Source organism: Panulirus ornatus, chromosome 71 (assembly GCF_036320965.1).
Source record: "Panulirus ornatus isolate Po-2019 chromosome 71, ASM3632096v1, whole genome shotgun sequence".
Classification (NCBI taxonomy): Eukaryota; Metazoa; Arthropoda; class Malacostraca; order Decapoda; family Palinuridae; genus Panulirus; species Panulirus ornatus.
The window spans coordinates 7,497,123-7,569,211 of NC_092294.1; the positions used below are offsets into that span (position 1 = coordinate 7,497,123).

General features: G+C 42.4%; 1 protein-coding gene across 2 annotated transcripts; it reads left to right on the top strand.

The window, feature by feature from the left end:
• Positions 1-1,551: 1,551 nt before the first annotated feature.
• On the top strand, positions 1,552-43,692 carry LOC139747911 (innexin inx2-like). Of its 2 annotated transcripts, none has more exons than XM_071660375.1 (5): positions 1,552-2,659; positions 17,804-18,045; positions 26,304-26,525; positions 35,047-35,234; positions 42,019-43,692. In XM_071660375.1, exons 1-5 carry the CDS (start codon positions 2,282-2,284, stop codon positions 42,099-42,101), a joined length of 1,113 nt encoding a protein of 370 aa, XP_071516476.1. In that variant the 5' UTR covers positions 1,552-2,281; the 3' UTR covers positions 42,102-43,692. The 2 variants fall into 2 exon arrangements, with proteins under 2 accessions (XP_071516476.1, XP_071516477.1); XM_071660376.1 differs by having other exon boundaries at positions 1,561-2,659; positions 35,059-35,234.
• The last annotated feature ends 28,397 nt before the right edge of the window (positions 43,693-72,089 follow it).

Below are 72,089 nucleotides of genomic sequence, written 5' to 3' on the forward strand. Positions count from 1 at the left end.
ATTTTGTGTGATCGGGGCCTGAACATGCAGGAGGGTGAAAGGAGGGCAAGAAATAGAGTGAATTGGAGTCATGTGGTATACAGGGGTTGACGTGCTGTCAGTGGATTGAAGCAAGGCATGTGAAGCGTCTGGGGTAAACCATGGAAAGCTGTGTAGGTATGTATATTTGCGTGTGTGGACGTGTGTATGTACATGTGTATGGGGGGGGGGGTTGGGCCATTTCTTTCGTCTGTTTCCTTGCGCTACCTCGCAAACGCGGGAGACAGCGACAAAGTATAAAAAAAAAAAAAAAAAAAAAAAATATATATATATATATCGGAAAGCAAAAATGGGTATGTTTGAAGGAATAGTGGTTCCAACAATGTTGTATGGTTGCGAGGCGTGGGCTATGGATAGAGTTGTGCGCAGGAGGATGGATGTGCTGGAAATGAGATGTCTGAGGACAATGTGTGGTGTGAGGTGGTTTGATCGAGTAAGTAACGTAAGGGTGAGAGAGATGTGTGGAAATAAAAAGAGCGTGGTTGAGAGAGCAGAAGAGGGTGCTTTGAAATGGTTTGGGCACATGGAGAGAATGAGTGAGGAAAGGTTGACCAAGAAGATATATGTGTCGGAGGTGGAGGGAACGAGGAGAAGAGGGAGACCAAATTGGAGGTGGAAAGATGGAGTGAAAAAGATTTTGTGTGATCGGGGCCTGAACTTGCAGGAGGGTGAAAGGAGGGCAAGGAATAGAGTGAATTGGAGCAATGTGGTATACCGGGGTTGACGTGCTGTCAGTGGATTGAATCAAGACATGTGAAGCGTCTGGGGTAAACCATGGAAAGCTGTGTAGGTATGTATATGTGCGTGTGTGGACGTATGTATATACATGTGTATGGTGGGGGGTTGGGCCATTTCTTTCGTCTGTTTCCTTGCGCTACCTCGCAAACGCGGGAGACAGCGACAAAGTATAAAAAAAAAAAAAAAAAAAAAAAAAAATATATATATATATATATATATATCAATCTGTTCATCCATCCCGTAGGGGTGGATGAACAGCTGGGTTGACTGTGGACCGACTGCCACAGCCGGAATTCGAACCTGTGTGCTTGGCCCTGGACGGCCCGTGAATGCGACACGGTCAGGTACGCTGACCGCTGCACCACGGAGGACCTTGTTAGAAATGACGTTAAGAAGTAATCTTACGGACGTGAGTTGGGTATGAATGGAGGAATTGTGAAGACAGACAGCATTCAGAGGTTGTTTGGTCGTAGAGGAAATCCGAAGATAGTTATTACGAAATAGGTAATAACACACACACACACACACACACACACACACACACACACACACACCCGATGCTCTGTGTTTGCGTTGCTAGTCCGGTGCTCAGTGCTGGGATTGCCACTCCCGGAGCCCCGTGCTTGAGTTCCCACTCTTAACAGCGAGAAAGGTCACGGGGTGAGGGAGGAGGAGAGCCCGCAGAAAGGTCACAGAGCCGCGAGACGGGAATGAGATCATAGCATGGATGTAGAGGGAAGGTCACATGGAAGGGAAGAGATGGGAAGGTCACGAGGGAGAAACATGTAGACCGTATGGGAGAGGGAAAGGGACAGGAGGGTTTTAAGGGAGTGGCTGGAAGGTGACAGGGGAGCAACATGGACATGGCTGGTGGAGGGCGAAGGTGGGAGATGAACTTGGTGTAGGAGGGGTAGGAAGGGCCGCGTAGGATGGCGACTGTGAATCAGAGTCGCAGAGATTGAGTGGGAAGGTGAGGGTGTTATCTACCAGGATGGGAGGAGGGAACCCACCCACACACCTACGCCCTCACACATCCGCTACGGCTCACACAAGCATTCCCACCTTGCGGGATCACATACTTCGCCGCTTACGCACTTCATCTTCCTCCTCCTCCCGCCCACAAAGGCAGCCTATCCTCGTCCTCTTCCCGCTCACGCACGCCGCCGCCCACGCTCGCAGCCAACACATCCTTGCTCGTCGCTGACTTCATCGCATCGGTGGCCATAGAATAAGATACCCATAGCCTTTTTCCCGTGGGCACTAGGTGTGGAGAGGCTTTTGATATCGTGTTACCAACTTTGTGAATGAGACAGAGCAAGGCAGGTGGTAGCTGGGCTGGAGGACCCGTTGCACAGCAGAACAGGCCCGGGTGCTGCTGGGTGAGTGTTGGAGGCGGCGGAGGTGAGGAGTGTGGCTGTGACTGTGCTGGGAAGCGGACTCACCGTGCGGGATCTCTCTCTCTTGCCTCTCCACACACGCCCAGGTGTTTGGTGTGGCCGGCGAAATGCTGGACGTCTTTTTCTCCGTCAAGCATCTGCTAAAGTTCGAGCAGATCCGGATAGACAATGTGATATTCGCTCTTCACTACCGGGTGACGAGGGTCGTCCTGGTGGCGCTCAGCCTGCTCGTAAGCTGCAAGCAGTACTTCGGTGACCCCATCGACTGCATCGTGGATCAGATCAACAGCCGTACGATCGACATGTTCTGCTGGATCCAGTCGACGTACACGGTGCCGGCGCTGGCTGGTGCACTGGTAGGGGAAGAGGTGGCCCACCCTGGCGTCGCGAATTATATCGCGCCGCTGGTGGACGACGAGAGCCACCAGTACGTCATCAGGCACCACAAGTACTACCAGTGGGTCGCCCTTGTGCTCTTCCTCCAGGTGAGTCCACATGGCCTCGTCCTCCAGGTGAGTCCACATGGCCTCGTCCTCCAGGTGAGTCCACAAGGCCTCGTCCTCCAGGTGAGTCCACATGGCCTCGTCCTCCAGGTGAGTCCACAAGGCCTCGTCCTCCAGGTGAGTCCACATGGCCTCGTCCTCCAGGTGAGTCTTGATGCCCAAGACATCCTCATCCTCCAGGTCAGTCTTGATATACAAACTTCTTCCTCATCCTCCAGGTCATTCTTGACGTCCAAGACATCCTCAGCCTCCAGTCAGATGTCCATGCCTCGTCCTTAACTTCCAGGTCCATTCTTAACACTAGGCTCATTTTCTCCTCTTTTGGGTCGCCATATTCTTCATATGTGGTTTTATTTCCTTGGGTCTCCCATTCTCTTCCTCCAGGTCACTCGGGTCTCCTATTCTCTTCCTCCAAGTCACTCGGGTCTCCCATTCGCTTCCTCCAGGTCACTCAGGTCTCCTGTTCTCTTCCTCCAGGTCAATCGGGTCTCCCATTCTCTTCCTCCAGGTCACTCGAGTCTCCTGTTCCCTTCCCCCAGGACATTTTTTGTGCACCATGTCATCCTGTTCTCTACCTCCAGGACAGCGGTCGCACTGAATCTCACTCTCTACCTCCAGGTCAGCCTCCACGATCCACCTTTCCCCTGTATATCATGCGCGCCAGAGACCCTCATATTCTACATCAGGCTGACGCTTCCAAGCTCACGACATTTATAATACCACCAGATGCATGACCTTATACGCCGTCCAGCCATTACAAATCTTGGCGTAAATCAGAGTCTGGTCTATTTGGCGTATCATGATATTCCTTTTAATGCTGAGCGTTGCCATATGGAGCAGCAAACCAGTTTCAAGTGCCACTGCTTCAGCACAAGCTAATGTGTGTGTATATATATATATATATATATATATATATATATATATATATATATATATATATATATATATATATATATATATATCCCTGGGGATAGGGGAGCAAGAATACTTCCCACGTATTCCCTGCCTGTCGTAGAAGGCGACTAAAAGGGGAGGGAGCGGGGGGCTGGAAATCCTCCCCTCTCGTTTTTTTTTTTTTCAATTTTCCAAAAGAAGGAACAGAGAATTGGGCCAGGTGAGGGTAGTCCCTCAAAGGCCCAGTCATCTGTTCTTAACGCTACCTCGCTAATGCGGGAAATGGCGAATAGTTTGAGAGAAAAAAGATATATATATATATATATATATATATATATATATATATATATATATTTTTTTTTTTTTTTTTTTTTTTTTTTCATACTATTCGCCATTTCCCGCGATAGCGAGGTAGCGTTAAGAACAGAGGACTGGGCCTTTGAGGGAATATCCTCACCTGGCCCCCTTCTCTGTTCCTTCTTTTGGAAAATTAAAAAAAAAACGAGAGGGGAGGATTTCCAGCCCCCCGCTCCCTTCCCTTTTAGTCGCCTTCTACGACACGCAGGGAATACGTGGAAAGTATTCTTTCTCCCCTATCCCCAGGGATAAATATATATATATATGAATATATATATATATCTCGGAAAGCAAAAATGGGTATGTTTGAAGGAATAGTGGTTCCAACAATGTTGTATGGTTGCGAGGCGTGGGCTATGGATAGAGTTGTGCGCAGGAGGATGGATGTGCTGGAAATGAGATGTTTGAGGACAATGTGTGGTGTGAGGTGGTTTGATCGAGTAAGTAACGTAAGGGTAAGAGAGATGTGTGGAAATAAAAAGAGCGTGGTTGAGAGAGCAGAAGAGGGTGTTTTGAAATGGTTTGGGCACATGGAGAGAATGAGTGAGGAAAGATTGACCAAGAGGATATATGTGTCGGAGGTGGAGGGAACGAGGAGAAGAGGGAGACCAAATTGGAGGTGGAAAGATGGAGTGAAAAAGATTTTGTGTGATCGGGGCCTGAACATGCAGGAGGGTGAAAGGAGGGCAAGGAATAGAGTGAATTGGAGCGATGTGGTATACAGGGGTTGACGTGCTGTCAGTGGATTGAATCAAGGCATGTGAAGCGTCTGGGGTAAACCATGGAAAGCTGTGTAGGTATGTATATTTGCGTGTGTGGACGTGTGTATGTACGTGTGTATGGGGGTTGGGCCATTTCTTTCGTCTGTTTCCTTGCGCTACCTCGCAAACGCGGGAGACAGCGACAAAGTATAAAAAAAAAAAAATATATATATATATATATATATATATATATATATATATATATATATATATTTATATATATATATATATATATATATATATATATATATATATATATATATATATATATATATATATATATATATATATATATATATATATATATATATCTTCCTTTTTTTTTTTCTTTCAAGCTATTCGCCATTTCCCGCGTCAGCGAGGTAGCGCCAAGAACAGAGGACTGGACCCCTGAGGGAACATCCCCACCCGGCCCCCTTCTCTGTTCCTTCTTTTGGAAAATTGAAAAAAAAAAAAAAAGAGAGGGGAGGATTTCCAGTCCCCCGCCCCCTTCCCTTTTAGTCGCCTTCTACGACACGCAGGGAATACGTGGGAAGTATTCTTTCTCCCCTATCCCCAGGGATAGGGGAGAAAGGACGAGCATACATTGGTAGGTTTTCTGTATATGCTAAACTTAAACTTGTTTCCTTGCCTATGGATCATGCAATCTAAAAATGGTAACATACCATTATTTTCATTTTCTACAGTAAATCTGATGGAAGGTACTAAATTGTTAAGTAAGGGGAGCAATATTAGTAAATTTTCATTTGTTGGTCATACACAAAGAACATCATCTACATACCTAAACCAAATTGCATTAGGAGGTGAGATATCCTTTAGTAATTTTGTTTCAAAAAATTCCATACAAAGATTACTTAGTACATGTGAAAGAGGGTTACCCATTACTATACCAGATTTTTGAGCATAATAATATCCATTGAATTGAAATAAACAGTCTTTTATAAACAATTTTATCAGTTCAATGAAACCAGACTTTGAAACAGGTCAATATTCTAAAAGGTCATCAACTGGAACTTTTGTGAAAAGTGAGGAAACATCAAAGCTACCTCGTCTGAAATCAAAATTAACATTGATATTGTTTAGCTTGTTGACTAAATCTACATTGTTCATGATATTAGAATTTGATACCTTACGCACTAAAGGGCTTAATAAAGAAACTAACCATTTTGACAATTTATATGTGATGGAGCCTACTGAACTCACTATAGGTCTTGCTGGAAGATTCTGTTTACGTGTTTTGATAAGTCCATATATGGCAATGACGGGGACAAAGATGACAAATTTTGGTAAGAGAACCAATACCTTTCAACAACAACTTCATTTCTTTATTGAAATGGGAATCAACTGCTTCTAATGGATATCTACTGAGTTTTGAATATGCTGTGTCATTTAAAAGATCATTCATTTTAGATAAATAGTTACTTTTGTCTAAAATCACAAGTGTTAACCTTATCTGCCATAGTAATATGTATATCCTTGTCTTTTTTTTAAGGTGTTAATAGCTCTTATAAATCTTTTTGGGCAATCAGGTTCCACTGGTTTTGACAAACTGGCATACACTAAACTCTTACAGATATTAATTTCATAATTAGTTAAATTACTGTATTTCTCTAAATTACAAAAAGACTTTGTGACATCAATACAGCTGGCTTCCCTGTTAGAGCACACAAAACTTAATCCATAGCCTAATGCACACAAGGAATTCTTATCTAGTTGTTTATTAGACAGGTTTACCACAAAAGATGGGTTTGTGTTCTTAGTCCAGTCGCTGTTTTTAATAAGATGTTCCAACTTACAATTTAGTGTCATTTGTAGCCTATTGCGTTCATTCCTTAATCTATCATAGCAATAGTCCAACATCCAGTTCTTCCAATATGTCGGTATTGCCATTTGAAAGGTACGTTTCTTCTCTCTTGTAATGCGAAAAGCCTCCTCTATTTCAAGTTTCTTTAATTCAACGTGTTTCTTTAAGATAATGTTTTGGAATTGGTCAAATGGTCGACCAGACAGCTGCAACAATCGTTGAGGTAGGACAGATCTTGGCATCACTTGTTCATCAAGGCATTTCCTAAGGAATCCAGATCGTAACTTCAGTTGGTGGGCCTTGATTAACGATTTGGAGAAAGCAGTAACGAAAGGAGAAAGTCCAGGACAGCTTGTAGGGAGGTAATAGAAGAGCCGTGTGGAATCCATGTTAGAAAGGATCACAATTTTGCGCGTGATCAGGATATTCCTATGAGTCCACGGGGAAAATGAAACACGATAAGTTCCCAAGTGCACTTTCGTGTAATAGTCACATCATCAGGGGAGACACAAGAAATATAGCAGTCAGTTGATATACATCGAAGAGACGAAGCTAGGACGCCATTTGGTAAACATGCGATTGTCCAAGACAGACAACGAGAGTTCATAAACTTATCATTTTACGAATTTTATCAACAATAAAGTTATCTAATTTGTATAGACCATCACTAATATTAAGATTATAATTCTTTGTGTATTTGATAACAGAAGATTCAGTTATATTTCTCGTGGTAATAGAGTTAGAGTTGATAACTGAGATGGCATTGCTCCATTCAATACAATGATCATAGTTTTTAACGTGATTAAACAAGTCATTTGATTCTTGTCCCGTTCTTATACTATGGACTTATGAAAACACATAAACAGAATTTTCCAGCAAGACCTACAGTGAGTTCAGTATGCTCCATCACATATAAATTGTCAAAATGGTTAGTTTCTTTATTAAGCCCTTTAGTGGGTAAAGTATCTAATTCTAATATCATGAACAAAGTAGATTTAGTCAACGAGCTAAACAATATCAATGTTGATTTTGATTTCTAACTAGTTAGCTTTGATGTTTCCTCACTTTTCGCAAAAGTTCCAGTTGATGACCTTTTAGAATCTGTTTTTAAAATCTGTTTTCATTAAACTGATAGAACTGTGTATAAAAGACTGTGTATTTCAATTCAATGGAGATTATTATGCTCAAAAATTTGGTATGGCAATGGGTAACTCTCTTTCACCTGTACTAAGTAATCTTTATATGGAATTATTTGGAGCAAAATTATTGAAGGATATCTTACCTTCTAATGCAATTTGGTTTCGGTATGTAGATGATGTTCTTTGTGTTTGGCCAACAAATGAAAATTTACTAATATTGCTCCCCTTACTTAACAATTTAGTACCTTGTATCAAATTTACTGTAGGAAATAGAAATAATTGTATGTTACCATTTTCAGATTGCATGATCCATAGGTAAGGAAACAAGTTTAAGTTTAGCATATACAGAAAACCTACTAATGTATGCACATATATCCATTATTACTCATGTCAGCATGACAGAGTTAAATTATCATTTCAATCTATGTTCCTTAGGGCATTACGTATTTGCAGTCCAGAGTTTATTGATGAGTTTGAGAAGATATATTCTATTGGATCTAAGCTAAAGTACCATAGATCTTTCATTGATAAATCCCCTAAGTTAGCAAAGAAATCATTTTATAGATTTGAGCCCAAACCTCCCGTTAGCACCAAGATTCTTTTAGTTCTCCCTTTGGATAATAATTTCACTTTACTTCCCATGTTGCTTAATTCCTTTAATGTAAATGTTGCCTTCAGCAACAGTAATACTATAAAGAATATTTAATCAGGAATTCACCAGAAAATTCTCTTGGATGAATCTATAAAGTGCCATGTGGGAATTGTGATGAATTTTATGTTGGGCAGACTGGTAAGGATCTTTCTGTTAGACTTAAGCAACATAGATATAGTATGAGAACGGGACAAGAATCAAATGCCTTGTTTAATCACTTTAAAAACTATGATCATTGTACTGAATGGGGTAATGCCATCTCAGTTATTAACTCTAACCACGAGAAATATCATTGAATCTTCTATTATCAAATACACAAAGAATTATAATCTTAATATTAGTGATGGTCAATACAAATTAGACAACTTTATTGTTGATAAAATTTGTAAACTGATAAGTTTATGAACGCTCGTTTTCTGTCTTGGACAATCGTATTTCATTCTCTCCGTGGACTCATAGCAATATATATATATATATATATATATATATATATATATATATATATATATATATATATATATATATATATATGTGTGTGTGTGTGTGTGTGTGTGTGTGTGTGTGTGTGTGTGTGTGTGTGTGTGTGTGTGTAGATTCGTCAAACAAAGTCCCGTTCGGTGTTTCTGTAGCAGAAGTATTGCAGTTGTTGCCTTCAAGCGGAGGTAGTAGTGAGGGGTTTCGTATTGACATAATGCCGTTGTTGACTGCTCCGTGTAGCGTGGGTTCCGTGTTCTGTTGTCCATTCGTATGCTGCCGGTACACTGTGGGGGACGTGCTAGGCAGCATGCCTCCTCCATAGATGTCGTAAATGTACGTGTCTCTTAAACAAATATGAATACACACACACACACACACACAATTATATATATATATATATATATATATATATATATATATATATATATATATATATATATATATATATATATATATATATTCCTATGAGTCCACGGGGAAAATGAAACACGAAAAGTTCCCAAGTGCACTTTTGTGTAATAATCACATCATCAGGGGAGACACAAGAGAGAAATATAACAGTCAGTTGATATACATCGAAGAGACGAAGATAGGACGCCATTTGGTAAACATGTCATTGGACAATCACTAATTTATCTATTTATCTATTTATCATTATTATACTTAGTCGCTGTCTCCCGCGTTAGCGAGGTGGCGCACGAAAACAGAGAAAAGAATGGCTTAACCCAACCACATACACATGTATATACATAAACGCCCACACACGCACATATATATACCTATACAATTCAACGTATACAAACATATGCATACACATACATATACATATACACACATGTACATATTCATACTTGCTGGCTTCATCCATCCCGTCGCCACCCCGCCACATATGAAATGTCACCCCCCCCCCCCTTCCCTTTCCCCTCAGGCACGCGCGAGGTAGCGCTAGGAAAAGAACACATTCGTTCACACTCAGTCTCTAGCTGTCAAGTGTAATGCACCGAAACCACAGCTCCTTTTCCACTTCCAGGCCCCACAAGACTTTCCATGGTTTATCGTAGACGCTTCAAATGCCCTATTTCAATTCATTGATAGCACGTCTACCCCGGTATACCACATCGTTCCAATTCACTCTACTCCTTGCACGCCTTTCACCCTCCTGTATGTTCAGGCCCCGATCGCTCAAAATCTTTCTCACTCCATCCTTCCACCTCCAATTTGGTCTTCCCCTTCTCCTATTTCCCTCCAGCTCTGACACATATATCCTGTTTGTCAATCTTTCCTCACCCATTCTTACCATGTGACCAAACCATTTCATTACATCCTCTTCTGTTCTCTAAACCACATTCTTTTTAATACCTGACATCTCTCTTAACCCTTTCAATACTTACTCGATCAAACCACCTCACACCATTTATTGTCCTCAAACATTTCCTTTCCAATACATCTACCCTCCTCTCAACCATATAACATTGTTGGAACCACTATTCCTTCAAACATACCCATTTTTGCTTTCCGAGATAATGTGTTCGCCTTCCACACATCCTTCAACGTTCCCAGAACCTTTGCCCCTTCCCCACCCTGTGACTCACTTCCGCTTTCATAGTTCAATCCTCTGCCAAATCCACTCCAAGATATCTAAAACACTTCACTTCCTCCTGTTTTTCTCCATTCAAACTTACCTCCCAATTCACTTGTCCCTCAACCCTGCTGAACCTAATATCCTTGCTCTTATTCACATTTACTCTCAGCTTTCTTCTTTCACACACTTTACCAAACTCAGGTCACCAACTTCTGCAGTTTCTCACTCGAATCAGCCACCAGCGTTCTATCATCAGCGAACAACAATTGACTCTCTTCCCAAACCCTGTCATCCAAAACAGACTGCATACTGGCCCCTCTCTCCAAAACTCTTGCATTCACCTCCCTAACAAACCCATCCATAAACAAATTAAACAACCGTGGAGACATTACGCACCCCTGCCGCAAACCGAATCACTAACCTCTCCTCCTACTCGTACACATGCCTTATGTCCTCGATGAAAACTTTGCACTGCTTCTAGCAACTTACTTCCCACACCATATAGTCTTAATACTTCCACAGAGCATCTCTGTCCACCCTACCATATGCCTTCTCCAGATCCATAAATGCTACATACAAATCCATTTGTTTTTTTAAGTATTTCTCACGTACATACTTGAAAGCAAACACCTGATCGATACATCCTCTCCCACTTCTGAAATCACACTACTCTTCCCCAATCTGATGCTCTGTATATGCCTTCACCCTCTCAATGAATACCCTCCCATATAATTTCCCAGGAATATTCAGCAACCTTATACATCTGAAATTTGAACACTCACCTTTATCCCCTTCGCCTTTGTACAATGGCATTATGCATGCATTCTGCCAATTCTCAGGCACTTTCACCATGAACCATACATACATTGAATATCCTCACCGAGCAATCAACAACACAGCCATCCCCTTTTTTTAATAAATTCCACTGCAGTACCATCCAAACCCGCCGCCTTGTCGACTTTCATCTTCCGCAAAGCTTTCACTACCTCTTCTCTATTTACCAAACCATTGTCCCTGACCCTCTCACTTTCCACACCACCTCAACCAAAACATCCTATATCTGCCACTCTATCATCAAACACATTCAATAAACCTTTAAAATACTCACTCCATCTAATTCTCATTTCGCCACTTCTTGTTATTACCTACCCATTAGCCTCTTTACCGATGTTCCCATTTGTTCTCTTGTCTTTCGCACTTTATGTACCTCCTGCCAAAGCATATATATATTCTCCCTAAAATCTAATGATACTCTCTCACCCCAACTCGCATTTGCCCTTTTTTTTCACCTCTTGCACCTTTCTCTTCACCTCCTGCCGCTTTCTCTTATGCATCTCCCAGTCATAAAGGATAAAGGTGAATGTCCAAATTACAGAGGTATACGTTTGTTGGGTGTTCCTGGGAAATTATATAGAAGGGTATTGCCTGAGAAGGTGAAGGCATGTACAGAGCATCAGATTGGGGAAGAGCAGTGTGGCTTCACAGGTGGTAAAGGATGTGTGGATCAGGTGTTTACTTTGAAGAATATATGTGAGAAATACTTAGAAAAACAGATGGATTTGTATGTAGCATTTAGGGATCTGGTGAAGGCATATGATAATTGATAGAGATGCTCTTTGGAAGGTGTTAAGACTATATGGTGTGGGGGCAAGTTGTTAGAAGCAGTGAAAAGTCTTTATCGAGGATATAAGGTATGTGTATCATCAGCGAACAGCAAGTGACTCTCTTCCCAAGCCCTCTCATGGACAACAGACTTCATACTTGCCCCTCTCTCCAAAACTCTTGCATTCACCTCCCTAACAACCTCATCCATAAACAAATTAAACAAACATGGAGACATCACATACCCCTGCTGCAAAACAACATTCACTGGGAACGAATCACTTTCCTCTCTTCCTACACGTACAAACGCCTTAACATCCTCGGTAAAAACTTTTCACTGCTTCTACCAACTTACCTCCCACACCATATAGTCTCCCAGTCATTTACACTATTTCCCTGCAAATATCGTCCAAATGCCTGTCTCTTCTATTTCACTAACAATCTTACTGCTTCATCCCACCACTCACTATCCACTTCCCATGCTTCTCATGCTCCAATCATCTTTTGCGCAAGCCATCACTGCTTCCCTAACACATCCCATTCCTCCCCCACTCCCCTTACGTCCTGTGTTCTCACATTTTTCCATTCTACACTTGTCCTTTTTCAGCACATAAATCTACAGGCTCTTCACCATTTCCATTTACAACACCGAACACCCCATGTACACGAATTATTCCCTCAACTGCCACATTACTCACCTTTTCATTCAAATTACCCATCACTATAACCCGGTCTCATGCATTAAAACTACTAACACACTCACTCAATTGCTCCCAAAACACTTGCCTCTCGTGGTCTTTTTTCTCATGCCCAGGTGCATATGCACCAATAATCATCCACCTCTCTCCATCTACTTTCAGTTTTACCCATATCAACCTAGAGTTTACTTTGTTACACTCTATCACATACCCCCACCACTCCTATTTCAAGAGTAGTGCTACTCCTTCCCTTGCTATTTTCCTCCCATTAACCCCTGACTTTACTCTCAAAACATTCCCGAAACCACAGCTCCCTTTCCACATCCAGGCCCCAAAAATATATTATTTATTTATCTATTTTGCTTTGTCGCTGTCTCCCGCGTTAGCGAGGTACCGCAAGGAAACAGACGAAAGAATGGCCCAACCCACCCACATACACATGTATATACATACACGTACACACACGCAAATATACATACCTATACATCTCAATGTACACATATATATACACACACAGACATATACATATATACACATGTATACAATTCATACTGTCTGCCTTTATTTATTCCCATCGCCACCCCGCCACATATGGAATAACATCCCCCTCCCCCATCAATAGTGCGAGGTAGCGCTAGGAAAAGACAACAAAGGCCACATTCGTTCACACTCAGTCACTTGCTGTCATGTAATAATGCACCGAAACCACACCTCCCTTTCCACATCCAGGCCCCACAGAACTTTCCATGGTTTATCCCAGATGCTTCACATGCCCTGGTTCAATCCATAGACAGCACGTCGACCCCGGTATACCACATCGTTCCAGTTCACTCTATTCCTTGCACACCTTTCACCCTCCTGCATGTTTAGGCCCCGACCACTCAAAATCTTTTTCACTCCATCTTTCCACCTCCAATTTGGTCTCCCACTTCTCCTCGTTCCCTCCACCTCTGACACATATATCCTCTTGGTCAATCTTTCCTCACTCATTTTCTCCATGTGACCAAACCATTTCAAAACACCCTCTTCTGCTCTCTCAACCACGCTCTTTTTATTTCCACACATCTCTCTTACCCTTACATTACTTACTCGATCAAACCACCTCACACCACATATTGTCCTCAAACATCTCATTTCCAGCACATCCACCCTACTGCGCACAACTTTATCCATAGCCCACGCCTCGCAACCATACATCATTGTTGGATGTTAATGTGCTGAGAGGTGCAACAGGAGGGATGTCTGATCATTATCTTGTGGAGGCGAAGGTGAAGATTTGTAGAGGATTTCAGAAAAGAAGAGAGAATGGTGGGGTGAAGAGAGTGGTGAGAGTAAGTGAGCTTGGGAAGGAGACTTGTGTGAGGAAGTACCAGAAGAGACTGAGTATAGAATGGAAAAAGGTGAGAACAAAGGAGGTAAGGGGAGTGGGGGAGGAATGGGATGTATTTAAGGAAGCAGTGATGGCTTGCTTGTGGCATGAGAAGCGTGGGAGGTGGGCAGATTAGAAAGGGTAGTGAGTGGTGGAATGAAGAAATAAGATTATTAGTGAAAGAGAACAGAGAGCCATTTGGACGATTTTTGCAGGGAAAAAAATGCAAATGAGTGGGAGATGTATAAAGGAAAGAGGCAGATCAAGAGAAAGGTGCAAGAGGTGAAAAAGAGGGCAAATGAGAGTTGGGGTGAGAGAGTATCATTAAATTTTAGGGAGAATAAAAAGATGTTCTGGAAGGAGGTAAACAAAGTGCGTAAGACAAGGGAGCAAATGGGAACTTCAGTGAAGGGGGCTAATGGAGAGGTGATTACAAGTAGTGGTGATGTGAGAAGGAGATGGAGTGAGTATTTTGAAGGTTTGTTGTATGTGTTTGATGATAGAGTGGCAGATCTAGGGTATTTTCGTCGAGGTTTTGTGCAGAGTGAGAGGGTTAGGGAGGATGATTTGGTAAACAGAGAAGAGGTAGTAAAAGCTTTGCGGAAGATAAAAGCCGGCAAGGTAGCGGGTTTGCATGGCACTGCAGTGGAATTTATCAACAAAGGGGATGACTGTATTGTTGACTGGTTGGTAAGGTTATTTAATGTATGTATGATTCATGGTGAGGTGCCTGAGGACTGGCGGAATGCTTGCATAGTGTCATTGTACAAAGGCAAAGGGGACAAAGGTGAGTGCTCAAATTACAGAGGTATAAGTTTATTGAGTATTCCTGGGAAATTATATGGGAGGGTATTGATTGAGAGGTTGAAGACATGTAAAGAGCATCAGATTGGGGAATAGCAGTGTGGTTTCAGAAGTTGTGGAGGATGTGTGGATCAGGTGCTTGCTTTGAAGAATGTATGTGAGAAATACTTAGAAAAGCAAATGGATTTGTATGTAGCATTTATGGATTTGGAGAAGGCATATGATAGACATGATAGAGATGCTCTGTGGAAGGTATTAAGAATATATGGTGTGGGAGGCAAGTTGTTAGAAGCAGTGAAAAGTTTTTATCGAGGATGTAAGGCATGTGTACGTGTAGGAAGAGAGGAAAGTGATTGGTTCTCAGTGAATGTAGGTTTACGGCAGGGGTGTGTGATGTCTCCATGGTTGTTTAATTTGTTTATGGATGGGGTAGTTAAGGAGGTGAATGCAAGGGTTTTGGAAAGAGGGGCAAGTATGAAGTCTGTTGTGGATGAGAAAGTTTGGGAAGTGAGTCAGTTGTTGTTCGCTGATGATACAGCGCTGGTGGCTGATTCATGTGAGAAACTGCAGAAGCTGGTGACTGAGTTTGGTAAAGTGTGTGAAAGAAGAAAGTTGCGAGTAAATGTGAATAAGAGCAAGGTTATTAGGTACAGTAGGGTTGAGGGTCAAGTCAGTTGGGAGGTAAGTTTGAATGGAGAAAAACTGAAGGAAGTGAAGTGTTTTAGATATCTGGGAACCATGGAAGGGGAAGTGAATCATAGGATGGGGGAGGGGGCGAAAATTCTGGGAGCCTTAAAGAAGGTTTGGAAGTCGAGAACATTATCTCGGAAAGCAAAATTGGGTATGTTTGAAGGCGTAGTGGTTCCAACAATGCTGTATGGTTGGGAGGCGTGGGCTATGGATAGAGTTGTGCGCAGGAGGGCGGATGTGCTGGAAATGAGATGTTTGAGGACAATATGTGGTGTGAGGTGGTTTGATCGAGTAAGTAATTAAAGGGTAAGAGAGATGTGTGGAAATAAAAAGAGCGTGGTTGAGAGAGCAGAAGAGGGTGTTTTGAAATGGTTTGGTCACATGGAAAGAATGAGTGAGGAAATATTGACCAACAGGATATATATGTCAGAGGTCGAGGGAGCGAGGAGAAGTGGGAGACCAAATTGGAGGTGGAAAGATGGAGTGAAAAAGATTTTGAGTGATCGGGGCCTGAACATGCAGGAGGGTGAAAGGCGAGCAAGGAATAGAGTGAATTGGAACGATGTGGTATACCGGGGTCGACGTGCTGTCAATGGATTGAGCCAGGGCATGTGAAGCGTCTGGGGTAAACCATGGAAAGTTCTGTGGGGCCTGGATGTGGAAAGGGAGCTGTGGTTTCGGTGCATTATTACAGGACAGCTAGAGACTGAGTGTGAACGAATGGGGCCTTTGTCGTCTTTTCCTGACGCTACCACGCACACATATAAAGGGGGAGGGGTTGTTATTCCATATTTGGCGAGGTGGCGATGGGAATAATAAGGGCAGACTATGAATTATGTACATGTGTATATATGTATATGTCTCTGTGTGTATATATATGTATACATTGAGATGTATAGGTATGTATATGTGCGTGTGTGTACGAGTATGTATATACATGTGTATGTGGGTAGGTTGGGCCATTCTTTCGTCTGTTTCCTTGCGCTACCTCGCTAACGCGGGAGACAGCCACAAAGCAAAATAAAAAAAAAAAAAAAAATATATATATATATATATATATATATATATATATATATATATATATATATATATATATATATATATATATATACTTCCGGGCGATGATATAAAGCCTTTTTAAATAGACCAACATTCCAGGCAATGTTGAAAGTTAACTCAAAAATGATTCGTTGGTGATCGCTTGTACCAATTTTTTTTCCTCGGACGCTTGTTGCTGGAACTAGATTTAAAGTATGCTCGTCGCATGAAGAATTAACATCTAATTGCATTAAGACAATATTAGGCAGATTTGGGTAAAGCCCATACGCCCCGAGCTACGAGTAAGGGATTTCCCCTCACTTAGATGATGGTATGGTAATTTCCTCCACTGTCATCGATTCGATTCGTTATCAGTGATATTTCTGTTATCTGATCATGAAGTGCCTCATTTTCCTCTGGCGTCTGTGCATGGAGCCTGTAAACGAATCCTACACATATTTTCTGCGACATTTTTTTATATCTGCAAAAAAATGAAGTGTATTTTATCAACAGCAACAACATTTTTTTTTACGCAGGATCAAGATGGGCCTTATCAAACAGTGGTAGGGTAAGTAAAATTGGTGGTGGTGTACACGTATTTGGCTGAATATCTCTTGTTTCTACAATGTAGCCAAGTTTCCGAAATACCACATATATCATAATGTCATTCCTATACAGATGTCTATATTTTGGAACATTTGTCACGTATGTAGCAGTGGGGCGGCCGCCTATGTGAACATGGTTAGTAACCTCAGTTGGTTCCCTTCGTTCACATGGGAGTTAATCTCGTATTACTCCATGCTACATTTCCCCCGAGCTGCCTCGTTCCCAAATGGCGCCGCCAGGCTGACTCATCCCCTAAACCACCGTTTCCTGTGAGGTGACCTCTGCCTGCTGGGTGTTCCTTGTTCCTGTCCTGAGCCAAGTCTCTTTCATGTTCCTGAGACCAGACTGTTCCACCCTGGTCTAATGCTTTATATGTACCTTCACCTTCTCAATCACCAGTCACTTCTTTCCCATACAACTTACCAGTTACTTTCAACTATGTCTCTAGTCTTTGTTCCCCCGTACTTTTATGCAGCGGCACTATACATGCCGCCAGTGCTCAGGCCCCTCACTATGATCCGTGTATTCAGTGGAAATCCTAACTTCACACTCAAAAAACAGTCACTCAGTTTTTTCTTTTTTTAAGTAATTCATCTGTAGTATCATCCACTCCTGCTGGATCTCTCAGCTCACCAAATCATACGGTGTTGCAGTCGTGCATGTTCTACGTGCCGCGTTACATCTGGAAGTGTTGGGAGGGCGGGCGTGTGAAGGGCCTGGTGAACGTCCTCAACCTGCCCGCCCTCAGGCCTGACCTCAAGCAGGAGAGGGTGAGGGTCATCGTCGACTACTTCGGCAGGAACTTCCACCGCCACAACCTGTACGCCTACCAGTTCTTTCTGTGTGAGCTGCTCAACTTCACCAACGTTGTCGGCCAGTTCTACCTGACGGAGAGGTAAGTGTAGTCTTCGATGGGTGTATGTGTGACACTGGGGGAGGGTGAGTGCACGGGATAAACAAAGAATTGAAACGATGTGGTATACTGGGGTCGACGTGGCGTCGATGGATGGTGAAGCGTGCGAAGCGTTCGGGGTAAACCATGGAAAGGTTTGTGGGGCCTCGATGTGGATAGGGGGCTGTTTTCGATGCATTACATATGACAGTTAATGACTGATGTGAGCGGATGATTTTTCTTCGTTTCCTACCGCTACCTCGCTGACGCAGGGGTTGGCGATCGGGTGTGGGGAAACAGAGAATGTATATGCCATCCTTTTCCTTTTTCCTTCATGCATCTGTGCTTTCCCTGTGAGGGCGAGGTTGCGTCGAGAACAGATGAGGGCGAGCAAGTATGAATATTTACATGTCTATATATGTATATGCAGTTATATATATATATATATATATATATATATATATATATATATATATATATATATATATATATATATATATATATATATATATATATATATATATATATATACCATCCGAAAAAACTATACGGTGAGTCTGTAAACAATGAGCGGAAATGGTTATATTTTACCATAACGACATCTGAAACTATGCAGTCTCTCTCTCTCTCTCTCTCTCTCTCTCTCTCTCTCTCTCTCTCTCTCTCTGCATCAGTTATCTATTGTCATATCTTACGCGACAGATGGAGAGAGCGTATGTTTGTGGACTGGGAGCCAGCCAGCAGCCCACGTATGGGGTGAGACAGAGAAGTGAGACAGCTCCCTGGGCCAAAGGAGTGCCATTTCAGTAGCTGTTAAATTTCACTCCTTTGGCTCAGACAACTCTTTTTTTTTTCTCTGCTTCACCCACACATGGGCTGCTGCTAGCTTGCAGCATACAGATGATAATGTCTCCATCTCACACAAAAGAGGTGGTAACGCATGAGAGAGAGAGAGAGAGAGAGAGAGAGAGAGAGAGAGAGAGAGAGAGAGATACTTTCTGCCTTGCTCTCATTTCAATCAATGCCTCATGCATAAAACATGGGATAAGCACCGTGACGTCACACCACATTCATTTCAGGTCTCGCGCACGCTCGTCTCTGTTTACATGCACGCCGTATATAGACTCAGAACCTCGCGACGAATTTTGCTGTTCACCTCGTCATATGGCTGTCCATAGATGCTGTATACACACCTTTCTCCCCTTTCAAACCCAATTACTACATACCAGAATGCGACCAACTGGTCTATACAATCCGATTACCCTCCTTGACCCAACATATTATGACCATCAGCCTCTATCCTTGTCAAGTGAGCCTTTGAGACTTTATCCTCTGCTCGTACAATCCCCTGTTTACTCCCTTTCCCTCATGCAGTGTAACAGTTACTGCCTTCGTCTATCTATCAGACACCTGACCATATTTCTTTTTTTCCAACAACATTCCCCAGATCCTTTCCCATTTTCCACCATTTAGCTCATTACTCCATGTATACACCCACATTTTTGCTTTCCTTAAATACACTATTTCTCTTTCTCACCACCTCCTTTGGTGAGGTAAGTACACATATGCTTATATGTAGCGGTTAGCGTTGCTAACCGTGACGCGTTCATGGGCTGGCCCTGCCGTCGAGCGCATAGGTTCGAGTATTGGTCACGGAATTCAGTCCATTCCTATCCCAGACGGTCATTGACCCCTAGGGGATTGTTGATAGACTAGGCACCTGATTTAGACTACGGGAACTTTTGCTTGCATTCCTGGCGCTACCTTGCTGAAGCAAGAGATAGAGATGCTGTTTTGCTGTAGGGCGGTGTAGCGACAGGAAAGGATGAAGGCAAGCAAGCATGAACATGTGTACATATGTAATGTCTGTGTATGTGTATGTATATGAATGTATATGTGCGTATGTGGGCGTTTATGTACATGTATGTGTATCTGAGTGGATGAGCCATTCTTCGTCTTTTTCCGGGCGCTACCTCGCTGACGGGGGAAACGGCAATTATGCACAATGATAATAATAACATTGTATATATATATATATATATATATATATATATATATATATATATATTATCCCTAGGGATAGGGGAGAAAGAATACTTCCCACGCATTCCTCACGTGTCGTAGAAGGCGACTAAAGGGGACGGGAGCGGGGGGCCAGAAACCCTCCCCTCCTTGTATTTTAACTTTCTAAAAGGGGAAACAGAAGAAGGAGTCACGCGGGGGAGTGCTTATCCTCCTCGAAGGCTCAGATTGGGGTGTCTAAATGTGTGTGGATGTAACCAAGATGTGAAAAAAGGAGAGATAGGTAGTATGTTTGAGGAAAGGAACCTGGATGTTTTGGCTCTGAGTGAAACGAAGTTCAAGGGTAAAGGGGAAGAGTGGTTTGGGAATGTCTTGGGTGTAAAGTCAGGGGTTAGTGAGAGGACAAGAGCAAGGGAAGGAGTAGCAGTACTCCTGAAACAGGAGTTGTGGGAATATGTGATAGCATGTAAGAAAGTAAATTCTCGATTAATATGGGTAAAACTGAAAGTTGATGGAGAGAGATGGGTGATTATTGGTGCATATGCACCTGGGCATGAGAAGAAAGATCATGAGAGGCAAGTATTTTGGGAGCAGCTGAATGAGTGTGTTAGTGGTTTTGATGCACAAGACCGGGTTATAGTGATGGGTGATTTGAATGCAAAGGTGAGTAATGTGGCAGTTGAGGGAATAATTGGTATACATGGGGTGTTCAGTGTTGTAAATGGAAATGGTGAAGAGCTTGTAGATTTATGTGCTGAAAAAGGATTGGTGATTGGGAATACCTGGTTTAAAAAGCGAGATATACATAAGTATACGTATGTAAGTAGGAGAGATGGCCAGAGAGCGTTATTGGATTACGTGTTAATTGACAGGCGCGCGAAAGAGAGACTTTTGGATGTTAATGTGCTGAGAGGTGCAACTGGAGGGATATCTGATCATTATCCTGTGGAGGCTAAGGTGAAGATTTGTATGGGTTTTCAGAAAAGAAGTGTGAATGTTGCGGTGAAGAGGGTGGTGAGAGTAAGTGAGCTTGGGAAGGAGACTTGTGTGAGGAAGTACCAGGAGAGACTGAGTACAGAATGGAAAAAGGTGAGAACAATGGAAGTACGGGGAGTGGGAGAGGAATGGGATATATTTAGGGAATCAGTGATGGATTGCGCAAAAGATGCTTGTGGCATGAGACAGAGTGGGAGGTGGGTTGATTAGAAAGAGTAGTGAGTGGTGGGATGAAGAAATAAGATTATTAGTGAAAGAGAAGAGAGAGGCATTTGGACGATTTTTGCAGGGAAAAAATGCAATTGAGTGGGAGATGTATAAAAGAAAGAGACAGGAGGTCAAGAGAAAGGTGCAAGAGGTGAAAAAGAGGGCAAATGAGAGTTGGGGTGAGAGAGTATCATTAAATTTTCGGGAGAATAAAAGATCTTCTGGAAGGAGGTAAATAAAGTGCGTAAGACAAGGGAGCAAATGGGAACTTCAGTGAAGGGGGCTAATGGGGAGGTGATAACAAGTAGTGGTGATGTGAGAAGGAGATGGAGTGAGTATTTTGAAGGTTTGTTGAATGTGTTTGATGATAGAGTGGCAGATATAGGGTGTTTTGGTCGAGGTGGTGTGCAAAGTGAGAGGGTTAGGGAAAATGATTTGGTAAACAGAGAAGAGGTAGTAAAAGCTTTGCGGAAGATGAAAGCCGGCAAGGCAGCAAGTTTGGATGGTATTGCAGTGGAATCTATTTAAAAAGGGGGTGACTGTATTGTTGACAGGTTGGTAAGATTATCTAATGTATGTATGATTCATGGTGAGGTGCCTGAGGCTTGGCGGAATGCTTGCATAGTGCCATTGTACAAAGGCAAAGGGGATAAGAGTTAGTGCTCAAATTACAGAGGTATAAGTTTGTTGAGTATTCCTGGTAAAATATATGGGAGGGTATTGATTGAGAGGGTGAAGGAATGTACAGAGCATCAGATTAGGGAAGAGCAGTGTGGTTTCAGAAGTGGTAGAGGATGTGTGAATCAGGTGTTTGCTTTGAAGAATGTATGTGAGAAATACTTAGAAAAGCTAATGGATTTGTATGCAGCATTTATGGATCTGGAGAAGGCACATCATAGAGTTGATAGAGATGCTTTGTGGAAGGTATTATGAATATATGGTGAGGGAGGCAAGTTGTTAGAAGCAGTGAAGAGTTTTTATCGAGGGTACCCTAGATCTTTCATTGATAAATCCCTTAAGTTAGCAAAGAAATCATTTTATAGAGTTGAGCCCAAACCTCCCAGTGACACCAAGAATCTTTTAGTTCTCCCTTTTAATAATAATTTCACTTTGCTTCCCATGTTGCTTAAATCCTTTAATGTAAATGTTGCATTTAGCAACAATAATACTATAAAGAATATCTTAATCAGGAATTCACCAGAAAATTCTCTTGGTAGCATCTATAAAGTTCCTTGTGGAAATTGTGATAAATTTTATGTTGGTCAAACTGGTAAGGATCTTTCTGTTAGACTTAAGCAACATAAATATAGTATAAGAACGGGACAAGAATCAAATGCCTTGTTTAATCATGTTAAAAACTATGATCATTGTATTGACTGGAGTAACGCCATCTCAGTTGTTAACTCTAACTCTATTACCAAGAGAAATATCATTGAATCTTCTATTAGTAAATACACAAAGAATTATAATCTTAATATTAGTGATGGTCTGTACAAATTAGATAACTTTATTGTTGATAAGATTTGTAAAATGATAAGTTTATGAACGCTCGTTGTATGTCTTGGACAATCACATGTTTACCAAATGGCGTCCTAGCTTCGTCTCTTCGATGTATATCAACTGACTGTTATATTCCTCTCTTGCGTCTCCCCTGATGATGTGATTATTACGCGAAAGTGCACTTGGGAACTTTTCGTGTTTCATTTTCCCCGTGGACTCATAGGAATATCTTGATCACGCGCAAAATTGTGATCCTTTCCAATATATATATATATATATATATATATATATATATATATATATATATATATATATATATATATATATATATATATATTTTTTTTTTTTTTTTTTTTTTTCTTTCTTTTAAATTATTTGCCATTTCCCGCGTTAGCGAGGTAGCGTTAAGAACAGAGGACTGGGCCTTTTTTGGAATATCCTCACCTGGCCCCCTCTGTTCCTTCTTTTGGAAAAAAAGAAAAAAAAGAATGAATACTTCCCACGTATTCCCTGCGTGTCGTAGAAAGCGACTAAAAGGGGAGGGAGCGGGTGGCTGGAAATCCTCCCCTCTCGTTGTTTTTTTTTTTTTAATTTTCCAATAGAAGGAACAGAGAAGGGAGCCAGGTGAGGATATTCCCTCTAAGGCCCAGTCCTCTGTTTTTAACGCTACCTCGCTAATGCGGGAAATGGCGAATAGTATGAAAGAAATATATATATATATATATATATATATATATATATATATATATATATATATATATATATATATATATATATATATATATATATATACATATATATATATATATATCGAATGATGTGTTATATCGGGGTCGACGTGCTGTCAATGGATTTCAAGCAGGCCATGTGAAGCGTCTGGGGTAAACCATGGAATGTTTTGTGGGGCCTGAATGTAGAAAGGGAGCTGTGGTTTCGGTACATTATAAATGACAGCTAGAGACTGAGTGTGAACAAATGTGGCCTTTCTTGTCTTTTCCTAGTGCTACCTCGCGCACATGCGGCGGAAGGGGGTTGTCATTTCATGTGTTGTGGGGTGACGACGAGAATGAATAAGGGCAGACAGTATGAATTATGTACATATGTATATATGTATATGTTTGTGTGTGTATATATATATGCATACGTTGAGATGTATAGGTAGGGTATATGAGCGTGTATGGACGTGTATGTATATACATATGTATGAGGTTGGATTGGGCCATAGGGGAGAAAGAATACTTCCCAGGTATTCCCTGCGTGTCGTAGAAGGCGACTAGAAGGGGAGGGAGCGGGGGGGTTGGAAATCCTCCCCTCTCGTTTTTTTTTTTTAATTTTCCAAAAGAAGGAACAGAGAAGGGGGCCAGGTGTGGATATTCCCTCAAAGGCCCAATCCTCTTTTCTTAAAGCTACCTTGCTAGCGCGGGAAATGGCGAATAGTTTGGAAGAAAAAGGAAAAAATATATATATATATATATATATACATATATCATACAACATACAAACCTCCAACAGCCAGGATCGAACCCGGGACCCCTGTGCAAGAGGCAGGCATGTAACCGCTTGGCTATGGGACTGTATAATAGGAAACAATAGGTATTCGAGTACTTAGTATTTCGAATAGTTGTTTCCTATTATACAGTCCCATAGCCTAGCGGTTAGCATGCCTGCCTCTTGCACAGGGGTCCCGGGTTCGATCCTGGCTGTTGGAGGTTTGTATGTTCTATGAATGTGCGCGTTCATGTGCATTTTATTCGTATATATATATATATATATATATATATATATATATATATATATATATATATATATATATATATATATATATATATATTTTTTTTTTTTTTTTTTTGCTTTGTCGCTGTCTCCCGCGTTTGTGAGGTAGCGCAAGGAAACAGACGAAAGAAATGGCCCAACCCACCCCCATACACATGTATATACATACGTCCACACACGCAAATATACATACCTACACAGCTTTCCATGGTTTACCCCAGACGCTTCACATGCCCTGATTCAATCCACTGACGGCACGTCAACCCAGGTATACCACATCGATCCAATTCACTCTATTCCTTGCCCTCCTTTCACCCTCCTGCATGTTCAGGCCCCGATCACACAAAATCTTTTTCACTCCATCTTTCCACTTCCAGTTTGGTCTCCCACTTCTCCTCGTTCCCTCCACCTCCGACACATATATCCTCTTGGTCAATCTTTCCTTACTCATTCTCTCCATGTGCCCAAACCATTTCAAAACACCCTCTTCTGCTCTCTCAACCACGCTCTTTTTATTTCCACACATCTCTCTTACCCTTACGTTACTTACTCGATCAAACCACCTCACACCACACATTGTCCTCAAACATCTCATTTCCAGCACATCCATCCTCCTGCGCACAACTCTATCCATAGCCCACGCCTCGCAACCATACAACATTGTTGGAACCACTATTCCTTCAAACATACCCATTTTTGCTTTCCGAGATAATGTTCTCGACTTCCACACATTCTTCAAGGCTTCCAGGATTTTCGCCCCCTCCCCCACCCTATGATCCACTTCCGCTTCCATGATTCCATCCGCTGCCAGATCCACTCCCAGATATCGAAAACACTTTACTTCCTCCAGTTTTTCTCCATTCAAACTTACCTCCCAATTGACTTGACCCTCAACCCTATTGTACCTAATAACCTTGCTCTTATTCACATTTACTCTTAACTTTCTTCTTTCACACACTTTACCAAACTCAGTCACCAGCTTCTGCAGTTTCTCACATGAATCAGCTACCAGCGCTGTATCATCAGCGAACAACAACTGACTCACTTCCCAAGCTCTCTCATCCCCAACAGACTTCATACTTGCCCCTCTCTCCAAAACTCTTGCATTCACCTCCTTAACAACCCCATCCATAAACAAATTAAACAACCATGGAGACATCACACACCCCTGCCGCAAACCTACATTCACTGAGAACCAATCACTTTCCTCTCTTCCTACACGTACACATGCCTTACATCCTCGATAAAAACTTTTCACTGCTTCTAACAACTTGCCTCCCACACCATATATTCTTAATACCTTCCACAGAGCATCTCTATCAACTCTGTCATATGCCTTCTCCAGATCCATAAATGCTACATACAAATCCATTTGCTTTTCTAAGTATTGCTCACATACATTCTTCAAAGCAAACACCTGATCCACACATCCTCTAACATTTCTGAAACCACAATGCTCTTCCCCAATCTGATGCTCTGTACATTCCTTCACCCTCTCAATCAATACCCTCCCATATAATTTACCAGGAATACTCACATATATATATATATATATATATATATATATATATATATATATATATATATATATATATATATATATATATATATATATATATATTGTTAACGAGATGGCCTCGATTAAGACATTCAGTGGCCCCTTTTTGGCTCAGGTAGCGTCAGGAAAACAAAATGCAAAATAGTTTTGCCGAAGACATTTCAGCGACTTCATCGTTTGTGATGCACGTCTGTGTCTCTTACAGCTTTCTCGGCCACGGCTTCAACGGCTATGGTCCTCGGGTGGTCCAGTACGCCCAGCAAGACCCCGCCAGAGGCCTGGACCCTAAGGACGAGGTCTTTCCCAAAGTGGCTAAGTGCACCTTCCACAAGTTTGGCTCCTCTGGCACTATCATGCGTCATGATGCCATCTGTGTCCTGCCCCTCAATATTCTCAACGAGAAGATCTACGTCTCCCTCTGGTTCTGGTGAGTCCATCCGGTAACATGAGGTTTACGTCGGGTGTGTGAGGTACATATGTATGGTTCTTATGAGCTGCGGGAAGAGCCAGGTTTACGTCGGGTGTGTGGAGTATACATATATGGTTCTCATGAGCTGCGGGAAGAGCCAGGTTTACGTCGGGTGTGTGAGGTACATATGTATGGTTCTTATGAGCTGCGGGAAGAGCCAGGTTTACGTCGGGTGTGTGAGGTACATATGTATGGTTCTTATGAGCTGCGGGAAGAGCCAGGCTTACGTTGGGAGTGTGGAGTATACATATATGGTTCTCATGAGCTGCGGGAAGACCCAGGTTTACGTCGGGAGTGTGGAGTATACATGTATGGTTTTCATGTGCTGCAGGAGACCCAGATTTACGTCGGAAGTGTGAGGTATACACGTATAGCACTGATGAGCTGCAGGAGACCCAAGTTTACGTCGGGAGTGTGGGGTATACATGTATGGTTCTCATGACCTGCGGGAGGACCAGGTTTACGTCGGGAGTGTGGAGTATATATTATGGTTCTGATGAGCTACGGAAGGCCCAGGTTTACGTTGGCAGTGGAGTATACATGTATGATTCTCATGAGCTGCGGGAGGACCAGGTTTACGTCGGAAGTGTGGGGTATACATGTATGGTTCCCATGAGCTGCGGGAGGACCAGGTTTAAGTCGGGAGTGTGGAGTATACATGTATGGTTCTCATGAGCTGCGGGAAGACCCAGGTTTACGTCGGGTGTGTGAGGTACATATGTATGGTTCTTATGAGCTGCGGGAAGACCCAGGTTTACGTCGGGAGTGTGGAGTATACATGTATGGTTCTTATGACCTGCGGGAGGACCATGTTTACGTCGGGAGTGTGGAGTTTACATGTATGGTTCTGATGACCTGCGGGAGGACCATGTTTACGTCGGGAGTGTGGAGTTTACATGTATGATTCTGATGACCTGCGGAAGGCCCAGGTTTGCGTCGGCAGTGTGGGACAATGTATGATTCTCATGACCTGCGGGAGGACCAGGTTTACGTCGGTAGTGTGGAGTATACATGTATGGTTCTCATGAGCTGGGGAGACCCATGTTTACGTCGGGAGTGTGGGGTATACATGTATGGTTCTCATGAGCTGTGGAAGACCCAAGTTTGCGTTGGTAGTAGAGTATACATGCATGATTCTCATGAGCTGCAGGAGATACAGGTTTATGTGGAACCTGAGTATACATATACGGTTCTCATGAGCTACAGGTTTACAAGGAAGCTTGGTTTTTATGTCTGGACCTGGTAACTTAGTGTCAACAGTACTTTAGTATACATATGAAAACTTAGTAAACAACAAAGAGTCACGGTTTACATCATATTTCAATGTATATGTATACACCTGGTGAGATGAGGAAGCCATAAATTTAGATATTTGTTTAGTATACATTTCTGTTCCCTAGCTAGCATCTTGAGCCATGGGTTTACACACATGTTTAGTATACATATCTGAGTTTGATGATCTGCTGGAGGCCTCAAGTTTACTGAACTATAATTTACATCTAAGTGCCTGGTAAACTCCAATGTCTTCAGGTTTACAGTTTTAAAATCAGTTTAGTATACAATTTAAAGGAAGGGATAAACTGTACAGATCAAATAGATAAAATTTGTGTAACACAACGTGAGAAATTGATGCCAAAATGATGGTTATAATGACCACTGGTAGAGGTCAGCTGAGACCATCAGAGGTCATGACCACTGGTAGAGGTCACCTGAGACCATCAGAGGTCATGACCACTGGTAGAGGACAGCTGAGACCATCAGAGGTCATGGCCACTGGTAGAAGTCACCTGAGACCATCAGAGGTCATGACCACTGGTAGAGGTCAGCTGAGACCATCAGAGGTCATGACCACTGGTAGAGGACAGCTAAGACCATCTGAGGTCATGACCACTGGTAGAGGTCAGCTGAGACCATCAGAGGTCATGGCCACTGGTAGAGGACAGCTGAGACCATCAGAGGTCATGACCACTGGTAGAGGACAGCTGAGACCATCAGAGGTCATGGCCACTGGTAGAGGTCAGCTGAGACCATCAGAGGCCATGACCACTGGTAGAGGACAGCTGAGGTCATCTGAGGTCATGACCACTGGTAGAGGTCAGCTGAGGTCATCTGAGGTCATGACCACTGGTAGAGGTCAGCTGAGACCATCAGAGGTCATGACCACTGGTAGAGGACAGCTGAGGTCATCTGAGGTCATGACCACTGGTAGAGGACAGCTGAGGTCATCTGAGGTCATGACCACTGGTAGAGGTCAGCTGAGACCATCAGAGGTCATGACCACTGGTAGAGGTCAGCTGAGACCATCAGAGGTCATGGCCACTGCTAGAGGACAGCTGAGACCATCAGAGGTCATGACCACTGGTAGAGGACAGCTGAGGTCATCTGAGGTCATGACCACTAGTAGAGGTCAGCTGAGACCATCAGAGGTCATGACCACTGGTAGAGGTCAGCTGAGACCATCAGAGGTCATGACCACTGGTAGAGGTCAGCTGAGACCATCTGAGGTCATGGCCACTGGTAGAGGACAGCTGAGACCATCAGAGGTCACGGCCACTGGTAGAGGACAGCTGAGACCATCTGAGGTCATGGCCACTGGTAGAGGACAGCTGAGACCATCTGAGGTCATGACCACTGGTAGAGGTCAGCTGAGACCATCAGAGGTCATGACCACTGGTAGAGGACAGCTGAGACCATCAGAGGTCATGGCCACTGGTAGAGGAAAGCTGAGGTCATCTGAGGTCATGACCACTGGTAGAGGTCAGCTGAGACCATCAGAGGTCATGGCCACTGGTGGAGGACAGCTGAGACCATCAGAGGTCATGACCACTGGTAGAGGACTGCTGAGGTCATCAGAGGTCATGACCACTGGTAGAGGACAGCTGAGGTCATCAAAGGTCATGACCACTGGTAGAGGACAGCTGAGACCATCAGAGGTCATGGCCACTGGTAGAGGACAGCTGAGGTCATCTGAGGTCATGGCCACTGGTAGAGGTCAGCTGAGACCATCAGAGGTCATGGCCACTGGTAGAGGACAGCTGAGGTCATCTGAGGTCATGACCACTGGTAGAGGACAGCTGAGACCATCAGAGGTCATGGCCACTGGTAGAGGACAGCTGAGGTCATGGCCACTGGTAGAGGTCAGCTGAGACCATCTGAGGTCATGACCACTGGTAGAGGTCAGCTGAGACCATCTGAGGTCATGACCACTGGTAGAGGTCAGCTGAGACCATCAGAGGTCATGGCCACTGGTAGAGGTCAGCTGAGACCATCAGAGGTCATGACCACTGGTAGAGGACAGCTGAGACCATCAGAGGTCATGGCCACTGGTAGAGGACAGCTGAGACCATCAAAGGTCATGGGCACTGGTAGAGGTCAGCTGAGGTCATCCTACAGACGGGTCTTGCACATCTCACTTGGGAGGTGAGCAGAGAGCACCACCCATGGGACTCAGGTTCAAAGGTCGTATCCAGCAACAGGTTACACTTCACCTCTCTTCAGTGGCTGGTTCCCTCTACTCTGACTTTCTCATGCTCTCTCGCGTCATTTTTTACCTCGGGCTGTTTCACCGCCTGTTATTACCTGTGGAAATGAGTCCAACTGATGGCGTGGCTGAAGGCGTCACAGATTCCAAAGACAAACTCCGCTCCTCTTCAGGTCTAAACCGGAAATTTCCTCGAAGTCTCTCTGAACACAATGTCTGTGGTTGTAATTTTTACCTTTTTCAGATGCAGCAAGTTTCAAGGAATGTAGACATATCTTTTTTTGGCTCACCAGACGAAACACTTGGCCTGAAGTTGTATGTGATATACTATACTTGATTATGTTGTCCTCGGAACTAGTATAAATACTCCCTCACCTTCCTTTGTATCCATGGGACTTACGATACAACCTTTTTTGATTATTTTCATAATCATTACTATTATTATTACTATTATTATCATTATCATAATCATTATTATTATCATTATCATTATCATTATTATCATTATTATTATTATTATCATTATTGATATTATTACTATCATTATTATCATTATTATTATTACCATTTTGTTATCATTATTATCATCATTATCATTATCATTACTATTATTATTATTATCATTATTATTATTATTATTATTATTATTATTATTATTATTATTATCATTATTGTTGTTGTTGTTGCTGTTGTTATCATCATCATTTTTTCTTTATAATTATAATTATGATTGTCGTTGTCTTCCGCGTTAGCGAAGTAGCGCAAGTAAACAGACGATAAAATGGCCCAACCCGCCCACATGCACGTGTGTATATACATACACGCCCACACACTCACATATACATTTCAACATATACATATATATATATACACACACAAATATATACACATATACACATGTACATAATTCATACTTAATGCCTTTATTCATTCCCGTCACCACCCCGCCACACATGAAATGACACCCCCTCCCTCCCCCCCGCAGAAGTGCGAGGTAGCTTTAAGAAAAGACAACAAAGGCCACATTCGTTCACACTCAGTTTTTGGCTGTCATGTGTAATGCACCGAAACCACAGCTTACTTTCCACATTCAGGCACCACAAAACTTTCCATGGTTTACCCCAGACGCTTCACATGCCCTGGTTCAATCCATTGTCAGCACCCCGACCCCGGTATGCCACATCGCTCCAATTCGCTCTATTCCTTGCACGCCTTTCAACCTCCTGTATGTTCAGGCCCCAATCGCTCAAAATCTTTTTCACTCAATCTTTCCACCTCCAATTGGTCTCCCACTTCTACTCGTTCCCTCCACCTCTGACACATATATCTTTTTTGTCAATTTTTCCTCACTCATTCTCTCCATGTGACCAAACTATTTCAATATACCCTCTTCTGCTCCCGCAACTACACTTTCTTTTATTACCATAGTTCTCTCTCACCCTTTCATTACTTACTCGATCAAACCACCTCACACCACATATTGTCATCAAACATCTCATTTCCAACATATCCACCCTCCTCTGCACAACCCTATCTATAGCCCACGCCTCGCAATCATGTAATATTGTTGGAACCACTATTCCTTCAAACATACCCATTATTGCTCTCCTAGATAACGTTCTTGCCTTCCACAAACTATTCATCGCTTCCAGAACCTTCGCCACCTCCCCATTCTATGACTCACTTCCACTTCCATGGTTCCATCCGCTGCCAAATCCACTCCCAGATATCTAAAACACCTCACTTCCTCAAGTTTTCCTCCATTCAAACTTACCTCCCAACTGACTTGTCCCTCAACCCTACTGAACCTAATAACCTAGCTCTTATTCACATTAACTGTCAGCTTTCTTCCTTCACACACTTTACCAAACTCAGTCACCAGCTTCTGCAGTTTTTCACACGAATCAGCCACCAGCGCTGTATCATCAGCGAACAACAACTGACTCACTTCCCAAGCTCTCTCATCCACAACAGACTGCATACTTGCCCCTCTTTCCAAAACTCTTGCATTCACCTCCCTAACAAGCCCATCCATAAACAAATCAAACAACCATGGAGACATCACACACCCCTACAGCAAACCAACATTCACTGAGAACCAATCACTTTCCTCTCTTCCTACTCGTACACATGCCTTACATCCTCGATAAAAACTTTTCACTGCTTCTAACAACTTGCCTTCCACTCCATATATTTTTAATACCTTCCAAAGAGCATCTATATCAACCCTATCATACGCCTTCTCCAGATCCATAAATGCTACATACAAATCCATTTGCTTTTCTAAGTATTTCTCACATACATTCTTCAAAGCAAACACCTGATCCATACATCCTCTACCACTTCTGAAACCATATATATATATATATATATATATATATATATATATATATATATATATATATATATATATATATATATATATATATATATATATATATATATATATATATATATATATATATATATATATATGGGAGGGTATTGATTGAGAGGGTGAAGGCATGTACAGAGCATCAGATTGGGGAAGAGCAGTGTGGTTTCAGAAGTGGTAGAGGATGTGTGGATCAGGTGTTTGCTTTGAAGAATGTATGTGAGAAATACTTAGAAAAGCAAATGGATTTGTATGTAGCATTTATGGATCTGGAGAAGGCATATGATAGAGTTGATAGAGATGCTCTGTGGAAGGTATTAAGAATATATGGTGTGGGAGGCAAGTTGTTAGAAGCAGTGAAAAGTTTTTATCGAGGATGTAAGGCATGTGTACGTGTAGGAAGAGAGGAAAGTGATTGGTTCTCAGTGAATGTAGGTTTGCGGCAGGGGTGTGTGATGTCTCCATGGTTGTTTAATTTGTTTATGGATGGGGTTGTTAGGGAGGTAAATGCAAGAGTTTTGGAAAGAGGGGCAAGTATGAAGTCTGTTGGGGATGAGAGAGCTTGGGAAGTGAGTCAGTTGTTGTTCGCTGATGATACAGCGCTGGTGGCTGATTCATGTGAGAAACTGCAGAAACTGGTGACTGAGTTTGGTAAAGTGTGTGGAAGAAGAAAGTTAAGAGTAAATGTGAATAAGAGCAAGGTTATTAGGTACAGTAGGGTTGAGGGTCAAGTCAATTGGGAGGTGAGTTTGAATGGAGAAAAACTGGAGGAAGTGAAGTGTTTTAGATATCTGGGAGTGGATCTGGCAGCGGATGGAACCATGGAAGCGGAAGTGGATCATAGGGTGGGGGAGGGGGCGAAAATTCTGGGGCCTTGAAGAATGTGTGGAAGTCGAGAACATTATCTCGGAAAGCAAAAATGGGTATGTTTGAAGGAATAGTGGTTCCAACAATGTTGTATGGTTGCGAGGCGTGGGCTATGGATAGAGTTGTGCGCAGGAGGATGGATGTGCTGGAAATGAGATGTTTGAGGACAATGTGTGGTGTGAGGTGGTTTGATCGAGTGAGTAACGTAAGGGTAAGAGAGATGTGTGGAAATAAAAAGAGCGTGGTTGAGAGAGCAGAAGAGGGTGTTTTGAAGTGGTTTGGGCACATGGAGAGGATGAGTGAGGAAAGATTGACCAAGAGGATATATGTGTCGGAGGTGGAGGGAACAAGGAGAAGAGGGAGACCAAATTGGAGGTGGAAAGATGGAGTGAAAAAGATTTTGTGTGATCGGGGCCTGAACATGCAGGAGGGTGAAAGGAGGGCAAGGAATAGAGTGAATTGGAGCGATGTGGTATACCGGGGTTGACGTGCTGTCAGTGGATTGAATCAAGGCATGTGAAGCGTCTGGGGTAAACCATGGAAAGCTGTGTAGGTATGTATATTTGCGTGTGTGGACGTATGTATATACATGTGTATGGGGGGGGTGGGTTGGGCCATTTCTTTCGTCTGTTTCCTTGCGCTACCTCGCAAACGCGGGAGACAGCGACAAAGTATAATAAAAAGATAATAAAAATATATATATATATATATATATATATATATATATATATATATATATATATATATATATATATATATATATACCCTTTTCTGCTCTCTCAACCACACTCTTTTTATTACCACACATCTCTCTTACCTCTCTCATTACTTATTCGATCAAACCACCTCACACCACATATTGTCCTCAAGCATTTCATTTCCAACACATCCACCCTCCGCACAACCCTATCTATAGCCCATGTCATATAACATTAATGGAACCACTATTCCTTCAAACATAGCCATTTTTGCTCTCCGAGATAACGTTCTCGCCTTCCACACATCCTTCATAGCCTTAGCCAGTTACCCAATTGATCTACCAATCCTTTGGGTAGGATGAACAGCTCGGTTGCCTGTGAACAGACTACCACTTGTACCTCTAGGATTAAGTATATTTCTAAACCACTCTCATTCTCGGTATTTTTTCGTTCTTGATAGGCTTATAGAACTCTCGATATTGATCATAATGCCTCAGTCTTTTCAGCTGTAGAAATGTATGTATTGTCATACAATATGTGAGCGAGAAGTCATCTTCGACGGATGACATGGAGTACGGCGTCGTTGTCGAGGGAAATTCCTACCCTGAAAGGATCCCACCTTACCCTGCTCCTTAGTTGCTTTTCCTAGTGCATTTCCCATATTCGTAACGTTTTTACATATCATTTTCTCCACAGAATGTAAACCCAAGTGATGAAGTTTTGTAAGCAGATCATTAAACTAATTTCAGAAATAATTCTCTGGACGTAATCCTTAAATGTGCAGACAAGGTAACATGTTATGATTATTATTATGATTAGAATCTCCAACATTACGCGAGGTAATAGCGCTCTTATAATTCCTCGTTCTGAAATTCTTGCCTCACTTTATAAATTCGTAATTTTGTTTTTTCGAATGCCTTCCTGCATGAAACAGGAAGACACCTTACTAACCAGGCCAGCTCATTCATCACTTGATATTCCTGTGGTGGCAAGGAGGTTAAACTCTACCATGCAGGTGTGCCACTGGCGAGGCTACTTGAGAATGCATTCACGGCATAGTTATGTGTCCAGGTTGCTGGCGTTGGCCTTGATCTCTGGGTGTGGACTCCTGTATCGCATGGCCACCTTCGCCCACAAGATTCGTCCCCTCATCCTGCGGGCAAGATCACGTCTGGCCTCCAAAGATAAGGTGGAGGCCATTGTCCAACGATGTCGCATAGGAGATTGGTTCATTCTCTCCCTGCTGGGTAAGTGATTCATTCTCTCCCTGCTGGGTAAGTGATTCATTCTCTCCCTTCTGGGTAAGTGGTTCATTCTCTCCCTGCTGGGTAAGTGATTCATTCTCTCCCTTCTGGGTAAGTGGTTCATTCTCTCCCTGCTGGGTAAGTGATTCATTCTCTCCCTGCTGGGTAAGTGATTCGTTCTCTCCCTGCTGGGTAAGTGGTTCATTCTCTCCCTGCTGGGTAAGTGATTCATTCTCTCCCTGCTGGGTAAGTGATTCGTTCTCTCCCTGCTGGGTAAGTGGTTCATTCTCTCCCTGCTGAATAAGTGATTCATTCTCTCCCTGATAGGTAATTGAAACTGGTTCATTCTCTCTCTGCTGGGTAAGTGATTCATTCTCTCCCTGCTGGGTAAGTGGTTCATTCTCTCCCTGCTGGGTAAGTGATTCATTCTCTCCCTGCTGGGTAAGTGATTCGTTCTCTCCCTGCTGGGTAAGTGGTTCATTCTCTCCCTGCTGGGTAAGTGATTCATTCTCTCCCTGCTGAATAAGTGATTCATTCTCTCCCTGCTGGGTAAGTGATTCATTTTCTCCCTGATGGGTAAGTGAGACTGGTTCATTCTCTCCCTGCTGGGTAAGTGATTCATTCTCTTCCTGCTGAATAAGTGATTCATTCTCTCTCTGCTGGGTAAGTGATTCATATTCTCCGTACTGGGCAAGTGATTCATTCCCTCCGTACTGGGTAAGTGATTCATTCCCTCCGTACTGGGTAAGTGATTCATTCTCTCTCTCTGCTATGTAAGTTATTCAATCACTCCCTGTTGGGTATTGATTCATTCTCTCCCTGTTAGGTAAGTGACTCTTTCTTTCTCTGCTCGGTAAGTGAGATTGGTTCATTCTCTCCTTGCTAGGTACGTGAAATTGGTTCATTGTCTCCCTGTTGGGTAAGTGAAACTGGTTTATCCTCTCCCTGCTGAGTAAGCGAAACTGCTTCATTCTCTCTCTGCTGGTAAGAGAAACTGGTTCATTTTCCCCCTGCTGGGTGACTGAAACTAGTTCATTCTGACTCTGCTGCGTAAGTGAGACTGGTTCATTCTCTCCCTGCTGTGTAAGTGAAACTGGTTCATTCTCTCCCTGCTGAGTGAGACTGGTTCATTCTCTCCCTGCTGGGTAAGTGATTTATTTTCTCCCTGCAGGGTAATTGATTCACTCTCTCCCTTCTGGGTAAGTGACTCATTCTTTCTCTCCTGGGTGAGTGAGACTGCTTCATTCTCTCCCTGTTGTGTGAAACTGGTTCATTCTCTCCCCGCTGGAGAAGTGATTCATTCTCTCCCTGCTGGGTAAAAGATTTATTCTCTCCCTGCTGGGTAAGTGATTCATTCTCTCCCTGCTTGGTAAGTGGTTCATTCTCTCCCTGCTGGGTAAGTGATTCATTCTTTCTCTGTTGGGTAAGTGACTCATCCTTTCTCTGCTGCGTAAGTCATACTGGTTCATTCTCTCCCTGTTGGATAAGTGAGACTGGTTTATTCTAGGTGGTTCATTCGCTTCCTGCTGGATAAGTGAGACTAGTTCATTCTCTCCCTGCTGGGTAGGTGCAATTGGTTCATTCTCTCCTTGCTGGGTACATGAAATTGATTCATTTTCTCCCTGTTGAGTAAGTGAAACTGGTTTATTCTATCCCTGCTGTGTAAGTGAAACTGGTTCATTTCTCTACTGGTAAGTGAAACTGGTTCATTCTCTCTCTGCTGGGTGAGACTGGTTCTTTCTCTCCCTGTTGGGAAAGTGGTTCATTCTCTCCCTGCTGAGAAAGTTATTCTTTCTATCCCTGCTGGGTAAGTGAAACTGGTTCATCCTCTCTCTCTCTCTCTCTCTCTCTCTCTCTCTCTCTCTCTCTCTCTCTCTCTCTCTCTCTCTCTCTCTCTCTCTCTCTCTCTCTCTCTATCTATCTATCTATTTATCTATCTATCTATCTTTCTCGTTGTAAGTGAGACTGGTTCATTTTCTTCCTGCTGGGTAAGCGAAACAGGCTCATTTTCTGCTGGTAAATGAAACTGATATATTCTCTCCCTGCTGGGTAAGTGAAACTGGTTCATTCTCTCCCTGCTGGGTAAGTGATTCATTCTCTCTCTGATGGGTAAGTGAGATTGGTTCATTCTCTCCCTGTTGGGTAAGTGATTCATTCTCTCTCTGATGGGTAAGTGATTTATTCTCTCCCTGCTGGTCAAGTGAGACTGGTTCATTCTCTCCCTGCTGGGTAAGTGATTCATTCTCTCCCTGATGGGTAAGTAATTAATTCTCTCCCTGCAGGGTAATTCATTCATTCTCAACCTTTTTGGGTAATTGACTCATTCTTTCTCTAATGGGTAAGTGAGACTGGTTCTTTCTCTCCCTGCTGGGAAAGTGGTTCATTCTCCCCCTGCTGAGAAAGTGATTCTTTCTCTCCCTGCTGGGTAAGTGGTTCATTTTCTTCCTGCTGGGTAAGTGAAATTGGTTCATTCTCTCCCTGTTGGGTAAGTGAAACTGGTTCATTCTCTTTCTGCTGGGTAAGTGAAGCTGGTTCATTCTCTCTGCTGGTAAGTGAAACTAGTTCACTCTGTCTCTGCTGGGTAAGTGAAATTTGCTCATTTCCCCCTGCTGTGTATGTGAAACTGGCGCATTTTGTCTCTGCTGGTAAATGAAGGGTTCATTCTCTTCCTGCTTTGTAAGTGAAATTGGTTCATTCTCCCTCTGCTGGGTAAGTGAAACAGGTTCATTCTCTCCGTGCTTGGTAAGTGAAACTGGTTCATTCTCTCTGCTGGTAACTGAAATTGGCTCATTCTCTGTCTGCTGGGTAAGTGAAACTTCTTCATTCTCTCCCTGCTGGGTAAGTGAGCCTGATTCATTATGTCCCTGCTGGGTAAGTGAGCCTGATTCATTATGTCCCTGCTGGGTAAGTGAGACTGATTCATTATCTCTCTGCTAGGTAATGAAACTTTTATTCTCTCTTTGCTGTTAAGTGAAACTGGTTCATTCTCTCCCTGTTGTTTAAGTGAAAAAGGTTCATTCTCTCCCTTCTGGATAGATGAAACTGGTTCTTTCTCTTTCTACTTTTAAGTGAAACAGGCTCGTTTTGTCTCTGCTCGTTAAGTGAGTATGAATCATTCTTTCTCTGTTGGGTCGGTGAGACTGGTTCATTCTCTCCTTGCTGGGTAAGTGAGACTGGTTCATTGTCTCCCTGCTGGGTAAGTGATTCATTCTCTCCCTGCAGGGTAAGTTATTCATTCTCTCCCTGCTCTGAAAGTGACTCATTCTGTCTCTGCTGGGTAAGTGAGCTATCCAATTTGTATAGACCTTCACTAATATCAATGTTGCAATTCTTTGTTTATTCAATAATTGAAGATTCAATTATATTTCTCGTGGTACTGGAGTTAGAGTTAATAACTGAGATGGCATTACTCCAGTCAATACAATAATCATGATTCTTAACATGATTAAACAAGGCATTTGATTCTTGATTCTTGTCCTGTTCTTATACTATATCTATGTTGCTTAAGTCTAACAGAAAGATCCTTGCCAGTCTGCCCAAAACTTTTCAAATCTTTTACATGGTTCGCTATAGATACATCCTGCGGAACTTTCTAGTGAGTTCCTGATTAAGATATTCTTTATGTTATTTTTTTGCTGAAGGCAACATTTACATTAAAGGATGTATGCAGTATGGGAAGTAAAAATGTTATCAAAAGGGTAAACTAAAAGTTCATGGTGTGAAGGGGAGGTTTGAGTTCAACTTTATAAAATGATTTCTTTGCCAACTTAAGGGATTTCTCAATGAAAGATCTAAGGTACTTTAACTTGGATCAAATAGAATATATTTCTCAAGCTTCTCATCAATAAACTCTGGACTGCAAATACGTAATGTCCTACAGAACATAGACTGGATTGATGATAATCTAGCTGTCATGTTGAGCTGAATAATAATGGATATATGAGCATACATTGGTAGGTTTTTTAATGTATGATAAACTTAAGATTGTTTCCATCCTATGGATCATGCAATCTAAAAATGGTAACACCATCATTTTTAATTTTTACAATAAAATTGATGGAAGGTACTAAATTGTTAAGTAAAGAAATGTTTGTAAAGTTTCGTTTGTTGGCCAAACTCAGAGAACATCATCTACATAACCAAACCAAATTGCACTAGAAGGTAAGATATCCTTTAGTAACTTTGTTTCAAAGAATTCCATGTAAAGATTATCTAATGCAGGTAAAAGAGGGTTACCAATTGCCATACCAGATTTTTGAGCATAATGGTCTCCATTAAATTGAAATGCAAATTTTTTTATGCACGATTTTATTAATTTTGAAAAAACAGATTGAATTGATGAAATGTGTAATGCGCCGAAACCACAGGTCCCTATCCACATCCAGGCCCCACAGACATTTCCATGGTTTACCCAAGACGTTTCACATACCCTGGTTCAGCTCATTGACAGCACGTCGGCCCCGGTATACCACATCGTTCCAATTCACTCTGTTCCTTGCACGCCTGTCACTCTACTATATGTTCAGGCCCCGATCGCTCAAAATCTTTTTCACTCCATCCTTCCACCTTCAAATTGGTCTCCCGTTTCTCCTTGTTACCTCCACCTCTGACTCATATATCCTCTTTGTCAATCTTTTCTCACTCATTCTCTCCATATGTCTAAACCATTTCAACACACCCTCTTCTGCTCCCTCAACCACACTCTTTTTATTTCCACACATCTTTCTTACCCTTTCATTACTTACTCCATCAAACCCCCTCACACCACATATTGTCCTCAAACATTTCTTTTCCATGACTCGCAACCATACAATATTGTTAGAACGACTATTCCTTCAACTATGACCATTTTTGCATCCCGAGATAACGTTCTCTCCCACACATTCTTCAACGCTCCCAGAACCTTCACCCCCTCCCCCCACCCTGTGACTCACTTCCGCCTCCATGCTTGTATTCGCTGCTAAGTCCACTCCCAGATATGTGAAACACTTCATTTCCTCCAATTTTTCCCCATTCAAACTTACATCCAAATTTTGCTTGTCCCTCAACCCTACTGAAACTAAAAACAATGGTGTTATTCACATTTGCTCTCAACTTTCTCTTTTCACACACTTTTCTAAACTCAGTTACCAACTTCTGCAGTTTCTCACTTAAAATCAGCCACTAAAACTGTATCATCGGCGAACAACAAGTGACTCACTTCCCAGGACCTCTCATCCCCATCAGACTGCATACTCGCTCCCCCTCTCCAAAATTCTTGCATTTACCTCCCTAACCACCCCATCTACATACAAATTAAACAATCATGGGGACTTCACACACCCCTGCCGCAGACCGACCTTAACTGGAAAGCAATCACTCTACTCTCTTCCTACTTGTGCACATGCCTTACGTCCTTGGTCAAAAAAAAAATGAATAAATAAATCTCACGTACCTCCCACACTCTTAAGACCTTCCACAAAACATCTTAATCAGCCCTATCATATACTTTCTCCAGATCCATAAATGCTACATACAATGCCATCTGTTTTTCTAAGTATTTCTCACACAAATTCTTCAAAGCAAACACATGATCTACACATCCTCCACCACACAGTTCTTTCCCAATCTGATGCTCTGTGCATGCCTTCATCCTCTCAGTCAATACCCTCCCATACAGTTTCCCAGGAATACTCAACAAAGTTATGCCTCTGTAGTTTGAACACACCTTTATCCCCTTTGCCTCTGTACAATGGCACTTTGCACGAATTCCCCCAATTCTCAGGCACTTCACCATGATCCATACATACATTAGATATCCTTACCAACCAATCGACAACACAAGTCACCCCCTTTCTTGATAAATTCTACTGCAATACCATCCAAACCCGCTGCCTTGCCGGATTTCATCTTCCACAAAGTTTTCACTACCTCTTCTCTCTTAACCAAACCATTCTCCCTGACCTTCTACTTCGCTCACCACCCCGACCAAGACATCCGACACACAAACTTTCAAAATACTCACTCCATCTCCTCCTCACTTCATCACTACCATCGTCCAGCCCCTAGGGGTGGATGAAAAGCTGCTACAACCTGGCAGGATTCGAACCCATGTGCTCGACTCTGAACGGCTCATGAATGCGCCACGATCAAGAACTCTAACCGCTACATCACGGTAGTCCACATAGTGATGCAGGACCATCTTCTTTTGAATTTTCATAGACAAAAAATTTTTTTAACGTTTTCTAAAAATGAATTTTCGTGGCAGCTTCTGCTCTTGCCGCCAAGGGGCCATCTCATGATCTTCTGGACACAGAGAGTGAGTTTATCGTACTAGAATCATCTTCCACACCTGAAGAAGGTGTTTCAAGATCTTCCTGGAGGCTTTATTAACCTTGGCAGTTGATATGCCAAAGAACCCAAGCAACCAAGAAGCCAGCCGAAGTGATCGTATGGAAATGATACTTGGCCATGATCTCGTCGAAGGCTGCTAGTTGGTTATAGTGTTCAGCAGAGATGCAGCCTGGTCAGGTATCTTGAGATTCGATAATCAAGAAACATTTGGAAATAGAAGTACCAGAAATAGCTATCAGAGAGAGAGAGAGAGAGAGAGAGAGAGAGAGAGAGAGAGAGAGAGAGAGAGAGAGAGAGAGAGAGAGAGAGGTTATTTAAATTCCACCAGAATGATGATAATCTTTCAGTAGGAAGTAAATGCATGTGTATAACATTATATACATCATATGTTATCATATCAGTTGTTATAAGTTCATAGTGACTCATGTAAAGCAATGATCATTCTTTCTTTCAGCCAAGAACATGGACCCCTTCATGTTCAGAGATTTTATCAATGACTTGAGCCCCAAGTTGTTAAAGAAGGAACACTACTCCTAGTGTTTAGTCTCTCCACCAGTGGCAATGGTTGCTCCACAACCAGCTACTGCTCTCCTCCGCCACCACCGAGACTGCTCCACCTCCACCACTACCAACACCCTGGTTACTCCACTATCACCATTAACAACACCCTGGTTACTCCACCACCACCACTACTAATGCCCTGATTACTCCACCACCACCACTACCAACACCCTGGTTACTCCACCACCACCACTACCACACCATGGCTGCTCCACCACCACCACTACCACACCATGGCTGCTCCACCACCACCACTACCACACCATGGCTGCTCCACCACCACCACTACCACACCATGGCTGCTCCACCACCACCACACTATGGCTGCTCCACCACCACTACCACCACACCAGGGCTGCTCCACCACCACCACCACCACCACACCATGGCTGCTCCACCACCACCACTACCACAAAGTGGCTGATCCACCACCACCACTACCACAGCATGGCTGCTCCACCACCACCACTACCACAAAGTGGCTGATCCACCACCACCACTATCACACCATGGCAGCTCCACCACCACCACTACCACAGCATGGCTGCTCCACCACCACCACCACCACACCAGGGCTGCTCCACCACCACCACCACCACACCATGGCTGCTCCACCACCACCACCACCACACCATGGCTTCTCCACAAACCACCACCACACAATGGCTGCTCCACCACCACCACTACCACACCATGGCTGATCCACCACCACCACCACCACACCATGGCTGCTCCACCACCACCACTGTCACACCATGGCTGATCCACCACCACCACTACCACAGCATGGCTGCTCCACCACCACCACCACCACACCAGGGCTGCTCCACCACCACCACCACCACACCAGGGCTGCTCCACCACCACCACCACCACACCATGGCTGCTCCACCACCACCACCACCACACCATGGCTTCTCCACAAACCACCACCACACCAGAGCTGCTCCACCACCACCACTACCACACCATGGCTGATCCACCACCACCACCACCACACCATGGCTGCTCCACCACCACCACTGTCACACCATGGCTGATCCACCACCACCACTACCACACCATGGCTGATCCACCACCACCACCACCACACCATGGCTGCTCCACCACCACCACTGTCACACCATGGCTGATCCACCACCACCACTACCACACCATGGCTGATCCACCACCACCACTACCACACCATGGCTGCTCCACCACCATTACCACCACACCAGAGCTGCTCCACCACCACCACCACCACACCATGGCTGCTCCACCACCACCACCACCACCACACCATGGCTTCTCCACCAACACACTGGAAGTTATCCAGCGGTGAATGGCACTTACGCCCTGTGACATACGCAGGTAATGAACCTAGCTTTAGGGATTTTCCTTTACGCTTCGTCTCATTTTATAAATGAGCGGATTGTGTCATGCAGGTCTACGTTAATGTTGAAAAATGCTATACTTTTTCACCGCTGACAAAAGATGACACAGAAATAGCCTGTTATATTACTCTTATAGTACAACACATTTCATGTACTTGTGAAATCATTAACATATATTATGTTACTCTTAATTAGTCTTGTTTTATTGGCCCTCTATCATCTGGTCTAGTGATTTACGTACACAAATTATAGACATTTTAGATAAGAACAATTGCTGCTGTCCATTTCTTATATGTTCTAATTACACACACACACACACACACACACACACACACACACACACACACACACACACACATATATATATATATATATATATATATATATATATATATATATATATATATATATATATATATATATATATATATATATATATATATTATCCCTGGGGATAGGGGATTAAGAATACTTCCCACGTATTCCCTGCGTGTCGTAGAAGGCGACTAAAAGGGGAGGGAGCGGGGGGCTGGAAATACTCCCCTCTCGTTTTTTTTTTTTTAATTTTCCAAAAGAAGGAACAGAGGGGGCCAGGTGAGGATATTCCAAAAAAGGCCCAGTCCTCTGTTCTTAACGCTACCTCGCTAACGCGGGAAATGGCGAATAGTTTGAAAAAAAAAAAAAAAAAAATATATATATATATATATATATATATATATATATATATATATATATATCTTTTTTTCCTTGTTTTTAATACTCTGTCGCTGTCTCCTGCGTTAGCGAGGTAGCGCAAGGAAACAGACGAACGATTGGCCCAACCCACCCACATACACATGTATGCACATAAACGCCCACACACTCACATACACTAACCTATATATTTCAACGTATACATACATATACATTCACAGACATATACATATATACACATGCATATATTCATTCATGCTGCCCTCATCCATTCTCCCCGCCACACATGAAATGACACCACCCTCCCCCTGCACGTGCGCGAGGTAGTACTAGGAAAAGACAACAAAGGCTACAGTCGTTCACACTCAGTCTCTAGCTGTCATGTATAATGCACCGAAACCACAGCTCCCTTTCCACATCCAGGCCCCACAGAACTTACCATGGTATACCCGAGACGCTTCACATGCCCTGGTTCAATCCACTGACAGCACGTCAACCCCGGTATACCACATCGATCCAATTCACTCTATTCCTTGCCCGCCTTTCACCCTCATGCATGTTTAGGCCCCGATCACTCAAAATCTTTTTCACTCCATCTTTCCACCTCCAATTGGGTCTCCCACTTCTCGTTCCCTCCACCTCCGACACATATAACCTCTTGGTCAATCTTTCCTCACTCATTCTCTCCATGTGCCCAAACCATTTCAAAACACCCTCTTCTGCTCTCTCAACCACGCTCTTTTTATTTCCACACATCTCCCTTATCCTTACATTACTCGATCAAACCACCTCACACCACATATTGTCCTCAAACATCTCATTTCCAACACATCCACCCTCCTCCGCACAACTCTATCCATAGCCCACGCCTCGCAACCGTACAACATTGTTGGAACCACTATTCCTTCAAACATACCCATTTTTGCTTTCTGAGATAATGTTCTCGATTTCCGAACATTCTTCAAGGCTCCCAGGATTTTCGCCCCCTCCCCCACCCTATGATTCACTTCAGCTTCCATGGTTCCATCCGCTGCCAGATCCACTCCCAGATATCTAAAAAAACTCCACTTCCGCCAGTTTTTCTCCATTCAAACTTACCTCCCAATTGACTTGACCCTCAACCCTACTGTACCTAATAACCTTGCTCTTATTTTCATTTACTCTCAACTTTCTTCTTTCACACACTTTACCAAACTCAGTCACCAGCTTCTGCAGTTTCTCACATGAATCAGCCACCAGCGCTGTATCATCAGCGAACAACAACTGTCATCAGCGAACAACAACTGACTCACTTCCCAAGCTGTCTCATCCACAACAGACTGCATACTTGCCCCTCTTTCCAAAACTCTTGCATTCACCTCCCTAACAACCCCATCCATAAACAAATTAAACAACCATGGAGACATCACACACCCCTGCAGCAAACCTACATTCACTGAGAACCAATCACTTTCCTCTCTTCCTACACGTACACATGCCTTACATCCTCGATAAAAACTTTTCACTGCTTCTAACAACTTGCCTCCCACACCATATATTCTTAGTACCTTCCACAGAGCATCTCTATCAAATCTATCATGTGCCTTCTCCAGATCCATAAATGCTACATAAAAATCCATTTACTTTTCTAAGTATTTCTCACATACATTCTTCAAAGCAAACACCTGATCCACACATCCTCTACCACTTCTGAAACCACACTGCCCTTCCCCAATCTGATGCTCTGTACATGCCTTCACCCTCTCAATCAATACCCTCCCATATAATTTACCAGGAATACTCAACAAACGTATACCTCTGTAATTTGAGCACTCACTCTTATCCCCTTTGCCTTTGTACAATGGCACTATGCAAGCATTCCGCCAATACATTCTTCAAAGCAGAAACCTGATCCACACATCCTCTACCAATTCTGAAACTATGCTGCTCTTCCTCGATCTGATGCCCTGTACATGCCATCACCCTCTCAATCAATACCCTCCCATATAATTTACCAGGAATACTCTGTAATTTGAGCACTCACTTTTATCCCCTTTGCCTTTGTACAATGGCACCATGCAAGCATTCCGCCAATCCTCAGGCACCTCACCATGAGTCATACATACATTGAATATCCTTACCAACCAGTCAACAATACAGCCACCCCCTTTTTTAATACATTCCACTGCAATACCATCCAAACCCGCTGCATTGCCGGCTTTCATGTTCCACAAAGCTTTTACAACCTCTTCTCTATTTACCAAATCATTCCTCCTAACCCTCTCACTTTGCACACCACCTCGACCAAAACACCCTATATCTGCCACTCTATCATCAAACACATTCAACAAACCTTCAAAATACTCACTCCATCTCCTTCTCACATCACTAATACTCCCCTTACGTCCTTTGTTCTCACCTTTTTTCATTCTGTACTCAGTCTCTCCTGGTACTTCCCCACACAATTCTCCTTCCGAAGCTCACTTACTCTAACCACTCTCTTCACCCCAACATTCTCTCTTCTTTTCTGAAAACCTCTACACATCTTCAACTTCGCCTCAAACAGATAATGATCAGACATCCCTCCAGTTACACCTCTCAGAACATTAACATCTAAAAGTCTCTCTTTCGCGCGCCTATCAATTAACCTGTAATCCAATAAGGTTCTCTGGCCATCTCTCCTACTTACATATGTATACTTATGTGTACATCTCTTTTTAAACCAGGTATTCCCAATCACCAGTCCTTTTTCAGCACATAAATCTACAAACTCTTCACCATTTCCAACACTGAACACCCCATGTACACCAATCATTCCCTCAATTGCCACATTACTCACCTTTGTATTCAAATCACCCATCACTATAACCCGGTCTTGTGCATCAAAACTACTAACACACTCACTAAGCTGCTCCCAAAACACTTGCCTCTCACGATCTTTCTTCTCGTGCCCAGGTGCATATGCACCAATAATCACCCATCTCTCTCCATCCACTTTCAGTTTTACCCATATGAATCTAGAGTTTACTTTCTTACACTCTATTACATACTCCCACGTGCGCGTGATCAAGTATATTCCTATGAGTCCACGGGGAAAATGAAACACGATAAGTTCCCACGTGCACTTTCGTGTAATAATCATATAATCAGGGGAGACACAAGAGAGAAATATAACAATCAGTTGATATACAACGAAAAGACATAGCTAGGACGCCATTTCGTAAACATGCGATTGTCCAAGACAGACAACGAGCGTATCATAAAGTATTATGTGGACAAGGTGAATTGTTTACAAAATTTATCAACAATAAAGTTATCCAATCTATATAGACCATCACTAATATTAAGATTATAATTCTTTGTGTATCTAACAATAGAAGATTCAATGACGTTTCTCGTGGTATTGGAGTTAGGGTTAATAAATGAGGTGGAATTACTCCAGTCAATACAATGATCATAGTTTTAACGTGATTAAACAAGGCATTTGATTCTTGTCCCGTTCTTCTACAATATTAATGTTGCTTAAGTCTAACAGAAAGATCCTTACCAGCCTGCTCAACATAAAACTTATCACAATTTCTACATGGCACTTTGTATATATATATATATATATATATATATATATATATATATATATATATATATATATATATATATATATATATATATATATGTGTGTGTGTGATGTCTCCATGGTTGTTTAATTTGTTTATGGATGGGGTTGTTAGGGAGGTAAATGCAAGAGTTTTGGAAAGAGGGGCAAGTATGAAGTCTGTTGGGGATGAGAGAGCTTGGGAAGTGAGTCAGTTGTTGTTCGCTGATGATACAGCGCTGGTGGCTGATTCATGTGAGAAACTGCAGAAGCTGGTGACTGAGTTTGGTAAAGTTTGTGGAAGAAGAAAGTTAAGAGTAAATGTGAATAAGAGCAAGGTTATTAGGTACAGTAGGGTTGAGGGTCAAGTCAATTGGGAGGTGAGTTTGAATGGACAAAAACTGGAGGAAGTGAAGTGTTTTAGATATCTGGGAGTGGATCTGGCAGCGGATGGAACCATGGAAGCGGAAGTGGATCATAGGGTGGGGGAGGGGGCGAAAATTCTGGGAGCCTTGAAGAATGTGTGGAAGTCGAGAACATTATCTCGGAAAGCAAAAATGGGTATGTTTGAAGGAATAGTGGTTCCAACAATGTTGTATGGTTGCGAGGCGTGGGCTATTGATAGAGTTGTGCGAAGGAGGATGGATGTGCTGGAAATGAGATGTTTGAGGACAATGTGTGGTGTGAGGTGGTTTGATCGAGTGAGTAACGTAAGGGTAAGAGAGATGTGTGGAAATAAAAAGAGCGTGGTTGAGAGAGCAGAAGAGGGTGTTTTGAAGTGGTTTGGGCACATGGAGAGGATGAGTGAGGAAAGATTGACCAAGAGGATATATGTGTCGGAGGTGGAGGGAGCAAGGAGAAGAGGGAGACCAAATTGGAGGTGGAAAGATGGAGTGAAAAAGATTTTGTGTGATCGGGGCCTGAACATGCAGGAGGGTGAAAGGAGGGCAAGGAATAGAGTGAATTGGAGCGATGTGGTATACCGGGGTTGACGTGCTGTCAGTGGATTGAATCAAGGCATGTGAAGCGTCTGGGGTAAACCATGGAAAGCTGTGTAGGTATGTATATTTGCGTGTGTGGACGTATGTATATACATGTGTATGGGGGGGGTTGGGCCATTTCTTTCGTCTGTTTCCTTGCGCTACCTCGCAAACGCGGGAGACAGCGACAAAGTATAAGAAAAAAAAAAATATATATATATATATATATACATATATATATATATATATATATATATATATATATATATATATATATATATATATATATATATATATATATATATATATATATATATATATATATATATTCCCTGGGGATAGGGGAGAGAGAATACTTCCCACGTATTCCCTGCATGTCGTAGAAGGCGACTAAAAGGGGAGGGAGCGGGGGGCTGGAAATCCTCCCCTCTCGTATTTTTTTTAATTTTCCAAAAGAAGGAACAGAGAATTGGGCCAGGTGAGGGTATTCCCTCAAAGGCCCAGTCCTCTGTTCTTAACGCTACCTCGCTAATGCTGGAAATGGCGAATAGTTTGAAAGAAAGAAAGAAAGAATATATATATATATATATATATATATATATATATATATATATATATATATATATATATATATATATATATATATATATATATATATATATATATATATAACGAAGAGAAGTAGCTAGGACGCCATTTGGTTTACCAAATGACGTCCTAGATACGTCTCTTCGTTGTATATTAGCTGACTTATATTTCTTTCCTGTGTCTCCCCTGATGATGTGACTATTATACGAAAGTGCACTTGGGAACTTATCGTGTTTCATTTTCCCCTGTGGACTCATAGGAATATGCTTGATCACGCGCAAAATTGTGATCCTTTCCAATATATATATATATATATATATATATATATATATATATATATATATATATATATATATATATATATATATATATATATATATATATATGTATATATTGTTGTTTGTTGGGTTTAACGGCCAGCGACCTGTAAGGTCATTAGGCCTACAACCCTGTTTGATTTTTGACTGTGTAAAGTCTCTACATAATAATATCAATACCTATTAGTACTACCTAGTCCTATGGGGGAAAAAGAATTGAAAGAACAGTTGGTAAGTGGTTATTGTGTCAACGTGGCAGCAAACATCGCCCAGTCAGCACAACATCCACTGGTGCAGCTGCCAGAAGGTTTACAAAAGTGAAAGGATAGATTAGAGATAGTCCTTCACCATAACAAAGAACATATGTGTAAAATATAACATAATGGCTTCGGCAACTCGTCAGCTGGACACCATAACGGAACCAACCATAAGCCGAGCTGCCCCCGATCCTAGCCAGCAGCATAATGAGCATATTGCTTCGCCCACCACACAACAACCAGCCCAGAGCGAAAGCAGCCGAAGCATACACCTAAGAGCCATAGTCTAGTTTACTTCTGATAATGGCCTTGTACAACATTAATAAAGATTTCCTGTCGGCTCTTAAAATGAACCCGAGAGATACTTGAAGAATACTTAACCATTTATTACCATCTGTAATCAAACAATCTACGTGTTTTTTCCAATTCAATCTTTGGTCAAAACGTAACCTAAGGAATCTTACAATCTTACAATCGGGTTGTTGTCTAATTTTAGCTGCAAATTCGGGATTTTAGTTTTACGGGTGAAAACAACCGAGACACTTTTAGCTGGTGGAAACTTAACTCCTCACTGTAGCGCCAAGCGGATTCAAGTGTAACTTGAACCCGCTCAGCCGAAAATTGTGCATTAGGCGAGGATGTGCCATATGGCACAATCATCAGCATAAAGTGAGTATTTAAGGTTTCGAGGGACGGAAGCTGGAGACGGAATATCATTGATCATAATATTAAATAATGGGCTCAAAACGCTGCCTTGCGCCACCCGGTTTTCTTGGACAAATATATCCGAGATTACGTTTGATGCAGTAAGCTTAACAGTGAATGTTTTGTCATGTAAGAAATTCTATATAAAAGCAGATAAAGAACCTCTTAAACCAATCGCATAAAGTTTGCTTAAGGTTCCGTTTCGCCATGTCATGTCAAAGGTTTTTTCCAAATCTAAAAAAAAAACTTCAGTTAAAAAATCTTTATAAAAGTATCTAAAATGTTGTTCTAAATTCATTAGATGATCCATTGCGCTTCTATGTTCACGGAATTCACACTGTTGATCATTTAATAAATTTTGCGATTTTAATAGAATATAGAAGCCTTTTATTAACCATTCTTTCCATGACCCTGCTGCAGCTCGTCAATGCAATAGATCAAAACGAAGTGATGTTCGCTAGGCGTCCGGAGCCTTTTGGGATGGGGATGACGTGCGCAAAGTGCCATGAGTTTGGAAACGTTCGAGACGTCCAAATCTCATTGTACAATGCTAACAACTTAGTCAGGTTAGCCTGACTAAGGTGCTGGATCATCCCGTAAGTGATCCCGCTGGGTCCCGGGCTCGAACCTTTACAGGATTTTAGGGCAAGAAGCAATTCTTTAAGGGTAAATGCATTATTGTATGGCATAGTTTCATCTTCTGTGGCAAAGTCAATCACTGTCTGCTCGGCCTGACGTTTGTGAGGTACAAATCGTCGATCGTAATTGGCCGAGCTGCTTATGTTTGAGAATTTCCCTGCGATACCGTTGGCTATGTCATCTGGGTCGTCTATGGTACCATCATGCGTGGTGAGTTGAGGGATGGATGGTTGTTTATATTTTCTGGTCATTTTCTTTATTGTGGACCAGACCTGACTGCTGCGTGTGTCTTCATTAACAGTTGAAACATAGCCACGCCAGAAGTCTCTATTGGCTTGTCTTATTGTTCTTGCCTGAGCCCTCGCTTGTTTATATGCAATGAAATTGTTATCTGAGGCTCTCGAAAATCCTGTATCTGTTATTGCGCTCACGTAGTGCATTTCGGCAATCTGGTGTCCACCAAGGAACTCTATGCTTTGTGGATAGTGTAGGATCTTAGGAATAGAGGCCACAGCAGCCCTGAGAATGGTATTGGTTACATTATTGACCTTTGTGTCAATGTGATCTCCGGATATATCGAGGACGGCTTGTCATGAGAATGACCCCGAGTCTGCTTTCTTATAATTGAATCGAATCGAAGACGGTCTGGTACACTTGTCGCATGTATAAGGAAGACAGATTAGGAAGTGGTCACTTCCCAAGAAGTCATAAGTACCCCAGGTGATGTCATTTAGTATATCCGGGGATAACAAAGATAGGTCGATGTCTGAGATGTTTTCTGTCCGATCATCTACACGAGTTCCACTACCATCGTTCAGAAGAGAGAGATTAGAATTGATGATATGATTTACCATTTGTTTCCCACGAGAGTCTGCCCGTATACTTCCCCACTGATGATGATGATAGTGTTGAAGTCTCCAAGACTTAGTTTCGTGTGGGGTAATTGACTAAAGACCAAAGTGAATTCATCATCATCAAGTGCATTGGAACGGGAACAGTAAATTGAACAAATGGCCAAGTACGTGTTATTAAATTTTAGTTGAGGAGAGTTTCAATGACTTGGAAGTTGTAGATGTGAAAGCAATAGGATGAGAGTTAGAGGGGTCAGAAAGGCCACCCTCCTTAGGGATGTGATGTATCGCAGTATGTTTCCAAGGAGAATGAAAAGTTTTGGTGTTTCCAAGGAGAAGGAAAATTTTGGATTTCAAGCAGAAACGGAACAAACGAGCAAGCGCTGGTGCAAATTCAGAGACATAGTTTTTCAGTACACTGGGTTGGATGACATCAGGACCATAAGCCTTGATTGTGTCTAGAGAAAGAAGCACTTTTCGGACAGTCCTATTAGAGATTACGGGAAGCGGCATAGGATTGATAAGAGGAGGAGAATCAGAGGGTCAAGGAATGTTAGAGAAACGGGAACCAGAGTTGCTTTATCAACGGGAGAGACAGCAATAGTACCGTCAGAACGGCAAAGTCAAAAAAAAAGGTAGTGCGACAGAAGTTGTTAGAGATGCCCTTAGCTAAAGATCAGAAAGACCAGTGGATGACAAGGAGGTGCTATTGTACTTCCCTTGAATACAGGTACACCTCACCTCACGGGATAACGTGCTTGCAGTGATTACGGACAATGATGAAAGCTGAATGAGAGCCGGAGGCAGGAGAGTTTTTCCAAGCCCGGTATGCCTTATCCCTTGCCTGAATGGCCTCAGAACAGGAACGGCTGGATTGGATGAAGTCGTCATGGAGGAAGAGAGGTAAAAATGCTTCCGTTCCCGCAAGAATAACCTCTGCTACGCGTTCGGCGGAGACAGAAGCATCACCACATAAGGAACAGTAATTTATCCAAGGAAAGTCAAAAAAGAAACTAGCGTCAATTATTCCAATCAGCTTTGTCCAGGTGCCACTGTTTACGCTTAAAAGGGGCTGTTAGGGTGGGAGGTGCCGTTATAGTAGATACATTTATGAAAGTGTGAAGAGATGAACCAGTTAAGAGCGAGATTGTGTATTTTCAGCGAAAAACAAATCCAAAATATTTGTTCTAAATCATTGAGAATGGAGAACATGAGGGCTTCGATTCCTCGACCATTCGTGTGGGAGGAATTCAACCATTCCCTATGGTGAACGTTGAAATCCCTGAGTCAGAGGATCTCGGCTAGCGGGTGAAAGGATGTCACAGTCCCCTGGCAGGAATTTAGATAGTCGAAGAAGGATAAAAAATTTGCAGGGGACAATACACTACCACCTGAGCCCTCCTTCTGGAATCCAGCAACCTTGATAAACCATGAGAGACATCGAACCACTTTCTATTAACTGAAGAAGCTGAAGTATCATAAATGATATATATATGGTCTGTTTCGTTGTACATATCCTCGCACATAAGATCACTGAGTAATTGATCACCTCAAACATCCGGGTCAGTATTGCATCCGACGTGCCGGGGATGCGTCTTTTCTTCCTCATCCTTCAGGTGTCCAGTTCAAGAGCAATCTGTCAATTATCTGCTGTAGCAGTCTTTAACTCTTGCAGAGTCTTTTCACTTTGCTCCTCCCTGACCACGAGATGCTTGAGAATCTCCTCCAGGCCTTGGCCATTGGGGTTGAAGTCCCCATCCTTCTTATCCTCCAGCTTAATGGTAATATTGATCGCAGTTCCGTTGGCCACGACTGTTGTTTCTGGGACTAGAGAAGAGTCTCTCTTTTCGGTCCCCGCCTCTTCAGTAGTCTCGTTTTGCTTTGTGACTGGGAAATACCCCTGGCTGCGAGAAGCTTGAGAATCTCCTCCAGGCCTTGGCCAATGGGGTTGAAGTCCCCATCCCTCTTACCCTCTAGCTTGATGGTAATGTTGACCTCAGTTCCACTAGCCTTGACTGACGTTTCTGGGACTGAAGAGTCGTCATCATCGACCTTCGTCTCGTCAGCAGTCTCGTTGCTTTTATTAGTCTTAATGACAGGAGTCCTATGTGAGTGGGGTTTCCTTGACTCTAGGTCTTTCATAGTGTCAATCCATTGTTGGAGGTTACTGGAGATGGTGACCTATGGCTCCATATAGCCAGCGTGAAATTCCTTGTATGGCACAGCACCAGAGAGGTCATTACCCACGAAATGGTTCTGGCACTCGTACAGACGACTGATGGCGGCAATGTCTGAACGGTAAGGATTATCTCTTTGTCCCACAAAGCCGGAGAAATGCCTTTTCAGAGACCTGCTGGGGCCCTTCTTGTTGCAGAAGGCATTGAGAGGATAGTGCATGATACTCTCATAGTCACAGGGAAGGCCAAGTGTAACTACGGGGAACCTGCACTTTACCTTCTTGAACTTGCGTTCCATTCCCTGAATGATGTTTTGGTAATGGACGGCGAGGTACGCGTCCCTGTCTGGCCTGACATGCTGATGGTGGAGGCCTAACGCTTACATGAACACGCTCATGACCTTGCCCGTGTGGCTGAAACATGATGGGTGTAAGATGACCGTCTGATTCCTTCCCACATGCCCAACTCTGGAGGCGCACCTCTGAACCTTCTGAGTGATATGCAGGCGGTCCTTGCTCGTGTTGGTGGCGTTCTGGAACTTGACACAACTTATTTCGTTGAAGGTGTCCATGACTCTGTATACAGAGGCGCGATTAGCCTCGGGGTAATCATCCGTAAAGCTGACAGGGTTAGTCTTATTGGGCCACATTCTCATACGACGCCAAAAGTCCATCTCTCTCCAGCCTATGCTTCTCTTCAGGGCTGAGAGCTCGAACATTCTCCTTGTTTTCTCATCCCTTCTAGCGACTTTCTTCCATTTCTTCTGTTCCCGAATCAGTGACCTTTCTCGGATCTGTCTCATTCTCTCCTGCCTTATCCTAAGCATCTCTACTGCTATAACGTGGAAGAGGAGCATGCTTGACCGTAGTCTGAGGGGATATGGTAACGGGAGCTTTGGTGCCGGTAGCCTGATGGACTGGAGTCTCGCTAGTCTGGTGGACCGGAGTCTCCAAGTCTCTGCCCGTCCATGACGTGGAGGCGGTTCGCCAGGGACGTTTCAGCGGGTCTGCGGCAGACTGGTGGATGTTCACGAAGGTGGACGCTTGGAACCCGACGCCGCCCGCGACCCATAAACAGAAAACCGTACACGTTCCTCAAAAATGTGCAAATGGATGGTGGGTATTAAGCTGAGGGTGTCGAGCCATACTTGGGATGTGGGATGTTGGTAGTAGATGGGATGTAAGGCAGTAGCTGGAGTAGTGGTTGTGATGTAAGGCAGTAGCTGGAGTAGTGGTTGTGATGTAAGGCAGTAGCTGGAGTAGTGGTTGTGATGTAAAGCAGTAGCTGGAGTAGTGGTTGTGATGTAAGGCAGTAGCTGGAGTAGTGGTTGTGATGTAAGGCAGTAGCTGGAGTAGTGGTTGTGATGTAAAGCAGTAGCTGGAGTAGTGGTTGTGATGTAAGGCAGTAGCTGGAGTAGTGGTTGTGATGTAAGGCAGTAGCTGGAGTAGTGGTTGTGATGTAAAGCAGTAGCTGGAGTAGTGGTTGTGATGTAAGGCAGTAGCTGGAGTAGTGGTTGTGATGTAAAGCAGTAGCTGGAGTAGTGGTTGTGATGTAAGGCAGTAGCTGGAGTAGTGGTTGTGATGTAAGGCAGTAGCTGGAGTGCTCTTGTTTGAGATATTAGAAAGTGCATTGATAATCATTTTCATCGGAAGGTTATGAATATGATATTCAACAATATCAATAATTCAAGTTGTTTGAGTTTCATTTCCTTGAGTCATTAGGAGTTCCAGAAGGGTGAAAAAAGACGAAATTTCCAAATAATCATTTCAAGATGATATAAATCCTTCACATCATATCAGTTTTACTAACATGATTTGTGCGGATACATGAATCCCCAGAATTAGTGAGCAAGGTTCCTAGACTAACATTAGTGAATGCAATCTTTCAAGCAATAATGTTTGAGAGCGAATTGGAGAGAATGTCAAAGGCAACCACCAGTAGTGCTTCTGTCACAGAGATCATCAGGTAGTGCAACCACTGCCACAGAAATAACTTCGGTGATGACAGTAATCTAAACAGTGTTTGAAAGATGGTACCAGACTTGACCAGTTCGAGGTCACACCACAAGTTGTCACTTCTGGTGAGATTGCATCACCAGCAGTTGATGAAAGAGAGTATCATCAAAGAACTCTTAGCTTCAAAGGAATCCATCCTTTCCCTCTTACCAAGTGTAGTACAGCCTTGAAACTGCAAAATTCCCTGGGTAACATCAGAACCTTTTAAGAAATAGAGTTGAAGAAATGTCCTTGTCATTCACATTGAAATGCTTGGATTTTTGTTTATCAAATGTACAAGTAACAAATGTTTGTCACCATGAAATCCCTCCACCATGCCAGATGTATCGAAACATTGGAGGTAAACAGGACTTCTAGATCCTTCTTCACACAGCTGGATATGAAATCACTGCTGAAGATGTGAAGAACAGGCCATGTGCATATATTGGCTCAGAAAACTAATAAACGAAATGCTTACAAGTGCTTCCTCTGAATCCTGTTTGAATATTACCTTGAAGAAGGACTTTGCAGAGCCAGGGCATAAATTCCAATTGTCAGTTTTAAGCTGCCAGCGAAAAATACTGTACCTTCATTATTATGATAAATTGAATAATCAGTAACAAACACTGACCACTTTAGGCCAAAATATCCAGTTTCCATGTTATCTCACTTCTTTACCAATAATTTAGTTATCCATTATATCTTATTCAGTTTCTTTGAGGAATGGTATGTTTAGTTTTCTAAGGTACATTATCCAGTGTACATTGAATTGTTTTGATAATCTTATTATTGTATATTATAATAAAAGATTTTGTTTAATAAAGTGTAAACAAATTAAGAGTAAATATATTCAATGTTCTTACAAATTATGGAAGGACAAAACATATGTAAGAGACAAGAGAATGTGATATGAAACATTTGGATAGAAACCGGATGAAGACCAAGGTCAACACTGTCACACAATGGTCACAAGGTAGGATGAAGCAAAGCTATAGGGTAAGTTTATAGCGTAATCTGTACACCCCTCAGTGATTTCAAATACTTATGATTCGTAAATGAGACCACTATATTTGCCAAAGAGTTGTTAATTAAAGTAAGATAGAGAGAGATCAATGTATCAAGTATGAATTGTATTTATGTTACGAGAGAGCAATGTTTGTTTTTCCTATTATATTTTTTATAAGTATTTATCTGTTTGGTATTTGACCCACTTAACAGAAGGTATATGATTACGGCCATCAGCTGTCAGATGTTAGCCAGATGGTAAGGTAATCTATGTGTAGCCCATATCTTTCTGATAACAGAAGTCATTATTCAGAGTCATCTGTTTCAATGGGCCTATGGGCTGATTATACACCCTTTAATGTAAGGGACGGAGGCAATACTTAACAAAGTAGTCCAGCTTTTAGTTTTTACAATGACGCAGATTAGCTGAAGCTGGGTTTTCTTGCTACCAACACACACTCGTATATTTTTTTTCGTGGCTTTCATTAAGTGACACTTGTCAGGGTCATTTCGAAACATCCTGACAGCATCAAGGGATTCTGACTCTGATGAAGTCCCTTCCTGCATGATATATGAGGAGGGAGCACATGTATCCTGCAGTCAGTAATATACATCCCTGTACAACTCTTCATCATCATCTTCAAATATGTTTACTGAATATCATTATACACAATCATTTTTTTTTTTGTTGACTAATTTTACAAATATTTAGGAACAGCAAATGATATCAGATATTCAGTTCAGTCAATCTGTTATCTCTACATTCTTTCCTCATTGTCTCCCACTTTCTTTGTCTTTCATTACTTTTCCTGCCGGTTCCGTAGCTTCATTCCCATACTTTTCTCATTTGAATCTTAACATTTTACCCACATTTCTAATGATATCATTTGTGTTATTTTTGTGATGTGGAAGTTTCTTTCCGACTGTAGTGGTATATCTTTTTGAAATCTTCACAGATGGGTGTAGGTGCATTTCTTGCAATGTTTCTAAATTACTATGAGAGTGAATAATCTTTCTGACACAGCTTAAAAATCAGGTTCTTATAATTGCATTCTGGATTGCTTCAGTCTATGGAAATTATCCCAGCACAGTTTTAACACCAGGTCTCTTGGTGCATTAAGGTACATTGTTGGTTAATGCATAGTGCCATTGTACAAAGGCGAAGGGGATATAAGTGAGTGCTCAAATTACAGAGGTATAAGTTTGTTGAGTATTCCTGGGAAATTATATGGGAGGGTATTGATTGAGAGGGTGAAGGCATGTACAGAGCGTCAGAATGGGGAAGAGCAGGGTGGTTTAAGAAGTGGTAGAGGTGTTTGCTTTGAAGAATGTATGTGAGAAATACTTAGAAAAGCAATTGGATTTGTACGTAGCATTTATGGATCTGGAGAAGTCATATGATAGAGTTGATAGAGATGCTCTGTGGAAGGCATTAAGAATATTTGGTGTGAGAGGCAAGTTGGTAGAAGCAGTGAAAAGTTTTTATCGAGGATGTAAGGCTTGTGTACGTGAAGGAAGATAGGAAAGTGATTGGTTCTGAGTGAATGTTGGTTTGCGGCAGGGGTGTGTGATGTCTCCATGGTTGTTTAATTTATTTATGGATGGGGTTGTTAGGGAGGTGAATGCAAGAGTTTTGGAAAGAGGGGCAAGTGTGTAGTCTGTTGTGGATGAGAGAGCTTGGGAAGTGAGTCAGTTGTTGTTCGCTGATGATACAGCGCTGGTGGTTGATTCGTGTGAGAAACTGCAGAAGCTGGTGACTGAGTTTGGTAAAGTGTGTGAAAGAAGAAAGTTGAGAGTAAATGAAAATAAGAGCAAGGTTATTAGGTACAGTAGGGTTGAGGGATGAGTCAATCGGGAGATAAGTTTGAATGGAGAAAAACTGGAGGAAGTGAAGTGTTTTAGATATTTGGGAGTGGATTTGGCAGCGGATGGAACCATGGAAGCGGAAGTGAATCATAGGGTGAGGGAGGGGGCGAAAGTTCTGGGAGCGTTGAACAATGTGTGGAAGTCGAGAACATTATCTCGGAAAGCAAAAATGGGTATGTTTGAAGGAATAGTGGTTCCAACAATGTTATATGGTTGCGAGACGTGGGCTATAGATAGAGTTGTGCGGAGGAAGGTGGATGTGCTGGAAATGAGATGTTTGAGGACAATATGTGGGTTGAGGTGGTTTGATCGAGTAAGTACTAATAGGGTAAGAGAGATGTGTGGTAATAAAAAGAGTGTGGTTGAGAGAGCAGAAGAGGGTGTTTTGAAATGGTTTGGTCACATGGAGAGAGTGAGTGAGGAAAGATTGACCAAGATGATATATGTGTCTGAGGTGGAGGGAACGAGGAGAAGAGGGAGACCAAATTGGAGGTGAAAAATGGAGTGAAAAAGATTTTGGGTGATTGGGGCCTGAACATGCAGGAGGGTGAAAGGCGTGCAAGAAATAGAGTGAATTGGAACGATGTGGTATACTGGGGTCGACGTGCTGTGAAAGGATTGAACCAGGGCGTGTGAAGCATCTGGGGTAAACCATGGAAAGTTCTATGGGGCCTGGATGTGGAAAGGAAGCTGTGGTTTCAGTGCATTATACATGACAGCTAGAGACTGAGTGTGAACTAATGTGGCCTTTGTTGTCTTTTCTTAGCGCTACCTCGCGCACATGCGGAGGGAGGGGGTTGTTATTTCATGTGTGGCGGGGTGGCGATGGGAATGAATAAAGGCAGACAGTATGAATTATGTACATGTGTACATATGTCGTTGTGTGTATATATATGTATACGTTGAGATGTATAGGTATGTATATTTGCATGTGTGGACGTGTATGTATATACATGTGTATGTGGGTGGGTTGGGCCATTCTTTCGTCTGTTTCCTTGCGCTGCTTCACTAAGACGGGAGACAGTGACAAAGCAAAATAATAATCATAATGAAAAAAAGAAAATTATATATATATATATATATATATATATATATATATATATATAAGTATATATATATATAAGTATATATATATATATATATATATATATATATATATATATATATATATATATATATATATGTATATATATATATATATATATATATATATATATATATATATATATATATATATATATTTTTTTTTTTTTTTTTTTTTTTTTTTTTTACTATTCGCCATTTCCCGCGATAGCGAGGTAGCGTTAAGAACAGAGGACTGGGCCTTTGAGGGAATACCCTCACCTGGCCCCCTTCTCTGTTCCTTCTTTTGGAAAAGTAAAATAAAAAAAAAAAAAAAAAGAGGGGAGGATTTCCAGCCCCCCGCTCCCTTCCCTTTTAGTCGCCTTCTACGACACGCAGGGAATACGAATATATATATATATATATATATATATATATATATATATATATATATATATATATATATATTTATCATCATTATTTTATACCCAATGGCCGTCTCCCACGTCAGCGTGGTAGCACAAGGGAACAGACAAGAAATGGGCCCAACCCACCCACATACACATGTATATACATAAATGCCCACACATGTACATATACATACATATACAATTCAGCATATACAAGTATACACATGTACATATTCATACTTGCTGCCTTCATCCAATCTCGTTGCCACCCCGCCAAACATGAAATAGCAACCCCCCTACAGAGAGGTAGTGCCAGGAAAGGACGAAAAAGGCCACATTCATTCACACTCAGTCTCTAGCTGTCATGTGTAATGCACCGAAACCACAGCTCCCTTTCCACATCCAGGCCCCACAGACCTTTCCATACACTTCACATACCCTGGTTCAGTCCATTGACAGCACGTCAGCCCCTGTATACCACATCGTTTTAATGCACTCTATTCCTTGCACGCCTTTCACCCTCCTGTATGTTCAGGCCTCGATCGCTTAAAATCTTTTTCACTCCATCCCTCTACCACCAGTTTGGTCTCCCACTTCTCCTTCTTCCCTCCACTTCTGACACATATATCCTCTTTGTCAATCTTTCCTCACTCATTCTTTCCATGAGTCCAAACCATTTCAATACACCCTCTTCTGCTCTCTCAACCACACTATTTTTATTACCACACATCTCTCTTACCCTTTCATTACTTATTTGATCAAACCACCTCACACCACATATTGTCCTCATACATTTCATTTCCAACACATCCACCCTCCTCTGCACAACCCTATCTATAGCCAATGCCTTGCAGTCTTTTAACATTGTTGGAACCACTCACTATTCCTTCAAACATACCCATTTTTGCTCTATGGGATAACGTTCTTGCCTTCCACACATTCTCCAATGCTCCAAGAACCTTTGTCCCTTCCCCCACCCTGTGACTCACTTCCGCTTCCATGGTTCCATCCGCTGCAAAGTCCACTCCCAGATATCTAAAACACTTCACTTCCTCCAGTTTTTCTCCAGTCAAACTTACTTCCCAATTAACTTGTCCCTCAACCCTACTGAACCTAAAAACCTTGCTATTATTCACATTTACTCTCAATTTTCTCTTTTCACACACTTTACCAAACTCAGTCACCAACCTCTGCAGTTTTTCACCCGAATCAGCTACCGGCGCTGTATCATCTGGGAACAGCTGACTCACTTCCCAAGCCCTCTCATCCACAACAGACTGCATACTTGCCCCTCTCTCCAAAACTCTCACTTTCACCTCCCTAACCACCCCATCCATAAACAAATTAAACAACCATGGAGACATCACGCACCTCGCCGATAACCGACATTCACTGGGAACCAGCCACTTTCCTCTCATTCTATTCGTACACATGCCTTACATCCTTGGTAAAAGCTTTTCACTGCTTCTAGCAACTTACCTCCCACACTATATACTCTTAAAACCTTTCACAAAGCATCTCTATCATTCCTATCATATGCCTTCTCCAGATCCATAAACGCTACATACACATCTATCTTTTTTTCTAAGTATTTCTCACATCCTTTCTTCAAAGTAAAGACCGGATCCACACATCCTCTACCACTTCTGAAACCATACTGCTCTTCCCCAGTTTGATGCTCTATACGTGCCTTCACCCTCTCAATCAATACCCTCCCATATAATTTCCCAGGAATACTCAACAAAATTATTTCTCTGTAATTTGAACACTCACGTTTATCCCCTTTGCCTTTGTACAATGGCACTATGCATGCATTCCGCCAATCCTCGGCACTTCACCATGATTCATACATATATTGAATATCCTTACCAACCAATCAATAACACAGTCACCCCCTTTTTTAATAAATTCCCCTGCAGTATCATTCAACCCTGCCGCCTTGCTGGCTTTCATCTTCCACAAAGGTTTCACAACCTCTTCTCTGTTTACCAAACCATTCTCCCTGACCCTCTCACTTCGCACATCACCCCAACCAAAACACCCTATATCTGCTACTCTATCATCAAAAGCATTCAACAAACCTTCAAAATACTCACTCCATCTCCTTCTCACTTCACCACTACTTGTTATTACCTCCCTATTTGCCCCTTTACTGATGTTCCCATTTGTTCTCTTGTCTTACACGTTATTTACCTTCTTCCAAAACATCTTTTTTATTCTCCCTAAATATTTAAGGATACACTCTTACCCCAACTCTCATTTACCCTCCTTTTCACCTCTTGCACCTTTCTCTTGACCTCCTGCCACCTTCTTTTATACATATCCCGGTCATTTGCAGATATCCAAATGCCTCTCTCTTCGCTTTCACTTCTTCATCTCGCCATTCTCTCCCCTTTCTAATCTGCCCGCCTCCCACCTTTCTCATGCCACATGCATCTTTTGCACAAATACATCCCATTCCTTCCCCACTCTCCTCACATCATTTTCTCTCACCTTTTGCCATTCTACACTCAATCTCTCCTGGTACTTCCTCACCCAAGTCTCCTTTCCAAGCACACTTACTCTCACCACTCTCTCCTCCCTAACATTCTCTCTTGTTTTCTGAAATCTCTACAAATCTTCGCCTCCAGTAGATAGTGATGGAACATCCCTCCAGCTGTCTCTCTCAACATTTACATCTAAAAGTCTCTCTTTCGCGCGCCTATCAATTAACACATAATCCAATAATGCCCTTTGACCATCTCTCCTACTCACATATGTATACTTATGTATATCTCTTTTTAAACCAGTTATTCCCAGTCACCAGGCCGTTTTCAGCAGTCAGATCCACAAGCTCTTCACCATTTCCATTTACATCTCAGAACTCCCCATGTACTCCAATTATACTTTTAACTGCCACTTTACTCACCTTCGCATTCAAATCATTCCTCTCTATAACCCGGTCTCGTGCATCAAAGCTGCTACCACACTCACTCTGCTGCTCCCAAAACACTTACCTCTCATGATCTTTCTACTCATGACTAGGTGCGTAGGCACCAATAATCACCCATCTCTCTTCATCCACTTTCAGTTTTACCAACATCCATCAAAAATCTACTTTCTTACACTCTATCACATACTCCCACAACTCCTGCTTCAGGAGAAGTGCTACTCCTTCCTTTAATCTTGTCCTCTCACCTACCCGTGACTTTACTTCCAAGACATTCCCAAACCACTCTTGCCCTTTACACTTGAGCTTCGTTTACATAGTCAAAACATCCAGGTTCCTTTCCTCAAACATACTACCTGTCTCTCCATTCTTCTCATCTTGGTTACATCCACACACATTCAGACACCCCAATCTGAGCTTTCGAGGAGGATGAGCACTCCTCACTTGACTCATCCTTCCGTTTCCCCTTTTAGAAATTTAAGTACAAGGAGGGGGAGGGGGTTCAGCCCCCACTCCCACCCCCCTTTAGTCACCTTCTAGGACACATGAGGGAAGTTTCTTTCTCCCCTATCCTTAGTCTCTAGCTGTCATGTGTAATGCACCGAAACCACAGCTCCTTTCCGCATCCGGGCCCCACATAACTTTCCATGATTTACCTCAGATGTTTCACATGCCCTGTCTCGATCCACTAGCAGCACGACGACCCTGGTATACCACATTGTTCCAGTTCCCTCTGTTCCTTGCATGTCTCTCATCCTCCTGTATGTTCAGGCCCTAATCGCTCAAACTCTTTTTCACTCCATCCTTCCACTTCCAATTTGGTCCACTGCTTCTCCTTCTTCCCTCCACCTTTGATACATATATCTTTTATGTCAATCTTTCCTCACTCATTCTCTTCATGTGTCCAAACCATTTCAAAACACCCTCTTCTGCTATCTCAGCCACACTCTTTTTATTACCACACATCTCTCTTAGCCTTTCATTACTTACTCGATCAAACTACCTCACACCACATACTGTCCTCATTTTTGCTCTCTGAGACAACGGTCTCGCTTTTCACACATTCTTCAACACTTCCAGAACCTTTGCCCCCTCCCCCACCCTGTGACTCGCTTCCGCTTCCATGGTTCCATCCGCTGCTAAATCTATTCCCAGATATCTAAAACACTTCACTTCCTCCAGTTTTTCTCCATTCAAACTTACCTTCCAATTTACTTGTCCCTCAACCCTACTGAACCTAATAACCTTGCTCTTCTTCACATTTACTCTCAACTTTCTCCTTTCACACACTTTACTAAACTCAGTCACCAACTTTTGCAGTTTCTCACCCGAGTCAGCCACCAGCACCGTATCATCAGTGAGCAACAACTGACTCACTTTCCAGGTCTTCTCATCCACAACAGACTGCATACTTCCCCCTCTCTCCAAAACTCTTGCATTCACCTCACCCCATAAACAAATTAAACAACCATGGAGACATCACACACCCCTGCCGCAAACTGACATTCATTGGGAACCAATCATTCTCCTCTTTTCCTACTTGTACACATGCCTTACATCCTTGGTAAAAACTTTTCACTGCCTTTTGTAGCAACTTGGGCCCCCCACACCGGGATATTTTTAATACCTTTCCCCCAGAAAAACCAAACAACTCTATTTATTTCCCTTTTTCCCCCGATCCCTAAATTTCTTCATAAAAAATCCAAAATTGGGTTTTTTTAATTTTTTTCTCACATTAAAATTTTTTTTAAAGCAAACACCTGATCCACCCATCCTCAAACCCCTTCTAAAACCACACTGGGTCTTCCCCAATCCCGGGGCTCTGTACTGCCTTCACCCTCCCTTTAAACCGTACCCTCCCCAAAAAAATTTTTTCCGGAATACTCACCAAAAATTTTACCTCTGTAAAATTTTTCCCCTCCCTCTAAACCCCTTTGCCTTTTTAAAATGGCACATTCAAACATTCCGCCCTTTCCCCACAAACCCCACCCCTGATCCCAAAAATACATTGAATAACCTAAACCCAAACCCGTCAACAATTTTTCCCCACCCACTTTTTTTAAAATATACCATCCAAAAACCGCTGCCTTTCCGCCCTTTTATCTTCCGCAAAACTTTTAAATTTTCCCTTCTCGGGTTTTCCAAAACATTCTCCCCCTAACCCTCTCACTTTTCACACCACCCAAAAAAAAACACCCTATACTGCCCACTATAAATTGAAACCCCCTTCCAAAAAACCCCTTCAAAATACCCCCACTCCCACCCCCAAATAAACCACCTTGTTACACCCCCCTTTAGGCCCCTTCATTTAAATTTTCCCGTTTGTTCCCTTGTTTTAAACGCACTTTAATTCCCACCCTTTTCCAAAACACTTTTTATTCTCCAAAAAATTTAATGATACTCTCCCCCAAACCCAACTCTCTTTTGCCCTTTTTTCCCCACCCTTTTTCACATTTCTTTTAAAACCCTCCTCTTTCCCTTTCATACATCCCCCCACCCCTTTGGGAAATTTTTTCCCCTGAAAAAATTTCGCCCAAAAATCCTCTCTCCCTTTCACTAAAAATTTCTTACTCCTTCCCCCACTCCCAACCGTTTCTAATCTGCCCACCTCCCCCCTTCTCATGCCAAAGCATTTTTTAAATGCAAGCTACACTGCTTCCCTAAATACACCCCAAATTCCCCCCCCCCATTTCCCCTTACGTCCTTTTTTCCCTCCCCTTTTTTTTCCATTGAAACTCAGTCTCCCCCCCTGGACTTCCTCACACAAGCCCTTCTTCTCAAGCTCACTTACTCTCCCCACTCTCTTAAACCCCAACATTCCCTTCTTTTTCTTGAACCTCTACAAATTTTCCCACCTTCGCCTCCCCCAAATAAATCAACATCCCTCCATTTTAAACCCTCTCAAAACTTTAGCACCCCAAAAGTCTTTTTTTCGCGCCCCTATAAATTAACACGTAATCCAGTAACGCTCTCCTGGCCATTAATCCCCGCCCTCCCCCCCCACCCCTCCTGCTTACAATACGTTTAACTTTTGTATATCACATCTTTAAACCAGGTATCCCAATCACAGTCCTTTTTCAGCACATTAATCTACAAACCTCTCTGCTCATCATCAACCACGCTCTTTTATTCCACATATCTCTCTTACTACCCTTACGTTACTTACTCGATCAAACCACCCCTCACACACACATTGTTTCTCAAACATCTCATTTCCACACATCCATCCTCCTGCTCACACTCTATCCATAGCCCACTGCCTCGCACCATACAACATTGTTGGAAACCACTGTTCCTTCAAACAACCCATGTTTTTCCTTTCCGAGATAATTTCTCAACTTCCACACATTCTACAAGGCTCCCAGGATTTTCGCCCCTCCCCCATACCTATGATCCCACTTCCGCTTACATGGTTCCAGTCCGCTGCCAAGATCACTTCCCAGATATCTAACAAAAACCCTTACTTCCTCCAGTTTTTCTCCATTCAAACTTATCTCCCAATTGACTTGTCCCTCAACCCTACTGTACCTAATAACCTTGCTCATATTCACATTTTCTCTCAGCTTTTTTTCTTTCACACACTTTACCAAACTCAGTCACCAGCTTCTGCACTTTCTCACACAAATCAACCACCAGCGCTGTATCATCAGCGAACAACTGACTCACTTTCCAAGCCCTCATTCACAACAGACAACATACTTGCCCCTCTCTCCAAAACTCTTGCATTCACCTCCCTAACAACCCCATTTATAAACAAATTAAACAACCATGGAGACATCACCCACCCCATGCCGCAAACTGACATTTACTGAGAACCAATTACTTTCCCCTCTTCCTACTCGTACTCATGCCTTACATCCTCGATAAAAACTTTTCACTGCTTCTAGCAACTTGCCTCCCACACCGTATATTCTTAATACCTTCCACAGATCATCTCTATCAACTCTATCATATGCCTTCTCCAGATCCATAAATGCTTCATACAAATCCATTTGCTTTTCTAATTATTTCTCACATACATTTTTTCAAAGCAAACACCTGATCCACACATCCTCTACCACTTCTAAAACCACACTGCTCTTCCCCAATCTGATGCTCTGTACATGCCTTCACCCTCTTAATCAGTACCCTCCCATATAATTTTCCAGGAATACTCAACAAACTTATACCTCTGTAATTTGAGCACTCACTTCTATCCCCTTTGCCTTTGTAAAATGGCACTATGCAAGCATTCCGCCAATCCTCAGGCACCTCACCATGAGTCATACATACATTGAATAACCTTACCAACCAGTCAACAATACAGTCACCCACTTTTTTAATATATACCATCCAAACCAGCTGCCTTACCGGCTTTCATCTTCCGCAAAGCTTTTACTACCTCTTCTCTGTTTACCTAATCATTCTCCCTAACCCTCTCACTTTGCACACCACCTCGACCAAAACACCCTATATCTGCCACACTATCATGAAACACATTCAACAAACCTTCAAAATACTCACTCCATCTCCTCACATCACCACTACTTGTTATCACCTCCCCATTAGGCCCCTTCACTTAAGTTCCCGTTTGTTCCCTTGTCTTACGCACTTTAATTACCTCCTTCCAAAACATCTTTTTATTCTCCCTAAAATTTAATGATACTCTCTCAACCCAACTCTCATTTGCCCTCTTTTTCACCTCTTGCACATTTCTCTTAACCTCCTGCCTCTTTCTTTCATACATCTCCCACTCATTGGCATTATTTCCCTGCAAAAATCGTCCAAATGCCTCTCTCCTCTTTCACTAATAATCTTACTTCTTCCCACCACTCCCAACCGTTTCTAATCTGCCCACCTCCCACGCTTCTCATGCCACAAGCATCTTTTATGCAAGCTATCACTGCTTCCCTAAATACATCCCATTCCTCCCCCACTCCCCTTACGTCCTTTGTTCTCACCTTTTTCCATTCTGTACTCAGTCTCTCCTGGTACTTCCTCACACAAGTCTTCTTCTCAAGCTCACTTACTCTCACCACTCTCTTCACCCCAACATTCTCTCTTCTTTTCTTGGAACCTCTACAAATCTTCACCTTCGCCTCCACAAGATAATTATCAGACATCCCTCCAGTTGCACCTCTCAGCACATTAGCATCCAAAAGTCTTTCTTTCGCGCGCCTATCAATTAACACGTAATCCAGTAACGCTCTCTGGCCATCTCTCCTGCTTACATACGTTTACTTTTGTATATCACTCTTTTTAAACCAGGTATTCCCAATCACCAGTCCTTTTTCAGCACATAAATCTACAACACCCTCTTCTGCTCTCTCAACCACGCTCTTTTTATTTCCACATATCTCTCTTACCCTTACGTTACTTACTCGATCAAACCACCTCACACCACACATTGTTCTCAAACATCTCATTTCCAGCACATCCATCCTCCTGCGCACAACTCTATCCATAGCCCACGCCTCGCAACCATACAACATTGTTGGAACCACTGTTCCTTCAAACATACCCATTTTTCCTTTCCGAGATAATGTTCTCAACTTCCACACATTCTTCAAGGCTCCCAGGATTTTCGCCCCCTCCCCCATCCTATGATCCACTTCCGCTTCCATGGTTCCATCCGCTGCCAGATCCACTCCCAGATATCTAAAACACTTTACTTCCTCCAGTTTTTCTCCATTCAAACTTACCTCCCAATTGACTTGACCCTCAACCCTACTGTACCTAATTTCCTTGCTCTTATTCACATTTACTCTTAACTAACTTCTTTCACACACTTTACCAAACTCAGTCACCAGCTTCTGCAGTTTCTCACATGAATCAGCCACCAGCGCTGTATCATCAGCGAACAACAACTGACTCACTTCCCAAGCTCTCTCATCCCCAACAGACTTCATACTTGCCCCTCTTTCCAAAACTCTTGCATTCACCTCCCTAACAACCCCATCCATAAACAAATTAAACAACCATGGAGACATCACACACCCCTGCCGCAAACCTACATTCACTGAGAACCCATCGCTTTCCTCTCTTCCTACACGTACACATGCCTTACATCTTCGATAAAAACTTGTCACTGCTTCTAACAACTTGCCTCCCACACCATATATTCTTAATACCTTCCACAGAGCATCTCTATCAACTCTATCATATGCCTTCTCCAGATCCATAAATGCTACATACAAATCCATTTGCTTTTCTAAGTATTTCTCACATACATTCTTCAAAGCAAACACCTGATCCACACATCCTCTACCGCTTCTGAAACCACACTGCTCTTCCCCAATCTGATTCTCTGTACATGCCTTCACCCTCTCAATCAATACCCTCCCGTATAATTTACCAGGAATACTCAACAAACTTATACCTCTGTAATTTGAGCACTCACTCTTATCCCCTTTGCCTTTGTACAATGGCACTATGCACGCATTCCGCCAATCCTTAGGCACCTCACCATGAGTCATACACACATTAAATAACCTTACCAACCAGTCAATAATACAGTCACCCCCTTTTTTAATAAATTCCACTGCAATACCATCCAAACCTGCTGCCTTGCCGGCTTTCATCTTCTGCAAAGCTTTTACTACCTCTTCTCTGTTTACCAAATCATTTTCCCTAACCCTCTCACTTTGCACACCACCTCGACCAAAACACCCTATATCTGCCACTCTATCATCAAACACATTCAACAAACCTTCAAAATACTCACTCCATCTCCTTCTCTCATCACCACTACTTGTTATCACCTCCCCATTTGCGCCTTTCACTGAAGTTCCCATTTGCTCCCTTGTCTTACGCACTTTATTTACCTCCTTCCAAAACATCTTTTTATTCTCCCTAAAATTTAATGATACTCTCTCACCACAACTCTCATTTGCCCTCTTTTTCACCTCTTGCACCTTTCTCTTGACCTCCTGTCTCTTTCTTTTATACATCTCCCACTCAATTTCATTTTTTCCCTGCAAAAATCGTCCAAATGCCTCTCTCTTCTCTTTCACTAATAATCTTACTTCATCCCACCACTCACTACCCTTTCTAATCAACCCACCTCCCACTCTTCTCATGTAAATGTGCTGAGAGGTGCAACTGGAGGGATGTCTGATCATTATCTTGTGGAGGCTGAGGTGAAGATTTGTATGGGTTTTCAGAAAAGAAGAGTGAATGTTGGGGTGAAGAGGGTGGTGAGAGTAAGTGAGCTTGGGAAGGAGACTTGTGTGAGGAAGTACCAGGAGAGACTGAGTACAGAATGGAAAAAGGTGAGAACAATGGAAGTAAGGGGAGTGGGGGAGGAATGGGATGTATTTAGGGAATCAGTGATGGAATATATATATATATATATATATATATATATATATATATATATATATATATATATATATATATATATATATATATATATATATATATATATATATATATAATTTTTTTTTTTCTTAATTTTCCAAAAGAAGGAACAGAGAAGGGGGCCAGGTGAGGATATTCCCTCAGAGGCCCAGTCCTCTGTTCTTGACGCTACCTCGCTAACGCGGGAAATGGCGAATAGTTTGAAAGAAGAAAAGATATATATATATATATATATATATATATATATATATATATATATATATATATATATATATATATATATATATATATATATATATACGTATGTAAGTAGGAGAGATGGCCAGAGAGCGATTGGATTATGTGTTAATTGATAGGCGCACGAAAGAGAGACTTTTGGATGTTAATGTGCTGAGAGGTGCAACTGGAGGGATGTTTGATCATTATCTTGTGGAGGCGAAGGTGAAGATTTGTAGGGGTTTTCAGAAAAGAAGAGAAAATGTTTGGGTGGAAATAGCAGTGAGAGTAAGTGAGCTTGGGAAGGAGACTTGTGTGAGGAAGTACCAGGAGAGACTGAGTACAGAATGGAAAAAGGTGAGAACAAAGGACGTAAGGGGAGTTAGGGAGGAATGGAATGTATTTAGAGAAGCAGTGATGGCTTGCACAAAAGATGCTTGTGGCATAAGAAGCGTGGGAGGTGGGCAGATTAGAAACGGTAGTGAGTGGCGGGAAGAACGTTATTAGTGAAAGAGAAGAGAGAGGCATTTGGACGATTTTTGCAGGGAAATAGTGCAAATGAGTGGGAGATGTATAAAAGAAGGAGGCAGGAGGTCAAGAGAAAGGTGCAAGAGGTGAAAAGGAGGGCAAATGAGAATTGGGGTGAGAGAGTATCATTAAATTTTAGGGAGAATAAAAAGATGTTTTGGTAGGAGGTAAATAAAGTGCGTAAGACAAGGGAACAAATGGGAACTTCAGTGAAGGGGGCTAATGGGGAGGTGATAACAAGTAGTGGTGATGTGAGAAGGAGATGGAATGAGTATTTTGAGTATCGTGTTTCATGATAGAGTGGCAGATATAGGGTGTTTTGGTCGAGGTGGTGTGCAAAGTGAGAGGGTTAGGGAAAATGATTTGGTACACAGAGGAGAGGTAGTAAAAGCTTTGTGGAAGATGAAAGCCGGCAAAGCAGCGGGTTTGGATGGTATTGCAGTGGAATTTATTAAAAAATTG

Coding starts and splice junctions, on each gene's coding strand:
- LOC139747911 (XM_071660375.1), top strand. CDS start 2,282: ATGCTGGACGTCTTTTTCTCCGTCAAGCATCTGCTAAAGTTCGAGCAG. Junction 18,046..26,303: donor CAGTTCTACCTGACGGAGAG/GTAAGTGTAGTC, acceptor TGTCTCTTACAG/CTTTCTCGGCCACGGCTTCA. Junction 26,526..35,046: donor TACGTCTCCCTCTGGTTCTG/GTGAGTCCATCC, acceptor TTCACGGCATAG/TTATGTGTCCAGGTTGCTGG.